The following is a 72,089-nucleotide window of genomic DNA, read 5'->3' on the forward strand; positions in this document are numbered from 1 at the left end:
CACTTTTTGTCTGCCGGCTGGTTGGACCTATACGGGTTGTATAGGGCTATACGGGTCGTATTGCATTGAGTTTTTCTTTTTTTTTTTTTACAAATTTTTGTATACATTAAATCATAGTTTTAACAAAGTTTAATAAAAGAATTCTTTTATATAAAAAAACATTTTCAAAATTTTATTATGTAGTATAGGTTTGGTACATGTTTATTATATTATACTATCTATGCTATAACCGTATTATATACTACACTTTTTTTTACAAATTTTTGTATACATTTGATCATAGTTTTAACAAAGTTTAATAAAAGAATTCTTTTATATAAAAAATCATTTTTAAAAATTTATCATGTAATATAGGTTTTGTACATGTTTATTATATTATACGGTACGGGATCAGGAGAAACCGCCCAAAAGTGTGAGAACGGTGAGAACGCATCCTGGCCCAACATGTGGCGCGGGATACGATCAGGGCGTGTGATACGTGGTTGAAAACCGGTGTTCGTAATTGTGTAACTTAATGTTTTTACATAACTTTTTATCTTGAATAGCCTACTTTTAATTAGATTTGTGTTTTGCAGGTTTAATGGAGTTTAAGGAGCTTTTTTGGGAGCTTTACGAGTCACCGGGTCGAAAACCGGACAACCGGGACGCGTTACGAATCAATCGGGAGTGCAAGAAGTGAAAATTGGAGAAACGTAGATGGAGAGGCCATCGCCGACGGGCTCCAGGCCGTCGGCGACGCCCTGTGGAAAGTGCCGTCGGCCAAGATTGTCCATATCTAGTCAATTAACCCGTCGGACGAATATCAGCTTTTGGGAGGCCGTCGCCGACGGGTCCCAGACCGTCGGCGACGGGCATGGGTTTGCCAAAACGCGAAATTTTGGTATTTTGTTGAAGGAAATGATTTTTATTGGTTCTTGTTGCATTCAAGATGGGAGTTACACAAAAATTAAAGTTTGAATCTTCATCCTTGGAGCCTAATTACCAACCATTCACTTCCATTCCATCTCCAACATACAACATCACTCGAATCATCAAGAAGATCATCATTCATAATCATCATCCCATTAACCCTAATCATTCATTCATCCATACTCATTGAACCTTTTGTTGGTGCATCTATCTGTTGGTGCATCTAGTGTCTGTTAACTTCATCTTTATCGAGTCTTATGTCTAGGTAGGATAAACGAACACACAACAAGGTTGAAATTAGGGTTTTATATGATAAAGTAGGTAATTCCGCTTGAAATGGGTTATGGCAGTTTCAAGCGAAATCAACTCATGTAATTCCGCTTGAAACGACCTGTGACATGTTCAAGCGAAATCACCAACATTATAAATAGGTGATGTGTGTGTTCATTTGGAGCGGAATTAGCAGTGTGTGTTTGAGAGCCGAGGTGCTGCCGAATTGTAATCAGATCTGTAAAAGCTCAGGAATTTAGTAATAAATAAAGATTAGAAAGGAACAAGCTGTGTTGACATCTTTTACATTGATTCCGCCTTTGTACTTGATGATGAACTACTCATACTGACTATTTAGGGTCACACGACGGTCCAACAAGTGGTATCAGAGCTCAGGACGAGGAGTTCATACCAATTCAGCTTGATTTTACCGGATTTTCTCACTTCTACCCTTTCTTATCTGATTTGAACAAAATTTAACGGTCAAAATGGATTAACACTCTCACATATCAAGCGAAACATAGTTCTAACTAATCCTTGAAAGAATTGGACCTTAATTCGAACAAATTCGGACAAAATTGATTAATTCCTCTTGAAAATCAGTCTGAACATGCTGACGTCATAGTTATTCCGCTTGAAAGTATCAGTGTAATTCCAAGCGGAATTACATATTTGGTTAATTTCGCTTGAAACTATTGTCTGATTTCGCTTTTGAATTCAGATTTCGCTTGAAACTGTTGTCTGATTTCGCTTGAATTCAGATTTCGCTTGAAAGTTCAAGTGAAATAAGTGATTTCGCTTCAAAATCTGTTTCCACTTGAAAAATCTTATTCCGCTTGAAAAGCTATCTCGCTTAAAAGCTGATTTCGCTTGAAGCTATTTCGCTTCAACTGATTCCGCTTGAAGTTGCTGTTTTCAAAATTTCAAAAATTTTCTAAGTGTTTGTTGATCGTTTCAGGTACTTGGAAATGGATGATCCGTTCATGAATCCATTTTGTGATGTGTTTGCTTATACCGGTGGTTTGGGAGATGATACAACGACAAATACGAAAGACACCACATCAACATCAAATCCAAAGAAGATTCTTTCCGATGCGATGAGTGTAGAAAGTGCTTACGGTACATACAACAAGCCTCCTAAACTATTGGCGATCAAAGATTACAACCGGTGGGCTACCAGATTTGAGGACTGGCTTAAAGCATTCGCATACTTAAGCTGGAAAAGTTTAAAGAATGGTTACAGTTCGGGAGATCGTTTTGGTGAATGTTTGACAGATACTGATGATATTGAAAGATACGTTGCTGAACAAAAATGCATAGCGTTGATTCATCAGTCAGTCAGAGATGATATAATTTCATTAATCGAGTATACAAATTCGACAGATCTTTGGGAAAAGTTGAAAGTTAAATGTGTAGGCAGTGCCGAAATAGTGAAAAACAAAAAGAAACTGTTGCGTAAAGAGTTTGATTTATTTGGTTGTATGAAGAATGAATCTGTTTGTAAAATGATTAAGAGATTTGGGCATCTGAAGATGGAGCTAGCAAGACACAAAATCACATACACCCAAGAGGAGTTGGTCGACAAATTGTTTGATTCATTGCCGAATGAGCAAGATTGGCAATACTTTGCCTTGATGTTGAAGAACACAATCAAGTCTGAAGAGTTGACAGTGGATTTGCTAATCGAAAGACTAGAAAGCCATGAGTTGGAGATCAAGAAATCTAAAGTCAACAACTCAGCTTATCAGCAGAATGTGGAGCTGTATTACAGAGGAAATCTCTCAAAGACTGGGTCTCCAAGAACAGCATTTTCTGCAGAGAGCTCAAACACTGGGTCTCAACAACATCAAGTCAATCTGCATCAAAGAATTTATTCCAGTGTAACCTTGCTGTGGATCTGAAAAACGCTCAAAACTTCAGTGAAGAGTCAACAAAACAGCAAATGGTATTCTTAGCGTATGTACTTGAATCGTACGAGAGCCTCGTGGCAGGCAAGATTGGAAACACCAACCTGACAGAAGAGGACTATGATCATATAGACCCTGAAGAGATGGAACTGATCGATATCAGGTGGTGTATGGCCAGTGCAGTTTGACGGGCACAACGTTTCATGGAGATTACAGGAAGAAAGTCTATTGGTGGACCAACTACCAAGTTAGGCTTTGACAAGTTGAAAGTCACTTGCTTCAAGTGTAAACAGAAAGGTCATTTTAAAAGAGAGTGCCGAAATGCTTATGCTGATGACTCTGAAAATCCGTTCAGAGAAGATTACTACAAAAGAGCGATCTATCACCAGAACAAATCAGAACCACCCAGGATGAAGCAGCTTGAGGATACCCCCAAAGAAAAATCCAGAGCTCTCGCTGTGATTCATGACGACGAAGGATATGATTGGAGTGAAATACTGCCTGAGGAAGATGCAGTAGGTTATGCGTTTGCGGCAACAACAGAAATTAAACCTTTCAGAGACACTAGAACAGCAGCAGAAAAATCAAATGATAGACAACAGAGAGCTCAATAAAAATGATGAGAATTTCTCGTGTATACAGTGAAGCTAAAAAGGCATGGGATGCGGATTGAGAGTGTTACCTTGATCCTGAAGAAAACATTGCTATTGATCCAAAGACTCTTAGTCTTGAAGCTTTCGCTGAGGAATTTGCTGAACTAGAAGAGTCTCAACAGAGAAAATGGTGGGGAGGTGGTGAAGAGAATGAGAAAGAGAAAGAAAAGGAGCAGGAGCTGAAGCCAAAGAAGATCGATGAAGGGATCATTGATACGTCACAAGAGTTGAACGCTGAAAACTTGATGAAGATGGCTGACAAGGTGCTGGCTGCTAAGGAACTTGAGGTAGACTCTAAGTCTGAATCTGAGTCTAAAAGCCAGGTCAGTTCAATTGCGTCAACGAGTGAGTCAGGTAAGAAAGTCAAAGATGACAGTGACTGCAAAAATTGCATGAAAAACTGCAAAGTTTGTAGTACACTCGCTTATCTCAATGGTACGAAGGTTGATGATCTGACAAAAAGAGTTAGAAAGGTTGAAGATTAGGTTCTTGATCATGATAAAATGCTCAAATTTTCAAATGATCAAGTTAAAAAATTAACTGAGAAAATTGACAATGATAAAATTGAAGAAGAAAGAATTAGGAAACAAAAACAGAAACTAATTCATGAAAATCGTCAACTCTCAGAAAATTTTAACAAGTTAAAACAAACGATTCAAGATTCTGATTAACGAATCAGTAAAACAAGAAAAGAAAATGAGCATTTAACTGGAGTTCTTAGACACAAAGAAGAACAAATCAACAAGCAACTGGATGAGATTGCTAAGTTGAAACTTCAGTTTGAAGAAGATAAGATTGAGAATGAGCGCATCAATCTAAAACTAACCAGTTACAACTCCGCAAGCTTTGTTTTGCAACACATTGTTCCCAAACCTATTGGGAAAAGCAAAGCAGGCGAAGATGTATTCTCTGATGGAACAGGGTGGGGTATCATCAAGTTCCACCACCAGTTTAAAACAATTATTCAAAGAAACAATCAGGGCTGGTTAATGATGAGGATGATAATGAAGTGAAACTTCCGAACACGATTGATGTCACGTTCACTTCATCTTCCGATGAGGATAGTGTCCAGACTGAAGTTGTGAAAAGTGTAGTTGAGAATGTTTTTAAATCTGAAAGTGACACTGCTGAGGAAGATGAATGTTTCTTGGACAAATACATTCCGAAACCACAGTCCAAAAACAACTTAAATGAAGAACCAAATCTTGTCATGTACAAGATGTTGGGTTCGGATAAGTTGTTTTCGGATTCTGAGTTTCCACTGGAGAATGTAAATGTTGGTAAACTGACAAACGTGTTCAAATTGATTGAAGTTAATTTGTCAGAAGTGAACAGTTTAAATCACACAAAAAGACAAATGAATTTTGAAAAAGATAAAGCTTACTACAAGAAGCCTGTTGTTCCACCATGTTTTTATAACAACAATCAAAACAAATGGTCGGGTGGATATCAGGGTGGTAAGACTTATCAGAAAAAGAATGTTCAAAACAGAAGGTTTGTTGAGAAGAAAGTGTTTGTGACAAGTTCAAGTTCACTTTCTGATGAAGAATCAAAAATCCTTTCAAAATCAAACAAAGAGTTCTTTGAGAAGAAGGCCTCACAGCCTCAGTCTGAAGGCACAAGTCGAGTAGTTGACACTCGAACATACTTCAAATGTAATCAAGTTGGACATATTGCACGAAAGTGTACCAACTTGAAGCCTAAGACTGAAGTTGTTGAGTTTCAAAAGAAGAAAGTTGATGGAAAAGGAAAAGCTCCATTGGTTGTTGAGAAAAAGGTTTTGAAAAATGAAAACATCAAAGTCAAAACTGAACCTGTTAAGAATGTGGTTACTAAAAATGACAAATTTTACAAACGGGTTGCGTCATCTCACCAAACATGGAAGCGAAAGTTGTTGAAAAGAAATTAAATTCTCCAAAACCAAAGGTTTCAGAGTTGGAAAAACAATCATCTTCTACCACACCGGTAAAGATGAATGTTCCTTTGGATTACTATGAGAAACTTGAGATAGAAATGCAAAATTTTGAAAAGAAAGATGTTCAAAAGAAAGACCAACCATCTGGTCAACCTCAAAAAGATGAGTTTTTCCTATATAAAAAGGTTGAGGTTGGGTCTGAAGAAAGCCTAAAAATGAATGAAAAAAAATTTCCGCCACTTTACACTACAAAATCTCACATCAAAATTGAACTACCTGAGTCAAAAGAGGCTTGGGTAGCATCCAAAACTAACTAAGTGTTTTTAAAATGTGCAGGAGCTTCCAAGATCCGTTTCAAGATGGATTATGGATAGTGGAGCTTCTCGGCACATGACAGGGAAGACAGCTTTGCTGTATGATGTTAGAAATTTTAATGGAGGTTATGTAGGTTTTGCTGGTAATCAAGGAGGTAGAATAGTTGGTGAAGGAACGTTATCCAATGGGATTGTAACGTTTGAGAGAGTGAATTACATTGCTGAGCTTGAGAATAATCTGCTGAGTATCTCGCAGATCTGTGATAGGATGTATACTACGCACTTCACAGACAAGAACGTTTGATCTTAAAACCAGGATTTGTTATCCCTGAAGAATGGATTATCATGAGGGCACCAAGAGTCAATGATCTGTACGTGTTGGATATGAGTGTAGCAACTACAACCGCGGGTCAGGCTCATTGTTTTGTGTCTAGAGCAACGGAGAAAGAATCACAGTTGTGGCACCGCAAGATGGGGCATATACATCTGAGGAAAATGAATCATCTGGTGCACAATGATTTAGTTACGGGTGTTCACATTAAAGGTTTTCATCTGGAAGGGGAGTGCATTAGCTGCGTCAAAGGCAAGCAGAAGAAAAAGTCACTCCCTCAAAAGCAAGTCAATTCAGTCTCAAGACCTTTAGAGAGACTTCATATGGACTTGTTTGGTCCAGTGAACGTCAAAAGTATTACTAGGGATCTCTATTGTCTTGTAGTAACTGATGATTATTCCAGATTTTCATGGATTTCTTTTCTGAAGTCGAAAGATGAGACATTTGAAAGCCTGATGTCGTTGTTCAGAAAAATTGAAAATGTGTACCAAGCACGAATCAGAAGAATCAGAAGTGATAATGGTACTGAATTCAAGAACAACAAGATGGAAGAATACTGTGATGAAAGAGGTATACTGCATGAATATAGTGCTCCTTACACTCCGCAGCAGAATGGAGTAGCTGAACGAAAGAATAGGACACTAATCGAAACGGCCAGGACGATGCTTGCTGATTCCAAACTACCTGTAAATTTTTGGGCAGAAGCAGTTTCTGCCGCATGCTATACGCTCAACCGGGTTCTAACAGTCAAGAAATTCAACAAGACATGTTTTGAGCTAATCAACAACCGCAAACCAAACCTAAAGTATCTTGAACCGTTTGGGTCTCCCTGTACAGTTCTTGAGCCTTCTGGTAAGTTTGGTCCAAAGAGTATCGAGGGAATATTTGTGGGTTATTCAAGTCCTATGAAACGAGTCTTTGTTCCAAGCTTGAAGCGGATTATTGAGGCGCAAAATGTTGAATGTCAAGGCAATACAATGCCACTACAAAATCCCGGTGATTCATGGCGTTTTAACTATGATACTTTATGGGATTCGTTTGACATGAGAGAAGAGGAAGAAGAAGAAGATTTCTTTGATGAGTTGGATATTCTGAGAGAGTATGAATCATCTCAGGAAAGGTTCCCAGCTGAGTATTCAAGTCGACCTCGACAAACTTCAAATGACGATGAAGCAGGTCCAAGCAATGCTGGAGAACATGATGATATTCAACTAGATGAAGTTGCTCATGATAATCAGATGGCAGAGAATGATAATCAAGAATCTGAGAACGGACCAGTATTCGATCATGGTGATTCAGATTCTGAGGGGGAGCAAATTCAGATTTCAGGTCAAACAAACCCAGTCAGTGAACAAGTTGCAAATCAGAATGTTACCAATCTGGAAAGCGATGTAGATGTTCCAAGCGAAGTGATGCCAAGAACTCTGTCATACCATCCAGATGATTTGATCATAGGAGAATTGCAATCAGGCGCTCGCACAAGACGTCAAATCGACCAAGGGCTTACTTGCTTTTATTCTATAGTTGCTTCTTTACAAACTGATTTTTCACATAGTTGTTTTATTTTGCAGATCGAACCGAGAACATACAAAGAGGCGTTAACTGAAGATTCTTGGGTCAATGCTATGAAAGAAGAGTTAAGTCAGTTCGAGAAGTTAGGAGTGTGGAAGTTGGTAGATTTGCCGGACGGTCACAGGAAAATTAACATAAAATGGGTATTTAAATGCAAGAGAGATGACCGAGGAGTTGTTGTTCGAAACAAAGCTCGACTCGTAGTCCAGGGCTTTAGTCAACAGGAGGGTATTGATTTTACAGCAATTTATGCTCCTGTGGCTCGACTAGAAGCAATTAGGATCTTTCTAGCATTTGCATCGTGGAAAAACTTCAAAGTCTTTCAGTTAGATGTTAAATTGGCGTTTCTTTATGGGAAGGTTAAAGAGGAGGCATATGTCGGACAGTCGTCGGGCTTCTCCGATCCAATCCACAAAAACAAGGTTTATTTGCTGGATAAAGTGTTGTATGGTTTACACCAGGCCCCGAGAGCTTGGTACGAGACATTGTCTCAACACCTACTAGCCAACAGCTTCATCCGAGGAAAAGTGGATGCCACTCTCTTCACCAAAGAGGTCGACGGACATCTTCTGATCGTTCAGATATACGTGGACGACATAATATTTGGGTCAACAAATGAGAATCTGTGCAAAGATTTTGAATCAGCTATGAAGCAAAAGTTTGAAATGTCATCGATGGGGGAGATGAAATTTTTCTTAGGTCTTCAAGTTGAACAACTACCTGAGGGAATTTGCATACACCAGACGAAGTATATTCATGATATCTTAGAGAAATTTGGGATGTCACGTTCTACTCCAGCTTCAACCCCTCTAGCGACTAATCATGGGATAAACCCAGATCTCACCGAAGACAGGGTAGATGAAACGACGTATCGTTCCATGATCGGATTGTTGATAACATTCTATTTGCTCTTTTTGCTTCAAGATAGATACCAGATATTCTGATCCTTTTGTTCGTAGCTATCAGCTTTCTGTGACCATACTTCTGTTCTGCAGTTCTGTTATCTTTCCAAGGAACAGGTTCAGATTTTGCCATGAATTCATATCCAACCGCATCCTCCTCAGGTAACAACTCACTCCAGTCGAAACCTTCATCGTCATGGATTACTGCAAGAGCTCTAAATTTCTCTTTGTTATCTTCAATCTGCTTCATTCTTGGTGGCTCAGATTTATTCTGATGATAAATCTCCTTCTTGTAATAGTCTTCTCTGAACGGGTTTTCAGACTCATCAGCATACGCGTTTCGGCATTCACGCTTAAAGTGACCTTTCTGTTTGCACTTAAAGCATGTCACTTTGGACTTGTCAAAGCCCAACTTGGTAGAAGGTCCACCAATTGACTTTCTCCCGGTTATCTCCATGAAACGTTGTGCCCAACGAACTGCACTGGCCATGCACCACCTTATGTCGATCAATTCCATTTCTTCAGGATCTATTTGATCATAATCTTCTTTTGTTAGGTTGGTATTGCCAATCTTCCCTGCCACAAGACTTTCATATGATTCCAGCACTGACGCTAGGAAAACCATCTGTTGTTTAGCAGACTCCTCGCTGAAATTTTGAGCGTTCTTTAAGTCTACAACGATGTTGCATTGAAATAAATTCTTTGAACCACTGTGAAATCCACTACTTTGGCTTTCTTTGCTTGTTGTGGAGACATTTTCAGCAGAAAACACAGTCTTGGGAGATGTGTTCTTTGGCATCATGCTCTTTGGATAATACAAATCCAAGTTCTGCTGGTAAGACGAATGATTGACTTTGTGTGTCTTCTTTAACTCCAACTCGTGACTCTCTAGTCTTTCAATCAACAGATCCACCGTAAGCTCTGCAGGCTTGATCGTATTCTTCAACATTAAAGTATAATATTGCCAATCCATCTCATCTGGCAACGAATCAAACAATTTGTCGACTAGCTCTTCTCGAGAATAGAAAATTTCATGTCTTGCCAGTTCCAGCTTCAGGTACCCAAACCTCTCAATCATTTTACAAACTGATTCATTTTTTAAACAACCAAACAAATCAAACTCTTTTCTTAGAAGTTTCTTTTTGTTTTTCACTATTTTTGCACTTCCCACACATTTAGCTCTCAATTTATCCCAGAGATCTTTAGCACTAGTGTATTCGATCAAAGATATTATATCTTCTCGAACAGATTGAAACAGCAACGCAACACATTTTTGCTCAGCAACAAACGATTCTATCTCATCAGGTGATGTTAAGCTTTCACCATCTTTGCCCCCATCATTGTATCCGTTCTTTAGACTCTTCCAGCTAAGATAAGCAAAGGCCCTCAACCAATCTTCAAACTTCTTGGCCCACCTATTGTACTCTTCGATAGCCATCAACTTCGGAGGTTTGTTACAGGTTCCAAATGCACTTTCAACTTCCAAAGCATCCGATAACTTTTTCTTTGCATTTTGCGTGTTCTCATTGGTGTTGCTAGTAGAAGTATCGTCTCCAGAATTTCCAAGAAAAGCATGTTGAGATTACATTTGGAGCGGAATCATGACTCTACCTGATTTTGCTTGTAATGACACAAATGTCATTTCAAGCGGAATTACAATCTAAAACCACTTTTCATGTTTTCCAACTCCGAACAACCTATCTAGACCTAAGACTCGATTAAGACACAGTTAACAGACGTTCAGTGCACCAACATCAATGTTTTTGGATTTTTCAAATTTTCAAAATTTCTAAAATTTTTACTCCCCCTAAAATCAAAAATATGTTTCAATTTTTGTTTTTTCCGGGAAACTTTGAAAGTAAAAACAACAAACTGTACAAATAAAATGACAAACTGATGTGAATTGCTTCAAATCTCCATTCTCTTAGCTTAAACAATCAGAACTCCCCCTGACAACAAACTATTTTCCCATTATGATTTCAAAACACTTAAGTTTGTTTTAATCAAATGGTTTTTCCGGAAAATTAGTTTTGTTGATTTCACACATCATGAGGATTCATACATCACTTTGTTCTTTCAACCACTTGTAAAAACTATCACTTGTAGGTTTTTCACATAAACATTTTTCAAGAAAGATGTCGTTTCATGCTCCACGATTACCAACTTGGGAGCTCCAGCAAGTCAGGATTTTCAAGCAAAGGATGCTGACACCCAAGCCTGACCAGCTTTGGGTGTAACCGGTTCAATTTCACTTGGTCTTTGAGCATTCCTTTTTGATTCATAGAATTCTTTTACCCATTTGGCCCTACCATCGACCATTTTTCCAAAAATATGTTTTACTTTCCCATTGAAAGCCTTTTCGACATCGAATTCTTTCTTTTCAAAATAGAATTGATTCGAAATTTCCATTTTTCCAAATTTTGATTTTAAATTTGCAGCCCGAAATGGTGGAAAGTTGACATCATCCATTGGCGGTACTGACTTTTCTCTTTTTAGCTCAACTTGTGGCTCCTCTGACTTTGACGAGTCAGATTCACTGCCAGAAAGTGGCTCCTTCGCTTCCGAAGAAACAAATTCATCGCCAGATTTAACATCTGATTTCTTAACAACCCATGTTTGATTGTTAAGATTCACTTTTCTTTTGTAAAACCTTTTAGAACACTCACCAACTTCATATGTTGAATTTTTAAACATTTTAAATTTTTCAATTGGTGGTTTAGTTTTATCAACAACTTTTTCTCTGAGTTTAGAAGACACTCCCTGTTGTGTGTTGGTTGCCATTTGACAGTTCCAGGCGATGTGACCAACTTTTTTGGATCGGTAACAGGTTCTTGTCTCCTTTTTCTGATTAGCTTCAGTCTTCTCATGTTTCTGTTTTTCTGCAAGAAACGCTTTGTTAGACTGTTTCCATAATGCTTTTTCCTTTTCTTCTTCTGAAGAAGCACCTGAAACAAATATTGTATTTGTTTTAGAACTTTTATCATTATTATTATTATCGACATCAAAACCCACACCCTTCTTTTTGAAGTTGTTTCTGTGATTCGGTCTCTTATGATGACCAGAACCAAAACCCTTCTTTTTGTTTAATCTTTGTTGAACTCTCGAAGTATATTTAGATTTTGAAAAACCAATTTTATTTTGTATTTCTGAAATTTTGACTTCTATTAGTTTGAAAATCTTTTTAATATTTTCAGTTTTCACATTTTTTTATGGGAAATTCTTTATCAAAATATAATTTGTCGGAATCATTCAAAGTATATGCAACTTTGAGTGTTTCGTCATTCAAATTAATTTTAGATAACAGAAATTCTTTATTGTAAACCCTTTTGACCGATGATTTCGAACTTTCAACTGATGAACTTGAACTCTCAGATTCAGACTTTGACTCTGACTCCTCATCCTTATCCAACACCTGATCAACCACTTTCTTTATTAACTCAGACTCATGATCAGTATCAGACGATGTGAATGTGATGTCAATGTTGTCTGGTAACTCATCAGTTGTTTCAGACTTTAACTTTATATTGACTGCCTTTTTGACTTGTTCCGAATTTGGTTTTCTAGGAGAATAACCTTCCCAGATCGGAGGCGGACACCTTTCATAATTTGCACTTTGTTTCTTACCAGTATCCGTATGTTCCGACTTCTTATCTTGAAAGGCTTCAAAACCTGCTACTGTCGGATAGATTCTATCAATCAAGTAATCAGAACTTGAGTAACTCAGCAACAATCGTCTGATTCTTTAATTCTCAATCTTTTCAGTCATAATTCTTGCTTCAACTTTGCACACTCATCAATATAGTGATTGATGGCCTTCTGCTTAGACATCATCACTGCATTCATCATTGTCAAAGCATCTTCCCTTTCTAAGTTTGTCTTTTCTAACTGGTTGACTGTTCTGTTCAACACATCATAAGATTCTTTCAAGTACTTAACATAAAACAACAATTTCTCTTTCATCTTGTCTAGCTCACTAAACTTCTTATCTTTCTCTTCACAATGTTTGCATGGTTCCAAACATTTCAGACAAGGTTTTGTGACCTCTACAATCTTTTCAATCTCAACAATCTTCTCAACAACTTTAATTTCTTCACTCTGTTCATACTTCTCTTCCTGAGCAACATTCTCACATTTTACCTCTTTCTTTTCTTTTGCTGCTCGTTTCTCCTTTAGCTTCTCCAATTTATCTGCAAAATAAAATTTGAAAGTTTCAGGAGATAAATGAGTTTTACAATGTTTATTTGTTTAATTTCTACATCATCATCACTGCTATCAATTGGCGATTGATCAAAGACTGGTGTCTTTTCTGAACTATCTTCTGAAGAGACAGACTCTCCATCCTGACTTTTCTCATCATTTGCAAACACATCCATCCATTCTTTCATCAACTCTGGCTCTTGAATGATCTGTGCAACAAATGCTCCAAACTTTGAGTTACTTTCAGCCAGAATATATTTGTCCCAGCTAAATCCCTTTGGCAATATTTCATCTTCTTGATCTGGAGGCATAGTAATACAAGCTTTCTTCTTTCCATCTTCAATCAAAATAGTATGGGATGATGACGGTTGTTGAGCTACCTGATGATATATTGCTTTCTGATAATATTCAATGTTCCCGAAAGGATTCTGAGCTCCACCTGCTTCTCGGTTGGTACATTCCCTCTTGAAATGTCCTTTTTCCCTGTACCGAAAACAAGTAACTTTAGACTTATCAAAACCTAAAGTAGAAACATTAGCATCACGTAAGTCATCTCTTCCAGTAATCTGCTTAAATTTCTCAGCTCTCCTTAACACGCTCGCTAAACACCACTTAATATCCATTAGCTCCATTCCTCATCATCAATCTGATCGTAATCCTCTTTTGTTAACATAGGATTTCCGATCCTTCCCGCAACCAAACTCTCATATGATTCTAACACGGTAACTAGTAATGCCATATGACCTTTAACGACTTCTTCAGAGAAATTCTGACCGTTCTGAAGATGCAACACGATGTTGCATTGGAGCACATGACCATTACCATTGTTTGAGCTTTGAGACTGATAGTTTGAAGTTGAAACATTAGGATTAACACTCGGATATGAAGAAAATCCATTGTTGTTGATTGAACTTTGTTTAAGTGATCCGGATGAGTTTTCTGCACTGAAAGTGGTCTGGATCTTTGGACTAGCTTCAACATTTTGAATATTACCTTTGAAATACATCTTGATATCTTGTTGACCACTTGAATTGTTCATTCTAGCGATCTTTTGTTGTTCAAGATCTTGTCCTTCAAGTTTTTCAATGAATTGAGCAATTGACAATCTATCATACTCTCCGGTATTCTTCAAAATCATAAGATATGTACCCATTCATTTTGAGGTAAAGCATCGGCTAATTTTTCAACCCATTCCTCTCGATCTTTATTGATATCCAACCGGGTCATTGAACACACTAAATGACAATATCTCTCAATAAGAGTTTTTGTAGTTTCACCCGGCAAACTTGAAAACAATTCAAATTCTTTCTTTAATAATGATTTTTTATTCTTGATCATCTCCGTACTTCCTTCGAATTTTGTGCGAAGTGCTTCCCAAATTGAACGTGCACTACCATCATGTTGAAGTAATACGAAAATGTCTTCTTTCACAGCTTGTTGAAGTAAACTGATCATCATTTTTTCTGCCTTGTACATGTCTCTCTCTTTATCTGAAAATTCAGAAATAATCTTTATAACTCCCACATCAGAATGAGGTCGGACATACTTAGTTTCAATACACTCCCAAGACCTTAAATGGTTTGCTTGAACCCAATTCTCGAACCGTTCTTGCCAACTGTAATATTCTTCAATGCTCATCAACTTAGGAGGTTTCTGTAACGTTCCCATTTTATTCTCCATGTTTACGTTCTGAACAACTGAACTAGCAGTAACTGAGGTAGTACTGAACGCGTTATAGAATTCGTTTTCCATGTTTTGGTATTGAGAGTTCCTAATAACAGATTGTTCAAACGATCTGGTCAAACCACACGACCTGGCTTAATCTCAATTGACCTGATTGACCTGGAATTCAACCCGTGCGACCTGGAGTTCAACTCGTGTGACCTGGAGTCAACCCGTGCGACCTGGAGTCAACCCGTGCGACCTGGAGTCAATTCGTTCGACCTGGAGTCAACTCGTGCGACCTGGAGTCAATTCGTTCGACCTGGAGTCAACTCGTGCGACCTGGAGTCAATTCCAAGCGATCTGGACCAATTTCAAATGACCTAGATCAATTCCAAGCGACCTGGTGTGATTTTCAAGCGACCTGGTTCAGTTCCGAATGATCTGGAGGGTTTTTCACACGATTTGGACCGAGATTCACTCCGTTTGAAAATCCTAATTCCAAAATTTCATGATTTTGTCAAATTTTAATCAGTTTTAGGTGTAATTTGGTCCAAAGTGTTTCACGTGTTATTTGTGAAATTCAGACCATTTTACCCACAAATTCACAGTTAATTTTGATAAAAACGTGTAGAAAGTGAGTAGAAATCAGATTTATCGGTGAAAACAAGCTGAAATGGTAAGAACTCTTCCTCCTGAGCTCCAATACCACTTGTAGGATCGGGATTCGATCAAACGAGTCGTTCAAAAGAATTCTCGATCAATACGAAAGGCGGAATCAGACGTATTGATGTTATATCAGCAAGATTTGCACGTAGAATCACTTTAAATGTTGATTGTATTGATTTGACAAGGTTACACGAGCTGGTGACACTTCGACAGAGCTTCACTACCGGAACCCAAAAGTTCTCCAAAAGTTCAAAAAGTTCTAAATGAAGACCCAAGACCACATATATATAGGAGATGCCAGACCCCACGAACTGGCCAGACCTCATGAACTGGCCAGACCTCACGAACTGGCCAGACCTCATGAACTTGGTCACCTCGTGAGGGGTGGCTGGTTCAGGTCTGTTTCCCGTTTCTCTCGTTCAATATGTCCTAGTCTATCTATTCTAGTTACATGACTCGATACAAGACATAAGACGAAGTCAACAAACATATGCACTAACAGAAAGAAACCAAAAGTATCCTATCTCAAGGTCTGGGGATGTAACGCTTATGTCACTCTAGAATCTTCGGATAAACTAGATCCCAGAGGCGAAAAAGTGGTTTTCGTCGGATACGCTAAAAGGATCGGTTACGTTTTCTACCACCCCACTGAAAATAAGATTTTCACTAAACGTAGAGGCACTTTCTTGGAGGAAGAGCTTCTGGCACGAGGGATTGGAGAACACCATGTGGATCTTGAAGAAATTCGAGAATCACAAGTGGCTGAACCAGTTGTTCAGATAGAACCAGAAGTAACTGATCTAGTTGTTGAAGTTGAGCCTGAGAGGACTCAAGAAACAACAGAAACACCAATTGTTCGAAGAAGTATTAGGGATCGTCGTGCACCTGAAAGGTATGACGATATCTTCATGATTGATGAAGCTGAACCTGCTACTTACAAAGCTGCAATGTTGGATTCAGAATAGAAATGGCAAGAAGCCATGAATGCAGAGATGCAATCCATGTATGATAACCAAGTCTAGGATTTGGTTGATCTTCCTACCGAAGGTCGGACTGTAGGAAACAAATGGATCTTCAAGAAGAAGACCGACATGGATGGAAATGTGCAAACCTACAAAGCAAGGCTTGTAGCAAAAGGGTTCACTCAGACTCAAGGAATTGATTATTAGGAAACTTTCTCGCCAGTAGCCATGCTTAAGTCTATTAGAATTCTACTTGCCATTGCTGCATATTATGACTATGAGATATGGAAAATGAATGTCAAGACCGCGTTCCTTAATGGACACTTACTTGAAGATGTCTATATGGTTCAACCTGAAGGTTTTGTCGATCCAAATAATCCTAATAAGGTGTGCAAGCTAAATAAATCCATCTATGGATTGAAGCAAGCATCTCGCAGCTGGAATCTTCGTTTTGATCAGAAAATTAAAGAGTTTGGCTTCATTAAAAACGAAGATGAACCGTGTGTTTACAAGAAATCTAGTGGGAGCTATATCACTTTTCTAATTCTGTATGTAGATGACATACTAATCATTGGAAACAATATCCCTATGCTAACAGATGTTAAGGCTTGGTTGGGAAAATGTTTCGCAATGAAAGATCTTGGTGAAGCCGCTTATATTCTAGGAATAAAGATTTATAGAGATAGATCAAAGCGGTTATTAGGTTTAAGTCAAAGTACATATATTGATAAGGTCATACGACGCTTCTCAATGCAAGACTCAAAAAGGGGGCTCTTGCCTATGGCACATGGAACCATTCTTAATGGCAAGCAGTGTGCTAAGACCGAAGAGGAAAAGAAGAAAATGGAAAGAGTTCCATATGCTTCTGCTATCGGTTCCATCATGTACGCCATGTTATGTACCAGACCCGATGTCTCGTATGCTCTTAGCATGACGAGTAGATATCAACAGAATCCAGGAGAGACTCACTGGGCTGCAGTGAAGAACATTCTTAAGTACTTAAGAAGGACTAGGGACATGTTCTTAATATATGGAGGACTGGATGAGGAGCTATCAATTAAGTGTTATACTGATGCAAGTTTCCAGACTGATCGTGACGATTCAAGATCACATACGGGATATGTGTTCATTCTGAATGGTGGGGTTGTTACTTGGAAGAGCTCGAAGCAAAGTGTGGTTGCTCAATCCACATGTGAATCAGAATACAATGCTGCATCGGATGCTGTTAAGGAGGCTCCCTGGATGAAGAAGTTCATTACTGATCTCGACGTTGTGCCTAACATAAAGAAACCAATCGAGATGTTGTGTGACAATACTGGTGCCATTGCTCTTGCAAAGGAACCAAGGTTGCATCAAACCACAAGGCATATACTTAGAAAATTCCACTATATTAGAGAGATAATAGAGCGTGGAGACATCGTAATAAGAAAAGTTCATACGGATCTAAATCTGGCTGACCCCTTTAGTAAGCCTCTACCTCAAGCTAAACATGAGGAGTGATGTGCACAAAATGCAACATATAAATTACATCAATAATGGCTTAAAACTAACCCTTTTTTAGTACTAATGTTGGAAAAAGTGTGCTTTTGTCTTCCTTTTGTATTTTCAAGATTAAAAGAGCTCAAAATAACAAAAGAAGCAAAAAGACAGCAAAATCTAACATAAATACAAGAAAAGGAACAAAAGTGATATGCCCGACTCCCCGACAGCATCCTCCTAAGCAAAACAAAGAAGACAGTAGACTGAACACGCCCCGTGCTCAGCGAGCACGGGGCCGTGCCCAAGAAGCAGCAGAAAAGACAAACCTATAGAAGCTTCTACTGCCCACCACGGGGCCGTGCCCAGCGGACACGGGGGCATGGTCAACTTGCTGCAGGTGCATTTATTGTAATTGCAAATTACAATTAATGAAGAAAGAGAGTGTCAGATGGACATGGGGCCGTGCCCAGCGGGCACAGGGCCATGCCCGAGCTTCTGTTCAGCCTATAAATAGGAGTGTTTGGAGCTCTTGCAACTCATCCCTTAGCACACCACCTCTCTCACACTTCACCCACCACCCACCACCATCACAACACCATCATCCACCACCATCATCCATTGTCCATCATAGAGTGTGTGAGTCGTCTCGGGATCCAAGATTGATCGTAAGAGTTCTTGACAACCAAAGGTCATGTTTGCCTAAGTCTCTTACATCACTTGGTGAAGATAAGTGTTTAGTGTAATACTTTTTATTTTTAATCTTTTGCACTTTTTAATTGGTTTTGTATTAATGACTTTAATTACTAGTTTCTTATGTTGGAGGTGATTCTTCCTTATCGTTTGTCCGTGGTGTCTTGGCATTATTTTACTGTCTATATAAAATAAAAGATTTTCACCATTCATATCTCCACGGTCTATATGGAGGTATGTTGGCTACCTGGTCGGGGGTTAAGGGAACGGTTTGGTAAGAATCTTGCCATTGTTCAGTGTATAGATCCTGCAAAGGACCTGGGTCAAATTTAGTAGGACCTCCTTCAATACCCAAAGGTATTGGATGGCAGGGATCCAAACTCTTTGACCCCCTCATAAGTTAAACTACTATTAAAACTTTAACCCAGCTACTTAGGACTGTATCCCTGCTGACTCAGACTACTTAGCTGAGGGTAACGTCGCCTTCAAAAGAGGGGCCTACCACATTATTCACTAATAACTTAATTAATTATCTTTCAATAATCCGACCCTTTAGGATTGTATCCTTGCTGACTCAAACTACTGTGTTGAGGGTAACATTGGCTTCAAAAGAGGGGTCTACTACAATAACTAAGATAATCTCTTAAACAAGTGCAAAAGTGCAAAAATAATCAAAGGTTACAATACACACGAGTCGGATCCAAGTGATTCATCTTGTCTATCTGTTTTATTTTTATTTTATTTTTCAGCATTTTAGTTAGTTTTATTTTCTTAGTTTAAAAATCTTTTTCTAGCATTTTGATTTCATTACGTTGAGGATAAACCGGTACTAAAAGCTCTTGTGTCCTTGGACGACCTCGGTATCTTACCAGCACTATACTACGTCCACGATGGGTGCACTTGCCCATATGTGTGTTTAGTGTTAGTAAATATCGTGTTTTATAAATTTAAAACTTGGCTAAAAAGTGTAAAAAGGGCTTAAAATATACATCTAAAACATATACACACTAACACGCATCAAGGAGCATGCTGGAAAAATAGGGCTTAGATTTGCTAGACAGTGGGCATGATCTGTAGTTAGTATTGGTGTTTTAATTTTGAACTACAACAGTTACACTAAAATAGTTATTTGATTTATTGGTTAAATGCAAGTTTAATTATTTTGTAACTGTGTTCGTTATTTGTATGTTTATATCCTTGAATAAGAGTATTCTAAAATATCCGTAGTCGATCAAATTACATGGGAATGAATTTGAATGTAAGACTATTGTGAATTGAGATGATTATATTCATGAGATGAATAACTCAAGAGTTTGAGAATTAAAATTCACAGATATCACTAGGGAATGATATTGGATGTGACTCGCTTCAAACGATCTCCATGGATCTAAGTCGTGAGATGTTTTGATATTGATATGTTCATTCTGTCCTTTTTCCTTAGGCACATATTAAACTACATTGATTAAGGACAATCTTTGATGTTATCTAACACTGTCCTGAAACATGGGTAGTAATCCGGGTAGCGTTGGGAGGAATCCAAGGTTACGTGGGAGTTGTATGATGCTGATGGAATTCTGTACTTCTATGGGATTAGAAGTTTAGACATTCTGGCGCCCTCGTTAACTCATACTGGAATAAACGCGTGGCCACGCTCGGACTAAAAGTAGTTCGATAGACCACTTTGAATTAAAGACGAGAATAGAGAATGGTTGATCACTATGTAAGAATGAATGATCCATGTCTTATGATCAACGAATGTTCTATACAGAAGGGACTTATTGATAGAATTATCAGGGCTATAGTATTTGGTTAAGTAAAGTGTTACTTGAACGCAAAGAACTAGTTGACGACTGTAAAGTGTCATGCCGTGTTAAGAGTAGTGCGATGCAGCTAGGCGTCCAACTCTGCACACGTTGACTCATTTAATTAAAATCGTCCAAGTGGGAGATTGTTGGATATATGTATGTCCGACCTTAATTAAAGTCAACGTAACTAACTCGGAATGATCCGAAGAGTTACACGTTGGTATACGAATTGTATATGTTCACGAGTAGGTAGATTATTATTTGTGAAATAATAATAGTTTAAACCCGAGGGACTTAATATTAATTAGATTATTATTAAGAGGATTATAATTGTATAATCTTAAAGGGCCTTAATGTAAGATTGGGTTTTATAAAAGGATGTTTAAGGTGGAAACCCTAGACACACTTTTTTAAAAACATAAAACCCTAGCCACCCTCCTATGCTTGGCCACTATCCTCTTGCCGTCGACCAAGCATCGCCGCCGCCTCCTTCTTGGCCGGTTCTACTCTCGGGTATCTTGTGCTCGGTTGTGAACTTCCTACTAGCAAGGATTCGTTGCAACCCGCGTGTTACAATTCCGGTGTAGTCGTCAAAGGTTGATTACTAAAACCCTCTATGGTTGTTTATTCCTTTTATTTGTTTATACGTGTATAACCTTGATACTGATTGGGAATATTTATTAATCGAATTAATAAATTAAATTTATATAATCGGCTTCTGGTAAATTATATAAACCGCTTCCACTATTATTTTGATACCATGATTCCCAACACCATTAAGTACTGAACCAGTAAGAGATCTAAACCATTAAGAGCCTGTATAATGCTTAACCGTTCAGAGGCAAATGTCTGACCAATTCCGATTAGAGGTCTTAACCATTCAGACTCTGTATAATGCTTAACCATTCAGAGGAAAATGTCTGAACCATTCAGACATCTGCTCGTGAAACAAACAGTCTGAATCATTAAGTGTTGAACCAGTAAGAGGTCTGAACAATTAAGAGTCTCATTAAGAGGTAAACAAACAGCTCCTAAATGGTTTTTAAGATTGGGGAATTCTATTGGCACATCAGCCAATCTATCCGCACACTTTGCTTTTTCAATACGATCGTATAGGACTATACGGGTCGTATAGGTTCAAAAGTCAAAAGTCAATTCTGCATGTCTCACTTTTTGTCTGCCGGCTGGTTGGACCTATACGGGTTGTATAGGTCTATACGGGTCGTATTGCATTGAGTTTTTCTTTTTTTTTTACAAATTTTTGTATACATTAAATCATAGTTTTAACAAAGTTTAATAAAAGAATTCTTTTATATAAAAAAACATTTTCAAAATTTTATTATGTAGTATAGGTTTGGTACATGTTTATTATATTATACTATCTATGCTATAACCGTATTATATACTACACTTTTTTTTACAAATTTTTGTATACATTTGATCATAGTTTTAACAAAGTTTAATAAAAGAATTCTTTTATATAAAAAATCATTTTTAAAAATTTATCATGTAATATAGGTTTTGTACATGTTTATTATATTATACGGTACGGGATCAGGAGAAACCGCCCAAAAGTGTGAGAACAGTGAGAACGCATCCTGGCCCAACATGTGGCGCGGGATACGATCAGGGCGTGTGATACGTGGTTGAAAACCGGTGTTCGTAATTGTGTAACTTAATGTTTTTACATAACTTTTAATCTTGAATAGCCTACTTTTAATTAGATTTGTGTTTTGCAGGTTTAATGGAGTTTAAGGAGCTTTTTTGGGAGCTTTACGAGTCACCGGGTCGAAAACCGGACAACCGGGACGCGTTACGAATCAATCGGGAGTGCAAGAAGTGAAAATTGGAGAAACGTAGATGGAGAGGCCATCGCCGACGGGCTCCAGGCCGTCGGCGACGCCCTGTGGAAAGTGCCGTCGGCCAAGATTGTCCATATCCTGTCAATTAACCCGTCGGACGAATATCAGCTTTTGGGAGGCCGTCGCCGACGGGTCCCAGACCGTCGGCGACGGGCATGGGTTTGCCAAAACGCGAAATTTTGGTATTTTGATGAAGGAAATGATTTTTATTGGTTCTTGTTGCATTCAAGATGGGAGTTACACAAAAATTAAAGTTTGAATCTTTATCCTTGGAGCCTAATTACCAACCATTCACTTCCATTCCATCTCCAACATACAACATCACTCGAATCATCAAGAAGATCATCATTCATAATCATCATCCCATTAACCCTAATCATTCATTCATCCATACTCATTGAACCTTTTGTTGGTGCATCTATCTGTTGGTGCATCTAGTGTCTGTTAACTCCATCTTTATCGAGTCTTATGTCTAGGTAGGATAAACGAACACACAACAAGGTTGAAATTAGGGTTTTATATGATAAAGTAGGTAATTCCGCTTGAAATGGGTTATGGCAGTTTCAAGCGAAATCAACTCATGTAATTCCGCTTGAAACGACCTGTGACATGTTCAAGCGAAATCACCAACATTATAAATAGGTGATGTGTGTGTTCATTTGGAGCGGAATTAGCAGTGTGTGTTTGAGAGCCGAGGTGCTGCCGAATTGTAATCAGATCTGTAAAAGCTCAGGAATTCAGTAATAAATAAAGATTAGAAAGGAACAAGCTGTGTTGACATCTTTTACATTGATTCCGCCTTTGTACTTGATGATGAACTACTCATACTGACTATTTAGGGTCACACGACGGTCCAACAAGTGGTATCAGAGCTCAGGACGAGGAGTTCATACCAATTCAGCTTGATTTTACCGGATTTTCTCACTTCTACCCTTTCTTTTCTGATTTGAACAAAATTTAACGGTCAAAATGGATTAACACTCTCACATATCAAGCGAAACATAGTTCTAACTAATCCTTGAAAGAATTGGACCTTAATTCGAACAAATTCAGACAAGATTGATTAATTCCTCTTGAAAATCAGTCTGAACATGCTGACGTCATAGTTATTCCGCTTGAAAGTATCAGTGTAATTCCAAGCGGAATTACATATTTGGTTAATTTCGCTTGAAACTATTGTCAGATTTCGCTTGAAACTATTGTCTGATTTCGCTTGAATTCAGATTTCGCTTGAAAGTTCAAGCGAAATAAGTGATTTCGCTTCAAAATCTGTTTCCACTTGAAAAATCTTATTCCGCTTGAAAAGCTATCTCGCTTAAAAGCTGATTTCGCTTGAAGCTATTTCGCTTCAACTGATTCCGCTTGAAGTTGCTGTTTTCAAAATTTCAAAAATTTTCTAAGTGTTTGTTGATCGTTTCAGGTACTTGGAAATGGATGATCCGTTCATGAATCCATTTTGTGATGTGTTTGCTTATACCGGTGGTTTGGGAGATGATACAACGACAAATACGAAAGACACCACATCAACATCAAATCCAAAGAAGATTCTTTCCGATGCGATGAGTGTAGAAAGTGCTTACAGTACATACAACAAGCCTCCTAAACTATTGGCGATCAAAGATTACAACCGGTGGGCTACCAGATTTGAGGACTGGCTTAAAGCATTCGCATACTTAAGCTGGAAAAGTTTAAAGAATGGTTACAGTTCGGGAGATCGTTTTGGTGAATGTTTGACAGATACTGATGATATTGAAAGATACGTTGCTGAACAAAAATGCATAGCGTTGATTCATCAGTCAGTCAGAGATGATATAATTTCATTAATTGAGTATACAAATTCGACAGATCTTTGGGAAAAGTTGAAAGTTAAATGTGTAGGCAGTGCCGAAATAGTGAAAAACAAAAAGAAACTGTTGCGTAAAGAGTTTGATTTATTTGGTTGTATGAAGAATGAATCTGTTTGTAAAATGATTAAGAGATTTGGGCATCTGAAGATGGAGCTAGCAAGACACAAAATCACATACACCCAAGAGGAGTTGGTCGACAAATTGTTTGATTCATTGCCGAATGAGCAAGATTGGCAATACTTTGCCTTGATGTTGAAGAACACAATCAAGTCTGAAGAGTTGACAGTGGATTTGCTAATCGAAAGACTAGAAAGCCATGAGTTGGAGATCAAGAAATCTAAAGTCAACAACTCAGCTTATCAGCAGAATGTGGAGCTGTATTACAGAGGAAATCTCCCAAAGACTGGGTCTCCAAGAACAGCATTTTCTGCAGAGAGCTCAAACACTGGGTCTCAACAACATCAAGTCAATCTGCATCAAAGAATTTATTCCAGTGTAACCTTGCTGTGGATCTGAAAAACGCTCAAAACTTCAGTGAAGAGTCAACAAAACAGCAAATGGTATTCTTAGCGTATGTACTTGAATCGTACGAGAGCCTCGTGGCAGGCAAGATTGGAAAGACCAACCTGACAAAAGAGGACTATGATCAGATAGACCCTGAAGAGATGGAACTGATCGATATCAGGTGGTGTATGGCCAGTGCAGTTTGACGGGCACAACGTTTCATGGAGATTACAGGAAGAAAGTCTATTGGTGGACCAACTACCAAGTTAGGCTTTGACAAGTTGAAAGTCACTTGCTTCAAGTGTAAACAGAAAGGTCATTTTAAAAGAGAGTGCCGAAATGCTTATGCTGATGACTCTGAAAATCCGTTCAGAGAAGATTACTACAAAAGAGCGATCTATCACCAGAACAAATCAGAACCACCCAGGATGAAGCAGCTTGAGGATACCCCCAAAGAAAAATCCAGAGCTCTCGCTGTGATTCATGACGACGAAGGATATGATTGGAGTGAAATACTGCCTGAGGAAGATGCAGTAGGTTATGCGTTTGCGGCAACAACAGAAATTAAACCTTTCAGAGACACTAGAACAGCAGCAGAAAAATCAAATGATAGACAACAGAGAGCTCAATAAAAAATGATGAGAATTTCTCGTGTATACAGTGAAGCTAAAAAGGCATGGGATGCGGATTGAGAGTGTTACCTTGATCCTGAAGAAAACATTGCTATTGATCCAAAGACTCTTAGTCTTGAAGCTTTCGCTGAGGAATTTGCTGAACTAGAAGAGGCTCAACAGAGAAAATGGTGGGGAGGTGGTGAAGAGAATGAGAAAGAGAAAGAAAAGGAGCAGGAGCTGAAGCCAAAGAAGATCGATGAAGGGATCATTGATACGTCACAAGAGTTGAACGCTGAAAACTTGATGAAGATGGCTGACAAGGTGCTGGCTGCTAAGGAACTTGAGGTAGACTCTAAGTCTGAATCTGAGTCTAAAAGCCAGGTCAGTTCAATTGCGTCAACGAGTGAGTCAGGTAAGAAAGTCAAAGATGACAGTGACTGCAAAAATTGCATGAAAAACTGCAAAGTTTGTAGTACACTCGCTTATCTCAATGGTACGAAGGTTGATGATCTGACAAAAAGAGTTAGAAAGGTTGAAGATTAGGTTCTTGATCATGATAAAATGCTCAAATTTTCAAATGATCAAGTTAAAAAATTAACTAAGAAAATTGACAATGATAAAATTGAAGAAGAAAGAATTAGGAAACAAAAACAGAAACTAATTCATGAAAATCGTCAACTCTCAGAAAATTTCAACAAGTTAAAACAAACGATTCAAGATTCTGTTTAACGAAACAGTAAAACAAGAAAAGAAAATGAGCATTTAACTGGAGTTCTTAGACACAAAGAAGAACAAATCAACAAGCAACTGGATGAGATTGCTAAGTTGAAACTTCAGTTTGAAGAAGATAAGATTGAGAATGAGCGCATCAATCTAAAACTAACCAGTTACAACTCCGCAAGCTTTGTTTTGCAACACATTGTTCCGAAACCTATTGGGAAAAGCAAAGCAGGCGAAGATGTATTCTCTGATGGAACAGGGTGGGGTATCATCAAGTTCCACCACCAGTTTAAAACAATTATTCAAAGAAACAATCAGGGCTGGTTAATGATGAGGATGATAATGAAGTGAAACTTCCGGACACGATTGATGTCACGTTCACTTCATCTTCCGATGAGGATAGTGTCCAGACTGAAGTTGTGAAAAGTGTAGTTGAGAATGTTTTTAAATCTGAAAGTGACACTGCTGAGGAAGATGAATGTTTCTTGGACAAATACATTCCGAAACCACAGTCCAAAAACAACTTAAATGAAGAACCAAATCTTGTCATGTACAAGATGTTGGGTTCGGATAAGTTGTTTTCGGATTCTGAGTTTCCACTGGAGAATGTAAATGTTGGTAAACTGACAAACGTGTTCAAATTGATTAAAGTTAATTTGTCAGAAGTGAACAGTTTAAATCACACAAAAAGACAAATGAATTTTGAAAAAGATAAAGCTTACTACAAGAAGCCTGTTGTTCCACCACGTTTTTATAACAACAATCAAAACAAATGGTCGGGTGGATATCAGGGTGGTAAGACTTATCAGAAAAAGAATGTTCAAAACAGAAGGTTTGTTGAGAAGAAAGTGTTTGTGACAAGTTCAAGTTCACTTTCTGATGAAGAATCAAAAATCCTTTCAAAATCAAACAAAGAGTTCTTTGAGAAGAAGGCCTCACAGCCTCAGTCTGAAGGCACAAGTCGAGTAGTTGACACTCGAACATACTTCAAATGTAATCAAGTTGGACATATTGCACGAAAGTGTACCAACTTGAAGCCTAAGACTGAAGTTGTTGAGTTTCAAAAGAAGAAAGTTGATGGAAAAGGAAAAGCTCCATTGGTTGTTGAGAAAAAGGTTTTGAAAAATGAAAACATCAAAGTCAAAACTGAACCTGTTAAGAATGTGGTTACTAAAAATGACAAATTTTACAAACGGGTTGCGTCATCTCACCAAACATGGAAGCGAAAGTTGTTGAAAAGAAATTAAATTCTCCAAAACCAAAGGTTTCAGAGTTGGAAAAACAATCATCTTCTACCACACCGGTAAAGATGAATGTTCCTTTGGATTACTATGAGAAACTTGAGATAGAAATGCAAAATTTTGAAAAGAAAGATGTTCAAAAGAAAGACCAACCATCTGGTCAACCTCAAAAAGATGAGTTTTTCCTATATAAAAAGGTTGAGGTTGGGTCTGAAGAAAGCCTAAAAATGAATGAAAAAAAATTTCCGCCACTTTACACTACAAAATCTCACATCAAAATTGAACTACCTGAGTCAAAAGAGGCTTGGGTAGCATCCAAAACTAACTAAGTGTTTTTAAAATGTGCAGGAGCTTCCAAGATCCGTTTCAAGATGGATTATGGATAGTGGAGCTTCTCGGCACATGACAGGGAAGACAGCTTTGCTGTATGATGTTAGAAATTTTAATGGAGGTTATGTAGGTTTTGCTGGTAATCAAGGAGGTAGAATAGTTGGTGAAGGAACGTTATCCAATGGGATTGTAACGTTTGAGAGAGTGAATTACATTGCTGAGCTTGAGAATAATCTGCTGAGTATCTCGCAGATCTGTGATAGGATGTATACTACGCACTTCACAGACAAAGAACGTTTGATCTTAAAACCAGGATTTGTTATCCTTGAAGAATGGATTATCATGAGGGCACCAAGAGTCAATGATCTGTACGTGTTGGATATGAGTGTAGCAACTACAACCACGGGTCAGGCTCATTGTTTTGTGTCTAGAGCAACGGAGAAAGAATCACAGTTGTGGCACCGCAAGATGGGGCATATACATCTGAGGAAAATGAATCATCTGGTGCACAATGATTTAGTTACGGGTGTTCACATTAAAGGTTTTCATCTAGAAGGGGAGTGCATTAGCTGCGTCAAAGGCAAGCAGAAGAAAAAGTCACTCCCTCAAAAGCAAGTCAATTCAGTCTCAAGACCTTTAGAGAGACTTCATATGGACTTGTTTGGTCCAGTGAACGTCAAAAGTATTACTAGGGATCTCTATTGTCTTGTAGTAACTGATGATTATTCCAGATTTTCATGGATTTCTTTTCTGAAGTCGAAAGATGAGACATTTGAAAGCCTGATGTCGTTGTTCAGAAAAATTGAAAATGTGTACCAAGCACGAATCAGAAGAATCAGAAGTGATAATGGTACTGAATTCAAGAACAACAAGATGGAAGAATACTGTGATGAAAGAGGTATACTGCATGAATATAGTGCTCCTTACACTCCGCAGCAGAATGGAGTAGCTGAACGAAAGAACAGGACACTAATCGAAACGGCCAGGACGATGCTTGCTGATTCCAAACTACCTGTAAATTTTTGGGCAGAAGCAGTTTCTGCCGCATGCTATACGCTCAACCGGGTTCTAACAGTCAAGAAATTCAACAAGACATGTTTTGAGCTAATCAACAACCGCAAACCAAACCTAAAGTATCTTGAACCGTTTGGGTCTCCCTGTACAGTTCTTGAGCCTTCTGGTAAGTTTGGTCCAAAGAGTATCGAGGGAATATTTGTGGGTTATTCAAGTCCTATGAAACGAGTCTTTGTTCCAAGCTTGAAGCGGATTATTGAGGCGCAAAATGTTGAATGTCAAGGCAATACAATGCCACTACAAAATCCCGGTGATTCATGGCGTTTTCACTATGATACTTTATGGGATTCGTTTGACATGAGAGAAGAGGAAGAAGAAGATTTCTTTGATGAGTTGGATATTCTGAGAGAGTATGAATCATCTCAGGAAAGGTTCCCAGCTGAGTATTCAAGTCGACCTCGACAAACTTCAAATGACGATGAAGCAGGTCCAAGCAATGCTGGAGAACATGATGATATTCAACAAGATGAAGTTGCTCATGATAATCAGACGGCAGAGAATGATAATCAAGAATCTGAGAACGGACCAGTATTCGATCATGGTGATTCAGATTCTGAGGGGGAGCAAATTCAGATTTCAGGTCAAACAAACCCAGTCAGTGAACAAGTTGCAAATCAGAATGTTACCAATCTGGAAAGCGATGTAGATGTTCCAAGCGAAGTGATGCCAAGAACTCTGTCATACCATCCAGAGGATTTGATCATAGGAGAATTGCAATCAGGCGCTCGCACAAGACGTCAAATTGACCAAGGGCTTACTTGCTTTTATTCTATAGTTGCTTCTTTACAAACTGATTTTTCACATAGTTGTTTTATTTTGCAGATCGAACCGAGAACATACAAAGAGGCGTTAACTGAAGATTCTTGGGTCAATGCTATGAAAGAAGAGTTAAGTCAGTTCGAGAAGTTAGGAGTGTGGAAGTTGGTAGATTTGCCGGACGGTCACAGGAAAATTAACATAAAATGGGTATTTAAATGCAAGAGAGATGACCGAGGAGTTGTTGTTCGAAACAAAGCTCGACTCGTAGTCCAGGGCTTTAGTCAACAGGAGGGTATTGATTTTACAGCAATTTATGCTCCTGTGGCTCGACTAGAAGCAATTAGGATCTTTCTAGCATTTGCATCGTGGAAAAACTTCAAAGTCTTTCAGTTAGATGTTAAATTGGCGTTTCTTTATGGGAAGGTTAAAGAGGAGGCATATGTCGGACAGTCGTCGGGCTTCTCCGATCCAATCCACAAAAACAAGGTTTATTTGCTGGATAAAGTGTTGTATGGTTTACACCAGGCCCCGAGAGCTTGGTACGAGACATTGTCTCAACACCTACTAGCCAACAGCTTCATCCGAGGAAAAGTGGATGCCACTCTCTTCACCAAAGAGGTCGACGGACATCTTCTGATCGTTCAGATATATGTGGACGACATAATATTTGGGTCAACAAATGAGAATCTGTGCAAAGATTTTGAATCAGCTATGAAGCAAAAGTTTGAAATGTCATCGATGGGGGAGATGAAATTTTTCTTAGGTCTTCAAGTTGAACAACTACCTGAGGGAATTTGCATACACCAGATGAAGTATATTCATGATATCTTAGAGAAATTTGGGATGTTAGGTTCTACTCCAGCTTCAACCCCTCTAGCGACTAATCATGGGATAAACCCAGATCTCACCGAAGACAGGGTAGATGAAACGACGTATCGTTCCATGATCGGATTGTTGATGTACTTAACTGCTTCAAGACCCGATATCATGTATCCAATGTGCCTCGCAGCACGGTTTCTGTCACACCCCCAAAATACCACCTAGGGAATGTCCCTGTTAGGCGTGTGACTTACCAACAACGAGCCACTAATTACATTGAACCCATACAAGTTTCAAAATAAAATCCTCAATAATTAATGAAGATACCATTAACGAGTTTATATGAAAACCAACATGTTCAGCGGAAGCAAATAGTAACCAATGTTAAACTGTTTCAAAAACCAATGTATGATATCAATAGTTCAATCACATGAATCCCTCCAGTCGACCCATGACCACTCCCGCTACTCCAGACAGCAAGTTCCCAAATCCAAGATATCTAATGTCCTGCAAGCATGCAGACACGTGTGTCAGACAACGCTGGTGAGTTCAAAGTTTTGTTAACGCGTTTAGTTACCAGGTATGTGTATAAAACAGTTCAACAGTTCAGTAGTTCAATAATTTGATTTGATGTTGTTATTAAGTCGATTACCGCAGATGGCTACAAGATGTATTTGCCCAACCCCAGTGTCTCTATCAAAACATTGGTCATGCTTTAAGGAAATTAGTTCACGCCCGTCCTCCCCGGTACGGTGTGAGGGTGCCAAACCTAATAGCGCTATCAACTAATAACCTCGTTGCCTCCCCGGCAACTGTCGGTAGATGTAAGGGGTCTTATGTGATAGAAACTGAGTATAATAACAAACATCCCAATAAACAAGCGTTCCTCCCCGGAACGTTACCCAATATCCCTCCTCGGGATGCATGCTTGGAAAAAGAGCAGTGAACTCACCTTTGGTTTGCTCGGTAAGTTTAGTTATATAATCCAATTCAATCAACCGTCCCTAATGTAGTTATCACAGAATAATCAGTTTGGTTTGCACAGTTATTTACACGTCTTTGCACACATGCCAGCAAATAAAGTCACGTTTACACCATAATCCATGTCAAATTATTTTGGTTGTCATTTCCGAGAATATACACTTATAACATACCACATAGTTATCCGTAACACTACATATCATATTAACTCACAAGTTCTTATGTACAAATATCATATTGTTATACAAGTAGTTAATATCTTGATTCCACACGTTACAGGCCCAACCCAGCAAGCTGTAATACACGCGGCCCAATGACCAAACAGGCCCGTTACACTGTTTTGCGGCCCGCCTCTCATGCAAGGCCCAAACCTGATGTGATTCTAACATCACTCTCTAAAGTGTAGTCCGTTAACCCAAGGCCCAAATTTGAATTTATAGCCCAACGTAATCATAACTTATAATTAAACAACCTATTTCTGTTTTGTTCAACCCAATATCTCCCAGCCCACTCACGTAATCCCCTCGGCCCACTCAACCAAATAACAACTCCCCAAATAATTCATTGGCCTAAATTCTCAACATTCACCCTATCACCTAACAGTTTAATTATCCATGTGCACAATCCAAGGATACCCTATCATCTTAACAATCAGTTGCTAGCCGTTCGAATCTCAAAACATCAAATATCAATTATTATGGCAAATCATCCACTATTACATAACACCCAGTACCAAATAATTACCTAAGAACTAATCATGCACCACAAGATCAGTCATGTAAAGCACGGAATCATATCCAAACATTTACTTTCACATCATCATTTGTTGATTATTACTAATTGATTCAAAACAGGTTTCATTATCATATGTTACCCTACCATTAATTCACATAATCATCACATGGAGTATTACATTGAAAATGAAACACAATGGCCGACAAGTATTGAATTTCTATGTTCTTTTATTGGACCAATCACTATTTAGTGGACTTCATCATTAAAGAATTCTAAACAGTTATTTATCCTATACTCATTTCATGCACATGTGATTGTGTGTATTGAATCAAGAATCAAAAAGCTTTATTGGGCCTTTCAAATAATTTCATGTGGATAGAGTTACTATGTCAGATAAGCACATGAACCTCAATCATCACATAGACTACTTATAGAATTCCTATTGGACCGTTAAAATTTAATATTAATGATATATTGGGCCGAGAGTGTCACGAAATCAATTTAAGATAACAAGTCACATAAACAGATTACCTTGCATAAGATTCATTAAACACATTGTTTTAAAGCATATGCATACTATCTTGATAATCGCGTTCACACACAACAACAAGATCAATTAGTTTGAGAGCTAAAACAATTATAAAATTACTAACCGAGGTGGTCGATGAGATTAAAAGATAATTCTAATACAAGGTATTGCTGCCGAATTGAAATTGAGAGGAGAATAGGAACTAGGGTTTGAATAAGTTGCAATATGTTGTTACGTGAATCATATATATGAGAATAAAAGGAGTCGGCCCAATTCTACTTCTCGGTTGGGCTCTAACAAGCCCAAACATGAGTCTGATGCTATAAGGTGTACCCATGGGCTTAGTTTTGGGCTCCGGGTGTGAGTGTGTGCGTATGGGCCGATACAAGTATTGTAAGGATTTAAGGTGTGAACATGTGACCCATAAACGTGGCCCAATTACACTAAACATGTTAACTACCCAAGTTATCAGCAGTTTAAGTTTCACGAAGTTTAAGTCTAACACTTAGGAGGAAGATAACAAGAATTTAAGATCGCAAGATAAACGTTACTAACCTTAGAAGTTCGGGTTGTCACATCATCCCCAACTTGAAAGAAATTTCGTTCCGAAATTTGGCAATTAATCCAAAACAGCAAGATGTTAACTCAGGATTACTGTGTATTTTCCGCGGGTACCACAGTTTCAGTCAAGCCCCAGAGCTTCACATGGTGATTGTGAAAAGGATATTACGCTACCTGGAAGGAACTCCAACATTGGGGTTGTGGTATCCAAAAACAGGCGATTTCACTCTCGAAGGGTATTCTGATTCCGACTATGGAAGCTGCAAAGTTAATGCAAAATCAACAACAGCGGGTTGTCAGTTCTTTGGACCACGTTTGGTCACCTGGCAATGTAAGAAGCAGACCTCTGTGGCTCTATCCACATGTGAAGCTGAGTATGTATCTGCTAGCAGTTGCTGCTCTCAGATCTTGTGGATCCAGCAACAGATGCGCGATTACGGTTTGCAATTTCTTAACACCCCTATCTTTGTTGATAATGAGGCCGCAATAAGTATAACGAAAAATCCTGTTCATCACGCTAAAACGAAACACATAGAAATTCGTCATCACTTCATTCGAGATTGCTTCGAGAAGAAGTTGATAAGAATTGAGAAAATCCACACTGACGAACAGAAAGCTGATTTACATACCAAAGCTTTTGACAAAACTCATTTTAAATATCTTTTAAAACTAAATGGTATGAAGCTTCTCTCGGTGTCGGATGGAATTATTGGCGTTGATGAGGATAACATTGTAGATGATGATGTTGAGAAACAATCTGCAATGGTTTGTCGATTTTTTACTTGTTTTGGTATTTAGGGGGAGTAGTTATATTTTCAGAAAATACAAAAACAGTAAAAAATGCAAAAATCCAAAAACATGAGAAAATTTCAAAATCCAAAAACAATAGAAAACTGAAAAAGAGCTTGTGTAAAAAGGGAAAATGATAGTACATTAGCTTGACAGTTACGGTACGCTAAAGATTTGTAAAGTCTAAAGTTTTTAAACAGTCTTGCTGATGATATGTCGATAGGTTTTTATACATTTAGTAAATCTTGTTTGGGATATAAACATAAAATTCAAACTTGCTTATTTTGTGGGGAACAAATCTTGGATATATAGGTAACCCCTGAAATCTTGTTTGAAAGGTCCCTCTTTCTGAGATACTAGGTCTTTATACTTAGTGATATCTGGGGTATTATCCCGGGACTTCTGATTTTGCGGAAGCCTAGGCCTAGTCCCCGTATAATACTTTCCGCATTGCTTGAAATACAGTATCGCCCTCAGCATAAAAAATGATGAATCATTGAAAAATGTTAATCATGTGCTGTTGTAAAAAATATTCTCTAAAGGGAACACACCTTAAGTCGAACCGTCATCTCTCTGCTGAACGGAAGTTCTGACCTGAGCTCTCACGGTTTCGCATCAACCCCTTTTACAGATATCATCTGTGGTATACTCACCTGTAAGACTGAATATTGGGATCTGGATACGGGAGTATATTCAAGAGGTGGGACACACATATAAGTTTAAGTTCTTTAATTCACCTAAATCGTATCCTGAACAGATTGAAGTTTGTATGAAAATTTAAGAGGACCAGCATATCGACAATCTAAGTGAATTGTTTAAGACTTAGTATGTTATCAAGCTTAACGGTGCTAGTAACTTGGTAATTAGCTGATATGATTCCCTAACACGCTCATCAAAAATATGTTTGTAAATAGTTTACTTTCATTACATTCTGCATTTTAATTTCTGTAATTCATTTTCTAGTTTAGAAACTTTGTTAAAATTCAAAAAGATTTTTCATTTCTGCTTTATTTTCCGACAAACCAAAGTGGAGAGTTGATCTTCAGATTCAGAACGTTGGAGCAGATGCAGAAAGATTCTAGCTGGATGATGAGTTGGGAGCTTCATATTTTAAACTTGAGAAGTTGGAAAGTTAAAACAAGTTCATTAACTTAAAGCTTGTAATTTTCAGAAAATGTTTGAAAATATTTGAACAAAAATTAGTTTGGTTTGTCACAGATCAACCAAGGTCATTAAGTTGGACTTGGTAGATAAAATAAGTAATCAGGGTCATTAATTTGGACCTGAATACTTAAGTGGATTTCTAAAACTGATGAACAGTTGAAAAATTTTTAAGATTGTATAGATTGTAATGTTATATGTTTGAGAAACAGGAAACAGGATTCAACATCCCCATGGCAACAAAATGTTAAAGTTTGAACCAGAAATTCGAGTCCCAGCATACCGAGAGGGGGAGTCTGCAAAAGGGGGAGTCAGAATTCTGGATCAATATTCAAAGGGGAGATTGAAAAGAGAAGATTGAAGGAAGCTTTTACAATGTCAAATCAAATTGGAAAGAGAGAAAGACTGAAGACTCGATGCCGAAGACTTCGTCAACATCCAATGGGGAGTCTGTTGGTGCATCTAGTGTCTGTTAACTTCATCTTTATCGAGTCTTATGTCTAGATCAAATATACGAACACACAACAGGGTTGAAATTAGGGTTTTATATGATAAAGTAGGTAATTCCGCTTGAAATGGGTTATGGCAGTTTCAAGCGAAATCAACTCATGTAATTCCGCTTGAAACGACCTGTGACATGTTCAAGCGAAATCACCAACATTATAAATAGGTGATGTGTGTGTTCATTTGGAGCGGAATTAGCAGTGTGTGTTTGAGAGCCGAGGTGCTGCCGAATTGTAATCAGATCTGTAAAAGCTCAGGAAATCAGTAATAGATAAAGATTAGAAAGGAACAAGCTGTGTTGACATCTTTTACATTGATTCCGCCTTTGTACTTGATGATGAACTACTCATACCGACTATTTAGGATCACACGACGGTCCAACACCTTTCACCATCACAACACTACACCTCATCATTTCCTCCATCCTTCAAGCTTCGAGATGATTTCAATCAAGTTTCAAGCATCCGGTGATCGAGTTCCTTCCACCATGAGCGGCTAATCACCTTGGTTTCACCCCGGTGTAGGTAGTTGTTTAATCTAGGGTTTTGAATTGTTTCTTGATTCAACTTTGTGACAAATTGTGTTGATTTTTGAAACCATTGACAATAGTTTACATTTGTTTCGTATTTGTAAATTTTCGAACGATTATATAGTTATGACTTTGCAAAATGGTTATGTGTAGTTATGTGTTGTCATGGTTAGGTTTTACTTGTGTTGATTACAAAGTGCATTCTTGTCCGTTCATCGGGACGTTGATAGTTATTGGCACCTAAGTCACGGTACACTAAATCCGTTAATCGTATACAATTGAGTTGGATCTAAAACTTGTAGAAATCCTAGGTTGGCAATTACCGAAACTGGGTGTGAACCCTTTTTCTTATTATTGTTTAGTAACCAAGTTTTCTTGCAATCGTTAATTATTAGTTGTTAATCAATTAAAACAATTCCATTAGTTTAAATTCACATCTTTCAATCAAACAAAAATACAAAAATATCTAGCATGCTTCATAAATCGTGATATTTGTTCTAATTCAATCGAATCCATTCACTAACCACATACTCTTCGTGGTTCGACCCCTTGCTACCACTAGCTATTTGTTAAGGGTAATTAGGGCTTATAAATATTATCTTTGACCGGAGCGCGACACTCCGATCAAATTTTGGCGCCGTTGCCGGGGAGTGCGTGCGCTTTGTGTTTGGATATTGTTTGAATTTACGTGATTAACTGTTTAAAGTGCATAGTTTCTCTTCTTGTACTTTGTCTTTTTCCTTGTTACGTGGGGTGTGTTACTTGTGCAGGTTACAGCTAGTGTATGAATACGCGAAACTCCGGTCAAAGATAATATTGTTACGCGACACCCATACCACCTTTCCGAAACCAAAATCCCAACAACACCCAAAGAACACCCCAACAATAAAACCTCCACCGACAAAATTCCTTACCCATTCACCTTGATGACCGGAATGTCAATTCCGACCGTAGAGGCAATAGAGATCGTGGCAATCCCGCGAATGAAGACCCGTTCTTCAATATAGATGATTTGAGAAACGCTATCCCGATGATGAGCCGTTTAGTGTTCCTGGTTACCAATCGCCGGAACATGTGAGTGTTCATACGGAATATTCGGATGATGGGGGTAATTACGATGATCGGGCTGATGAGGAAGATTGGGGATATGTGAATAGGGGTAATGTCTACAATGATAGAGGTTTTGAAGATGATGAGTTTGGCTACCAAAACGCCAATTTGTGGGGAACGACAACTACGGGTACGGGAATGTGAGGAATGATGGTTACGAAAACAACCGCCAACCACGAAACAACAACCAAAGGAACCGGAATGATGGGTTTTACAACAACATTAACAACAACAATGCTAACCCTAACCGGATTCCTCGTTTCGTGGGAGGAGGTAATCAAAGAGGTAATCAAGGTGGAAACCGAAGAGGTGATAGGGGAGGTGATAGAAAGGATAATCGAAGGCCGGTGGATCAAGAAGTTAACGGTCCACATCGTCGTCAACAACCTCCATGGGGAGTAAATGACCATTTTAGGCCGGTGGTCACCGATAACGACTCTCCAATAGTGTGTGAAAGGAGAATGTTCGATTGTAAGCCTCACTACATCAACATACTTCTCCATTTCAATGGGAGGTCTAATGATGAATCGTACACTCATTTGGCGGAGTTTTTCGTCTATATGTAGCATAATGGGGGGCATAATTTTGCGTTGGAAGAAGTCAAGCTTCGGTTATTTCAGTTTTCGCTAAAAGACAAGGTGAAACAATGGTTTCTTACACTTCCGGCGAATAGTACTCGAACATGGGGTGAGATGCAACAAGTATTCCTTGACGAATATTACTCGATGGCAAAGACCGATGATGCTAGAGATGAAATAAGGTCTTTCCGCCAACTATCAAGCGAACTGTTTCATGAAGCATTCACAGGGTACAAGGAATTGATTCGAAAGTGCCCACACCATCAAATCGAAAAGTGGAAGTTGGTTAAATGTTTGGTGAGAGGATTAGATGATGAGACATGGAATCGCCTCGAGTCAACGAGCAATGGAACCCTATTGAGCAATTATGAAGATAATGATTGGGAATTTCTCGAGAGGATGAGTAAGCGGTCGAAGGCAAAGGAATCGGCCGACAGAGCTAAAAAACATCCCGTTTCCCGGTCACTTCCCGATCTTGACTCTAACTCTAAGGATCGGATTTCTACTTTAGAACGGGTGTTAGCTCGTATGAAGAAAAAGGAGGTGAATGCGGTGCAATTCGCGGTGTGTGAAGATTGTGGGGAGATTGGTCATCAGACCGATCAATGTCAAACAGGACCGGGTGACTACACCGAAGAGGTAAACCAAGTGTTCGTGACAGAAAGAACAATGACATGAATTCGAATACTTATCATCCCGGATTGAGAAACCATCCCAACTTCCGATATGGGAATGCCGCGAATCAAATGAACCCGAATTTTCAACCGGGTAATCAAAGCGGGTCATCATATCAAAATCGTCAAAGTGGTAATCAAGGGGGTTACCAACGTAATTACAACCAAGGGTACCAAGGTTGAGATAATAATTATCAAGGTGGGTATCAAAGGAATTACAACAACCAAGGCGGTAATGGAAGTGGGTCAAACAACCAAGGGGGTGGTAATGATTTGAATGCAAAGATGGATGTGATGCTTTCGATGATGCAGGAGTCCAAGAAAGAGAATGAGATTCGGGACAAAGCACATGAGGCATTGACAAAGCAAGTGGGCCAACTCGCGGAGGAAATGGCTCAAATGAGAGGAAGCACGGGAAAGCTTCCAAGTGACACCACGGTGAACCCTAAGCATCAAGGGTCAAGCTCGAAGAACACACGTGAGGCACCAATAAATAAAATTACTTTACGTAGTGGTCGAGTCGTAGATAACGGTGTCAAAACACCATCACCCCAGTTTGTTGAAGGGGTGGTGGAAGATGCTAGTGAGGATGAACGTGAGGATGGTCAAACGGGTCAAAACAAAATGATTTAAAAAATAATAATAACACACCCGTTGTAACCATCACCGTCCCTAAAGCTAAGGAAAAGGGTGTGGAGGTTAATACCGCCCCTTATCCCAAAGCATTGAAGGGACCTGTGAAGAAGGTTGTAAACAAAAGAGGTCCACAACAAGAAGAGTTGTTGGAAATTTTCAAACAAGTAAAAATTAATTTACCTCTTTTGGATGCAATCAAGCAAGTACCGTTGTATGCTAAGTACTTGAAAGAATTGTGTACCCAGAAACGAACTCATAAATTTCCTAAAAAATAGATTTAACCGAAAATGTGAGTTCGATTCTTTCGGGTGCACTTCCACCTAAGCTGCAAGTTCCGGGTGCGCCTATCATTTCAATTCAAGTATGCGATTTTAAAATCAACCGGGCACTTCTAGATCTTGGTGCTAGCGTGAGCATTCTACCGGGTAATTTGTATGACCAATACGAGTTTGGTCCACTTCAATCGTCAAACACCACCGTGGTGTTAGCCGATTTGACACCCAAACTACCCCGTGGAATTGTCTCGGATGTGATAGTAAAAATTGAGGATTTTTACTATCCGGTGGACTTTTTAGTACTTGATTATGTGGCCATGGACCCAACCAAGCAACCTACGGTGATTTTGGGTCGACCGTTCTTAGCAACCGCAAATTCTCAAATTGATTGCAAAACAAGAATGGTTGACATGACATTTGGAAACCGAAGGTTGAGGTTGCATGTTTTTTTCCGAACTTATGAACCCTCCAGTTGATGATGAACGCTATATGGCGGACATTGTTGACACATGTATACCTCTTTGCGACACAGTCATGGATGGGGAAAACACAATGGACGCACCATGTTGAGGTGAAGAGTTTGGCAAGTCACAGGTAGAGATGAATAAAAGCATAGACGAGGAGGTGAAGAGTTTGGAGGTGCTTGCGGTTATATGTTTGACAAGTCGTGATGAACGTTATATGTTTGACAAGTCACAGGTAGAGATGAATAAAAGCATAGACGAGGAGGTGAAGAGTTTGGAGGTGCTTGCGGTTAAAGAAGGAAAACCGACATGGACGCACCATGTTGAGAGTTTACCGGAGAGCATTGACACCAAATTGAAGCTGTCATTAGTAGAGCCTCCAGAGGTTGAATTGAAGGCATTGCCGAAGCATCTTAAGTATGCTTATGTTGGTGAAGGCAATACGCTCCCGGTTATCATTGCATCAAACTTAACCGAGGAGCAAGAGGAGAAGTTGATGGGTGTTTTGGTCACCAATCGGGCAGCGATTGGATGGACCATTGCTGATTTGAAGGGAATTAGTCCCTTAGTGATGCATAAAATCATCACGGAAGAAAGTGTGACCCCCGTTCGAGATGCACAACCGAGATTGAATCCGAATATGCGGGAGGTAGTGAAGAAAGAAGTGTTGAAATGGCTTGATGTGGGTATTATTTATCCGATCTCGGATAGCCAATGGGTGAGCCCAACGCAGATGGTTCCGAAGAAATCGGGTATACAAGTCGTCAAAAATGACGCAGGTGAAGAGGTAGCCACTCGGCCGGTAACCGGGTGGAGAATTTGTAATGATTATAGGAAGTTTAATACCGCAACTTACAAAGATCATTTTCCTTTACCGTTTATTGATCAAATTGTTGAGAAATTATCGGGGTAACAATTTTATTGCTTTTTAGATGGCTATTCTGGTTATAATCAAATTTCCATCCATCCAGAAGATCAAGCAAAGACAACGTTCACTTGTCCCTACGGCACCTTCGCATTTAGGCGAATGCCGTTTGGACTATGTAACGCCCCCGCCACCTTCCAAAGGTGCATGATGAGTATCTTCTCAGATATGGTGGGGAAATCTTTGGAAATCTTCATGGATGATTTCTCAATTTTTGGGTCGTCATTCGAGGCTTGTTTGGACCAATTAGATAAAGTACTAAAAAGGTGTGTAAAAACTAGTTTGGTCCTAAGTTGGAAAAAGAGCCATTTTATGGTTGAAGAGGGAATCGTGTTGGGACACGTGGTGTCGAGTTGTGGGATAGAGGTCGATCGTGCAAAGGTACAAGTTATATCCACTTTGCCGTATCCCATGAGTGTTAAAGGTGTTAGATCATTTTTAGGTCATGCGGGTTTTTATCGACAGTTTATTAAGGGTTTTAGTGACATAACCAAGCCTCTGTGTAACTTGTTGTTAAAAGATCAACCGTTTGATTTCAATAAAAATTGTCAAAACGTGTTTAACAAGTTAAAAGAAAAATTAGTTGAGGCCCCACTTGCAATCGCCAAATTGGTCTTTACCATTTGAAATTATGTGCGACGCAAGTGATTATGCGGTGGGGGGCGTGTTGGGACAACGGGTTGAAAAGAAACCCGTTGCCATATACTACGCGAGTAAGACTCTTTCGGATGCACAATTCAATTACACCACCACCGAAAAAGAGCTACTCGCGGTGGTATATGCATTGGATAAATTTCGGTCATATATATGGGGTAGTAAAGTGATTATTTATTCTGATCACACTGCTGTCAGGTACCTCATGGAGAAAAAGGATGCTTAACCGAGATTGGTTCGATGTGTGTTATTGCTCCAAGAGTTTGATTTGGAGATCCGGGACAAAAAGGGTACCGAGAATGTGGTAGCGGACCACTTGTCCCGATTGATGGTTGAGAAGGATCCTAAATCTTTAGAGATCAATGAGTCATTTCCCGATGAGCATATTATGAAATTTGATAAGTTACCGTGGTATGCTAACATTGTGAATTATCTTGTTAGAGGTGACTTACCGCCACATTGGGATAGACGGAGGAGGCAACATTTCATGTCTCAAATTAAGTATTACAGGTTGGAGTAACCGCACTTGTGGAAAGAGTGTGCGGACCAAGTGACTAGAAGATGCATAGACGATGAGGAAATTCCAAGCGTGATGAAGCATCTACATTCGTTTGCATGTGGTGGCCATTTTAGTGGCCACAAAACGGGTCACAAAGTGTTGAATAGTGGTCTTTATTGGCCAACTATTTTTAAAGATACATTTAAGTTTTCCAAGAATTGTGTAGAGTGCCAGAAACTAGGGGGTATTTCAAAAAGGGATGAACTGCCCATGCAACCAATCCTTGTAGTCGACATTTTCGATGTGTGGGGTATTGATTTCATGGGCCCATTCCCCAATTCTTATGGCAATTTGTATATCTTGGTGGCCGTTGACTACGTGTCAAAGTGGGTTGAAGCAATAGCCACCAAGACAAATGACCGTTCCGTAGTTTGTAATTTTGTTCAAACCAATATTTTTTCAAGGTTTGGGATTCCTCGTGTCATCATAAGTGATGGAGGATCTCATTTTAAAAACTTTCGGTTTGGAAAACTCTTAAAACGGTTTGGTGTTGACCATAGAATTGCTACCCCCTATCACCCGCAAACAAGCGGGCAAGTAGAGGTGTCGAACCGAAAAATCAAAGAGATTTTGCAAAAGACCGTGCGAGCGGACCGTAAGGATTGGTCAATTAAGTTGAACGATGCTTTATGGGCCTACCGTACGGCACATAAGACACCCATTGGCACTACACCTTACCGGTTGGTTTACGGTAAAAATTGTCATTTACCGGTTGAACTCGTGCATAAATCATTATGGGCTATTAAAGAAGTTAATGTTCAATATGATGATGCAGGTAAGGAACGGAAACTTAAGCTATGTGAGTTGGAGGAGCTAAGGGAAATGGCATATGAATGTGCGTCCAAGTACAAAGATGGGATGAAGAAGGCGCATGATGCTAGTTGAGGAAGAAAGAGTTCGAGATTGGGCAAAAGGTGTGGCTCTACAATTTGAAGCTCAAGTTTTTTCCTGGAAAGCTCCGAAGCAAATGGATGGGACCCTATGTGATCACCCGGGTCGGACAATTGGGTGATGTTACAATCAAGGACCCGAAGGATGGGTCACGGCAAACGGTCAATGGCCATCAGTTAAAACTGTTTCTCGACGGTAATGAAAAGGTGGATGAAAACAAGGAATCGGTAAGCTTCGTGGTAAGCATTCCGGTTTATGAGGTCGACTAAAAAGGATCGGTAACATTTTGTGTAAAGTTATGTATAATTTATTTAATTGTTTGAGTGATTTGGATATAATTGTTTTCTTTTCATACTAACCCCTTTTGATTGTGTGAAGTCCGGACATTTCGAACGAGTCATGAAGACGTAAGATATGTTTTTACACCTTGTTATGTGTATTGAGGACAATATATGACTTTTTGGGGGGTGGTAGGACCGTTAACGTTTTCGCGTTTCTAAATTTTAATTTATAAAAAAATCATAAAAAGATTTTTATTAATTTTTAGGAATTTTGTTTGTATATAGTCCCTTTACAAAAAGTTCATTATTTTCTCCCTAGTATTCATAAAAAATATAAAAAAATAATAAAATTTTGAAAAATTAAAAAAGCTGAAAACTAGCACCCGTCGGCGACGGGCAATGTTGCAGAAATCGGCCTAGGCGGCCGATTAATCGGCGCCTAAGCGCTAGGCGGTGGGTTACTGCCTAAATTTAAGCTAGTCGGTCAAAAAAATCGGTTATGGTCAAAATCGGTCAAAGTCGGTAAATGTCGGACAAAATCGGTCAAAATCGGGCCCATGTTTTTTGACCCAAAAACCCCAATTTTTGAAACCTGGCCCATGGTTTAAAGCCCAAATTTTAGTTATAAACCTATTTTAACATATAAGTTTAGATATTTTAACATTTAACCCCCTCTATCTTTCACTAGTTTACATATGGTTCCTAAACTTTTAAATTTATTAATAAAAAGTATAAAGTTATCTCTTAAACTTGTAAATTTATTAATAAAAAGTATAAAGTTATCTATATATATATATTTATAAAAATTTGTAAAATTATAATTAAAAAGTCCATTCCGATTAATCCCTATTAATCCTGATTAATCCCTAGGCAGTACCTCACCGCCCGACTAGCGCCTAACGCCTTCTACAACATTGGCGACGGGCATATACGCGTCGGAGACGGGCTCTCCAAATGCCCGTCGGCACACTTATCCCGTATACAGATGATTAAGCCGTGGGCCAAACAAAGTCAAACGAGAACCCGTCGGCGACGGGTGGGGGGCGTCGGCGACGGGTCTCCCAAAACCCTCCAACGTGAATCGTTTGTTTGTTGTTTAAATCGAGTTCCAAGTCCTCTAAACCCCCGAAAACATAATCAAACTCATTGTGAACCACACAATTCGACCCACAACAACCCACCTCATTCAACTTCTAAAAAACCCCTGCTCTCTCTCTCTCCTAACTCATCCTTTTCACTTCATCTTCTTCACCTCTCCCTCAAGAACCCTAGATCTTCAAGCTTTCATAACACCTTCAAATCTTCACCAAATCACCTGATTTTTTAGTCCATCGTGTGTAATTTTTCGAGAGGAACAAAACCCCTATCACGGTTTTCATCAATTCTTGCTAGTTTGCAAGATTTCAGAGCGTGAAATTTCGGGTTTTTGAAGGGTGTTCATCAAGTTACTTGCTTTACATCTTTTTCTTAGTTCTTCTTGTCTACAACATCAAAGGTATGGATTTCCCTTAAATTTATGCATGATTATCATATGTTTAGTGTTTTTCTTCTGAAATTTTAGACTTTTTAGTTTAAGAGTAGGTTGTTTAAACAATGTATGTTGTTCTAGCATGAGTTTAAGTATGATTTTTGTTTTGGATAGGATTTGAACATGTCATAACCATAGTGAAGTGATTACACTCATTATTCACATGATTAAACATGAATATGATGTTGAAACTTTGTTGAATTCATAAGAAATTGCGAATTAACGAGTGAAATTGATAGATAGATGATAAAATAGGCGACTTTGGAAGTTTAAAAAGGCGATTTTGCATCTATTTGTTAATTAAAGTTTCAACATCATACATCGTGTTCAAAGTTTGAGAGTTTATTGAAGGTTGGGTTATATTGATGCTTTGTTTTCTTTGTGATTGTAGTTATGGCCGGAGGTAGAAAAAAGCAGAAAACTACAGGGCAAGGCTCATCATCTGGAGTGGGATCTTCTTCTGGATTAATACCGAAGAAGTGGGAGCAACTAAGCTGTCACACCCCCAAAATCCACAAGCGGAGTATCACCGCAGGAGGCGTGATTGACTAGGATCTTAGCCACCAATCACATTGAACTCATAGGTATATTTAAATAAAACTTTCATTTATTAACAATAAGTGTTACAATGTTATAATAATTCACAGTATACAGCGGAAGCATAATTCATTCGTTGAGTGTTTATAAACCATATGTTTAAACCATTAATCTTGTGTTACGATTCCATGTATCTCGACCCATGACCACTCCAGCCTCCCAGACAGCAAGTTCCAACGATAAGCACCTAAAGGCCTGCAAGGCATGTAACAACGAGTCAACAACAAAGTTGAGCGAGTTCACAGTTGGGTGTTTGTTTTAAGTTGTTTCAAAAACATAGGTTTCCATTAACTGGCTTACTTGCCGTAGGGGTTACCCCATAGTTGAAAAACATGATTAACCATTTCCTTCCTTCCCAAACCATCACCAATGGGGGCTTCCCCATGTTAACCACTAGACCGTTACCATATCGACTACTGACGAAAGTAAGTTGTGCCCTAAGTCAATGTCTATCATCATTGACTGTGTGCCATGATCCATTAGTACACGCCCGTCCTACCGGCACGGTGTGAGGTTTGTCAAACCTAATAGCGCTATTAACTAATGACCCGCTCGCCATTGGCCTCGGCGATTATTGATATAAAAATGAGGGACTTCATGATAGAGTTTTGTCTAGTAAGTTTAAGGTTGTTGTCCTACCCAAGGAGGACGAACGTACGTATTCTACCCAAGGAGAATACGCAAGATTAATATTGGCATCCTACCCATGGAGGATGACGGTACATATCCTACCCAAGGAGGATATGTAGGTTCCGTTTTAGTTCCTTAACCCATTCCCAACCACCGGGAATCCCATGCCTTGTAGAAAGTGTAAACTCACCTTGGTTTCTCGGTATGTTTATTCACGTATTCAAGTTGATCAACCAAATCCTAATATGGTTACCATGTGACAGTCAGTTTTGAACACACATTAATCACGTATTATATCACATAGTAGTGAACAATAAAGCACATATCATCATGCACGTCATACCAGTTAATCGTTCTACCTATTAGTCCATCACCATCATACATTCACATAACAGATATTTGGGTCTCATACAGGTTTGCATTTACAAGTTCATGTTTCCAATAACCACTCAACAGGTATCTAATCATCATACAAAGTACCAAGCTTGATTACCATAATTCAAATCCATCATCCTACTAACATGTGAATGACAAATAGATCTAACAACGTCAATTCAGTGTCAACAAATAATCACTTAGCACAACTCGGTTCATAAAACAGCTTCACAATTCCAAATGACATCATGGTATGGCACATCACAAAGTTAGTCACATACTATAGTTACACTAGTTGTTTGATATAGCTTTCCTACAAGACACGGTCCATCTGTATTCGGCCCAAATGAGTTTATCCAAAACCGATTATGAATTAATTGAATAAGGGTAATGGCCGACATACTAGTATAATCACACATGGGCCCCTCTCCTGATGTCATGAAGTAACATGATAAAAGGAATAATCTCTTGACATTAAATACAACCTGGTGACTCTTACAAACATAGCCAAAAACTATATTCACATTATCATTCTATTGGACCAATTTGTTTGATTAATGGACTGACAATTTATTGGGCTTGTCAAAGTACAATCACGTGGGCTGTCAATATACTAACGTAATATAATCGGTTTAGTGGGCTGACACATTTATTCACATGATCTGATATAAACTGTCAACACCAATTTTTAGTATTACACTTCACAATTAACTTCACATTCTGATAACACCAACATTCACATCATAATTACCATGAACCATATCAACCCTTTAGATTATGGAAGCACATTATAGTTAGCACTATTCTACTTGTCTCATTCCCCTCAAAGTTGAGTCAAAGACGAAAGATGATGAGAACAAAAGGCCAACTTTCGTCAGGTCTAAGCTGGCGGCGAAACTCCTTGTGTCTCGTCGGAAATCGGCCGGCAAAACTCCTTATATTTCGTTGTGAAGTTATTTGTGACGAAACTTGATGTTTCGTCGGGGAACATCATCAGATGCCATGACGCATCTTGCAACCCTATCCCTACAACATGTAACACCCCAAAAATATAAAACTTTATGTTAAAGCTATAAATTATTAATAAACGGGAATTTACTAACTAGGAACCTTAAACCTAGTTAGTTGATAGACTAGAAATAACTCATAAAGGTTAAAACCCATTAAATAAAGTGTGGAACAAAGTTGAGGGGCTGAAATTGACAAAAACTAAAATCTAATTACCATTAGTAACCAAACACTCCAAATTTTGGAGTGTTGGTCGATCAGAGCAGAAGAAGGGGGCGACACCCCATTCCAAAACCCTAAACTCTCAAGAACCTCAAATTGAAAGCCCAAATCTGCTCTAAAACGAAATCTAAACATAGATTAGTGATCCTCATCACGAAAGGATTCTAAGGTATGTAAAAACTTGTGTTAATTTCTTGTTTGAATTTCTCATGATGTTATGAAATCTGGAAAATTGTTGATGCATGAGTGTTATTTGGTTAATTTAGAACCAACTTGGTGTTTAGAAGTTAAATTCAACCAATTACATGTGAAATCATGACTAAATTCAGAAAACTCCATGAACACCTTGAAGGTGGGTTGTGGGTTTTACAAGGTGATGATGATTTCTAGGGTTCTTAGAGATTAATCTAGTAAAATTGACCTTAGAAGATAGTTTCAGGAAGGAGGTGATGTTTACATGATATGTGATAGCTTAATTGAAGTTAAGTTGGCTAATTAGCAACTTATAAACATGAAAACAAATGAAATAGAAATTCTGCCTCCATATTGTTCGATGAAATGCCTCAAAGAAGGTTTTAAAAGAAAACTGAATTGTAAAGTTTAAACGCATAAATACGAAGTATCACGAACGTGCGTTATGTGAGTAAAACATGGAGTTCTAAACATAAAGTGCTTGAACTCTTTAGGAAAAGAAGCCGGGGCATCTAGTGGACAAACCGGTGTGGACGCTCGTTTGAAGGGCTCGCTTTGAAAGGTATGTAACATGCCTCGTTACATTATGTAAATTTAGATCGTTGTAGTTGTTTATCAAGTTTCTAGTTAAATTGAATATTAGCATGAATGACGAATTTTAGCTCGTTGGTAGTTGCCATGAAGGAAGGAAATTCCGTAGGCAAGCCAAACGGGTCAAACAATCAAGTAAACATGATCTATATTCCGAACATGATAATTGATGTATGTAGTGGCTATAGTATGGTGTACTAGAAACATTAGACCTTTACTACATTGATAATGCAGGTTGTTGAAATCCGAAAGTTGAAATTTTGGTTGAAATGCTCAAACCAAACAAAACCATGAATTCCCAGGTGCTACCGTAAATCACGGTGTCACCGTAATTTACGGTAAAGGGTTTTGATTTACGGAGGTTCTCTCCTGTGTTACGGTGCAACCAGAAATTTCCAGCACTCACCGTAATTTACGGTGGTACCGTAAATTACGGTGGAGCCTGGAACACTTTTATTTTCCTATTCTTTTAATGGGGAGTTTAGTCTTTAAGCCTTATCATTCTTAAATATCAAGAGCTAACGATCTAATTGTTGATTCTTAGGTGATTAGAAGTCAAGGATGGCGATCAATGCGACAAGATGAATGAACCGAACACTCCATTTCGAAGCTTCCGCTATGTTAAACTTGTTAAACAGTGTTTCTTTTGTTGTAATCAAAGTCTTAAACAACAATATTATGTTCTACTTTTGTTCTTAGTAGGCTAACTAGTAAAGTTTTGAAACTTATGTAAATTTTAATGGCTTTTGGTATAAAATAGATATTAAATCCTAGTATAAAAATAAGGGTGTAACAAGTTGGTAATCAGAGCCTCGGTTGTCAATAAGTGTTCGGTTCAAGCTTGATCGACCATCCGGTAAGAACTAATTTCAGTTAATAAACTTTATGTTATGTAAAGAATGAGAAATGAACTCACATGCATGAAATGAGCAAGTAAGCTCAATTAACAGCAAGAACAATCAAGTCAAGTCGTGAACTTGATTGAATTAACAGCAAGAACAATCAAGTCAAGTCGTGAACTTGATTGAATTAACAGCAAGAACAATCAAGTCAAGTTGTGAACTTGATTGAATCAACAGCAAGAACGATCAAATCAAGTTGTGAACTTGATTGAATCAACAGCAAGAATGACTAAATCAAGTTATGAACTTGATAGAATCAAACAAGAACAGCATGTGTTATAAATGGAATGTTTTAACAACTTGTGTAAACATTTCAGAAACGAAGATGGCTGATAAAGGTAACGATGATGCGGTGCCAAGAGTCACCGAACAAGTCAGGGAGGCGATTGCCGAAGAGGTTGGAAAGGCAATCGAAAACAGTCTGGCAGGCTTCATTGATAGAATTCAAAACACAGTTCTATCAATGGTAGAAGATAGAATCAAGAAATTAGAAGACGACTCAAAACTTGAAAAGGAAAAACATGGAGGGAGAAAACCTTGCTCATACAAGGAATTCATGGCTTGCAAACCACCGGTATACAATGGGGAGGTTGACCCAATAGTGTGCCAAAGATGGCTAAGTGATATCGAAGGGGTATTCGAGAGAACCCATTGTGATGTAAATGACTATGTGGCCTATGGTACGGGTCAACTAAGAAATCAAGCAAAAGATTGGTGGGATAACAAGAAGAGAGAGATCGGTGCTGAGGCTGTTAAGATCATGACTTGGGATGAATTCAAGACGCCATTTCTGAAGCATCATAGCCCCAAAGCGGTTATGAATAAAATCAAGCAAGAATTCATGCAGCTCAGGCACAAAAACGAGACCATAGACAAGATCACGGCAACGTTTATGGATAAAATGAAGTTTTGTGATGATCTTGTAACAAACGAAGAACAAAGGATATATTATTATCATAACATGTTGAGTGCCGAGTATAGAGAGTTTATCACCCCTTCCAAATACGAGACCCTTACCGAGATTATAAATGCTGCTCGGGAAAGGGAAATAGAGCTGAAAAAGAGTATCGAAAGGGGTGAACGGAGGGCACCTGATGTAAATCCCAGCCCTACCAAAAAGGCACGAACAAGTGAGAGCTCAAAGAAGTCTGATACGAAAGGCGGGTCACCGGGTTGCAAAATTTGCGGGAGGGGCCATAAAGGCGAATGTCATTACAAGGATAAGCCTTGTCCTATATGCAAGAAAACGGGACATATAGCCTTATCATGCCCGGAGAAGGTAACGGTTTGTTACAATTGTTACCGAACGGGTCATAAGAAAGCAGAGTGCCCGGAGTTGGTTGAAAATAAGGGTGGGCAGGAACAGAAAGGTGAAGCCCCCAAAGCAAAGGCGAGGTCTTTTCAACTAACAGCCGCTGAAGCAAAGATTGAACCTGACGTGGTCTCAGGTATATTTACTGTAAACTCGATTCCTGCACGTGTGTTATTTGATACGGGTGCGAATAAATCCTTTGTTTCATATGGATTTATTCGACATCCTTCATTTATTCTAACTAAATTACCTGTGCCCTTAGAAGTAGAGATAGGTAATAATAAAAGTTTTATTGTTTGCGATGTATGTGAAAATTGCAAACTGAGCATTGACGATGAAGAATATTTGATAAATCTAATCCCGATGTCAATGGGAGAATTTCAAGTCGTCGTTGGGATGGATTGGCTATCTCGACACCACGCAAAAGTCGTGTGTTTCCGTAAAGAGATAAAACTGACATCTCCGAGCGGGAAACACGTCACCATCTATGGTGAAAAAGGAGGCAATCCCATTGTATGCTCAATGTTGAAAGCTCACAAGCTAATGAAGCAAGGATGCAAAGCATTTATGATATACGCAAATGAACCCGAAAAAGAATCACGAAAGATTGGAGATGTACCGGTAGTACGAGATTATGAAGATGTTTTTCCGGAAGATTTGCCGGGAATACCGCCCGAACGGGAAGTAGAGTTCGGGATCGAATTGATTCCGGGCGCGAAACCCGTAGCAAAAGCCCCGTATCGACTTGCGCCGTCAGAATTGCAAGAATTGATGTCCCAAATCCAAGACCTGCTTGACAAGGGATTCATAAGGCCGAGTGTGTCTCCTTGGGGCGCACCGGTATTGTTCGTGAGAAAGAAAGACGGGAGTATGCGCATGTGTATCGATTACCGGGAGTTAAACAAACTCACGGTAAAGAATCGATACCCGCTCCCGAGAATAGACGATTTATTCGACCAACTACAAGGTGCGAATTGGTTTTCCAAAATTGACCTTAGATCGGGGTATCACCAATTAAGGGTCAAAGAAGAAGATGTGCCGAAGACGGCTTTCCGCACGAGATACGGACATTACGAATTCCTTGTGATGTCATTCGGACTAACAAACGCGCCCGCGGCTTTCATGGACCTCATGAACCGGGTTTGCAAACCGATGCTGGATAAGTCGGTCATCGTGTTTATCGATGACATATTGGTATATTCGAAAAGTGAAGCTGAACACGCACATCACCTACAAGAAGTGTTAGAGGCCCTTAGACGAGAGAAGCTATACGCAAAATTCTCTAAATGTGCCTTTTGGTTACGAGAGGTACAATTTCTTGGCCACATTATAAGTGCTGACGGAGTACTGGTGGATCCGTCAAAGATTGAGGCGGTGTCAAAATGGAATTCCCCTAAGAACCCTTCTGAAATTAGAAGCTTTTTGGGACTTGCGGGATACTATAGGAGATTTATTCAAGACTTCTCCAAGATCGCGTCGCCACTAACCAAGCTGACCCGAAAGACAGAAAGATTCATCTGGGGTGTTGAACAAGAGAAAGCGTTTCAAACGTTAAAAGAAAAGTTAACTCAAGCTCCGGTACTAACACTACCGGACGGGGTTGAAGACATGGAGGTTTATTCGGATGCTTCACTATCGGGACTCGGATGTGTATTGATGCAACGGGGCAAGGTTATAGCCTATGCCTCAAGGCAATTAAAGGTACACGAACAGAAATATCCTACGCACGACCTCGAGTTGGCGGCGGTAGTGTTTGCATTAAAAATATGGAGGCACTACTTGTACGGAGTAAAGTGCACCATATTCACAGACCACAAGAGTTTGAAATACTTCTTCGATCAGAAGGAGTTGAATATGCGACAAAGGAGGTGGCTAGAAACGGTGAAGGATTACGATTGTGAAATACGATATCACCCGGGAAAGGCTAATGTAGTGGCCGATGCGCTGAGCCGTAAATCGGATTATACCCCAATACGGGTACGATTAATGCAACTGGTTGTGACTTCGAGCCTGCTTGAACAAATTCGAGAAGCACAAGATGAAGCTGTAAAGACAGAAAACTGGAAAAAGGAAAGAATTATCGGCCAAGTTAAGGACCTAGAGGTGGGCAGTCACGGCCTGAAGACTCGCTTTAATAGAATCTGGGTCCCTAACACATGTGGGGTTAAAAAGCTTCTACTCGATGAAGCTCATAAATCCCGTTATTCCATTCACCCGGGAGCGACCAAGATGTATCACGACTTGAAGCAAAACTATTGGTGGCCCGGAATGAAGCGGGATACGGTGAAGTACGTGGAGAAGTGTTTGACGTGCCTACAAGTCAAGGCTGAACACCAAAAACCATATGGTAAACTTCAACCGTTAGAAATTCCGGTTTGGAAATGGGAGCAAATTACGATGGACCTATTGACCAAACTGCCTAAAACAAGTCGTGGTTTTGATGCTATTTGGGTAGTAGTGGATAGGTTAACCAAAAGCGCTCACTTTATTCCCATTCGTGAGACTTATACTTCGGAGAAAATGTCGGAGGTTTACACCAACGAGATCATAGCAAGACATGGAGTACCGATATCCATTGTGTCAGACAGAGATACCCGGTTTACTTCAAAATTCTGGCGTGAATTCCAAGAACAGATGGGAACTAAATTGTTCCTTAGCACTGCTTACCATCCACAAACGGATGGGCAGAGCGAAAGAACGATACAGACATTGGGTGATATGCTACGGGCTTGCATTATCGACTTTGGGGGTAGTTGGGATGTTCATTTACCTTTGGTCGAATTCGCATATAACAATAGCTATCACGCGAGCATTAAAATGGCCCCGTATGAGCTATTATATGGCAGAAAGTGTCGGACCCCGGTTTGTTGGGGAGAAGTGGGTCCGCGGGGGCTAGCGCCAACCGATATAATCCGAGCTACAAACGCTAAAATTGATATAGTTCGGGCACACTTGAAAGCGGCTCAAGACCGGCAAAAGGCATACGCAGATAAAAGAAAAAGGCCAATTGAGTTTCAGGTTGGCGATATGGTCATGCTAAAGGTTTCCCCATGGAAGGGTATCATCAGATTCAGAAAAAGGGGGAAGTTAAGCCCGAGATTTATTGGGCCATTTAGAATCACTGAACGGGTCGGTAAAGTGGCTTATCGACTTGAATTACCTGAAGAGTTGAGTGGAATTCATAGCACATTCCACGTATCACATCTTCGAAAATGTTTGGCCGACGAAACTGCTCGTGTCCACTACGATGACATCGAGGTGGATAACAGCCTCAACTATGCGGTAAAACCAATTGCGATTTTAGATCGTAAGGAGAAAAGTTTGAGGAACAAGATAATAAGTCAAGTCAAAGTCAAATGGGAGCACAGAAAAGGGTCAGACACTACATGGGAGTCCGAGGAAGAAATGCGGCGACTCCACCCTACATTATTTGGTATGTAATTCGGTTTCGGGGACGAAACCCTTTTTAAGGGGGGTGGACTTGTAACACCCCAAAAATATAAAACTTTATGTTAAAGCTATAAATTATTAATAAACGGGAATTTACTAACTAGGAACCTTAAACCTAGTTAGTTGATAGACTAGAAATAACTCATAAAGGTTAAAACCCATTAAATAAAGTGTGGAACAAAGTTGAGGGGCTGAAATTGACAAAAACTAAAATCTAATTACCATTAGTAACCAAACACTCCAAATTTTGGAGTGTTGGTCGATCAGAGCAGAAGAAGGGGGCGACACCCCATTCCAAAACCCTAAACTCTCAAGAACCTCAAATTGAAAGCCCAAATCTGCTCTAAAACGAAATCTAAACATAGATTAGTGATCCTCATCACGAAAGGATTCTAAGGTATGTAAAAACTTGTGTTAATTTCTTGTTTGAATTTCTCATGATGTTATGAAATCTGGAAAATTGTTGATGCATGAGTGTTATTTGGTTAATTTAGAACCAACTTGGTGTTTAGAAGTTAAATTCAACCAATTACATGTGAAATCATGACTAAATTCAGAAAACTCCATGAACACCTTGAAGGTGGGTTGTGGGTTTTACAAGGTGATGATGATTTCTAGGGTTCTTAGAGATTAATCTAGTAAAATTGACCTTAGAAGATAGTTTCAGGAAGGAGGTGATGTTTACATGATATGTGATAGCTTAATTGAAGTTAAGTTGGCTAATTAGCAACTTATAAACATGAAAACAAATGAAATAGAAATTCTGCCTCCATATTGTTCGATGAAATGCCTCAAAGAAGGTTTTAAAAGAAAACTGAATTGTAAAGTTTAAACGCATAAATACGAAGTATCACGAACGTGCGTTATGTGAGTAAAACATGGAGTTCTAAACATAAAGTGCTTGAACTCTTTAGGAAAAGAAGCCGGGGCATCTAGTGGACAAACCGGTGTGGACGCTCGTTTGAAGGGCTCGCTTTGAAAGGTATGTAACATGCCTCGTTACATTATGTAAATTTAGATCGTTGTAGTTGTTTATCAAGTTTCTAGTTAAATTGAATATAGCATGAATGACGAATTTTAGCTCGTTGGTAGTTGCCATGAAGGAAGGAAATTCCGTAGGCAAGCCAAACGGGTCAAACAATCAAGTAAACATGATCTATATTCCGAACATGATAATTGATGTATGTAGTGGCTATAGTATGGTGTACTAGAAACATTAGACCTTTACTACATTGATAATGCAGGTTGTTGAAATCCGAAAGTTGAAATTTTGGTTGAAATGCTCAAACCAAACAAAAGGGTTTTGATTTACGGAGGTTCTCTCCTGTGTTACGGTGCAACCAGAAATTTCCAGCACTCACCGTAATTTACGGTGGTACCGTAAATTACGGTGGAGCCTGGAACACTTTTATTTTCCTATTCTTTTAATGGGGAGTTTAGTCTTTAAGCCTTATCATTCTTAAATATCAAGAGCTAACGATCTAATTGTTGATTCTTAGGTGATTAGAAGTCAAGGATGGCGATCAATGCGACAAGATGAATGAACCGAACACTCCATTTCGAAGCTTCCGCTATGTTAAACTTGTTAAACAGTGTTTCTTTTGTTGTAATCAAAGTCTTAAACAACAATATTATGTTCTACTTTTGTTCTTAGTAGGCTAACTAGTAAAGTTTTGAAACTTATGTAAATTTTAATGGCTTTTGGTATAAAATAGATATTAAATCCTAGTATAAAAATAAGGGTGTAACACAACATAACTCAGTGATTCATTGTTCTTTTATAATTTTTAAAAATCTAGATCCTCGTTCAGAGCAAACCGACCCGCATGATTACCTCAATAGCTAATCATTACTATCCACGATAAATCACATGCAACCTCAGATCACAATCATTATTTATAATTATACAACAACAATCATCAACAATAACCATTCTAACAGTTAGTAAATATGAGTTTGTTTCTTAATAATATTTGCTAACATGAAACCCTAAGCATTAGAATGAAACAAGAACACAATCAGATGCAACCTTACGTATTAATGCTACCCAGTTTATCTCATGACAAGGGTAATGATTTACTAACCGAGTGGAGAAGAATGGGATCGATGAAGTCTTCGAGTGGAAAGGGAATTGCCGTCGGGTCTTGATGAGGGGGAGGAAAAACTAGGGTTTGATTATGTATGTGTTATTATGTTACGTGAACTTTCATGTGATGAATAAAGACTAACACTAATAGCCGGCCCCAAGCTAACCTCCACTAGAGTTCTACTAGGCCCAAACATTGGCCCGGTGTACAAATGTGCTCGTTTTGGGCTTCGGTTTAGAGATTAGGCTCGTGCAACTCAGCCTAGAATGACTCGTGTGCTTGTGGGCCGAAGGGGGGTATAACAAGCGTGACCCAAGTACAATCTAAGTGTGTGTGCGGCCCAAACATACAAACAATGATTTTCGTTTACGTTAAGGTTCAACAAGTAGCAAATAACAAGCATTCACCGCAACTAGTGATAAAACGTAGTGTAAAAGGAATAATACACGATTATAAAGTTACGGGGTTAGACGAGACTAATCTTGAAAGTTCGAGTTGTCACATCATCCCCAACTTGAAAGAAATTTCGTCCCGAAATTTAGCACGTAGTTACTGAGGAAGCTAGTTAGGTTGCATGGTTTCCTGGTTTTCCTGGGGTGTCACATAAGCTCCATAGAAGAGGGTGATGCTAGGCTATACAGGCAAGATTGGGCGTGGGAGAAATTCAGGGATAGTAGAAGCGCTTTGGTTTGGGATGAAGAGAAAAACAAACCTCTATCGGCTTACCAGGATAGGAAGTTGGAAGTTAAACTGTGGAAGTGGAAGATGGTCAATAATGTTACCACTTCAGTACCGGACAGGGTGGTTTGTGAAAGGGCTGTAAATGTTGAGGAGTTTAGAAAGATCGGGATAGTTCAAATGTTTGAGCGTCAAGGATGGGAAAGAGTGCTTGATTGGTGTGAAGACAACACCTCTCGGGTGTATTTGGCGGACGTGTGTGAATGGTTAGCGGTTGAGGTTCATGAACAGGGATGGTCCTCCCGCCCAGTGGAGATTGGTTGGTAGGATAAGCCGAGGGGAGATGACGACGTCCTTTAAAATGATTAATTGCATTGCTTTGATTCTTTGGGGGTGCAAGCGTATGATTATCCAACCATTGAACAATTTTTGGATAACCATGCGAACGGTGATGATCCGGAACAAATGACCGCGGCTATCTTACCGTATAACGACGGGGGAGCGGCCCAAAGGACCCAAATGATGGTTGAGGGGAGGATTCTTCAAGGGATTTCCCTAGAGAATGTTTTGGTGAGATTTGGTGATAGGGGCGGAGTGAGAGCAAGTGATTGTAGGGTTGTTCATTCCCTGTTGTACTGGACACCGACTTTATCTTCGAGGCATATTATAATGTTGTTCATTCCCTATTGTACGAGACACCGACTTTATCTTGGAGGCATATTATAATGATGAATACCTGGTTCACGCGAGAGTCGTTTCACAGGCGCATGATTCCATATGTGCGCCTCATTGGTTCCATGATCCTCTAGCAAAACTGTCTTCCTCCGGAATCGCTTTGGGTATCTAAGTCGTTGGAAGAGTTCAGTTTCGCCACGATAAAGAAAAACTGGAAAATACATGTGAAGCTTTCGGGAAGCAAATATGTGGTGACCGACAAATTGGGTCACAGTTATGAATTCGTTGATCCAGATGTGCAACGAGGGGATGATGAAGATGTAGAAATGGTTGATGTAGAAGACGAAACTGAGCCTCCTGGTCCATGGGGACCAAAATAGAGGTATATGAGGCCACACAGGGAGTTAAATGCAGATGTGGCGGGTTTTGTGAACATCAGGCGGTGCCCTCATACAAGGATTTCAATCGGGGCCAACAGGAGGTGTTTGACAACGTCTCTGCGTGTATAGGCGAGGGCAGAGAGTATGATAAGAGGAGACAGAACTGGGAGGAAACACATGGATCCCAGATGCAGGAGCAGTGGGCCTTCCAGACGACTTATCGTGAGAAGATGGAGAAGCACATGGAAGAGCAGCAGCTGCAACAAGCGCTCCAAAGATCTCAAATGGAGCGTTTGATAAAGATACAGGAGGATGAGATAGCCCGAAGACGGGCATAGGAGGCAGACGAGGAGAGGCGTTAAAACGAGCGTAATGAATTGGAAGGACGCCGATGGAGCGCTTTATATGTTTCTAATCAAATGGCTATTAATAATGCCAAGGTCCTCCATGACCAGGAGCGACATCAGAGGGACCATGAAGCCGGCCTTCCTTATGTCGAACACTCGGGGTGGACCGACTACCCCAACCTCCTAGTTCCACGAGGCCCATCCGATCCATCCCCTCACTGGCCCGAGGCAGCTGGCTCCAGCTTCATTCCGATACCCTATCAGCCGCCACCTCAAGGAGAGTCGGGTCCTCTCGATAACTACAGGGAGATGTTTGAGGCCCTCACTGGTTATCCATACCAGCCAAACCCGCCAGTTGACCCCAACGAGAGATATCAGCGGTGAGGGCAAGGTATGTTTTGTGTTGTGTTGTTGTTGTTGTATATTTTGGTTTTCTTTATTTCTATTTCGTTATTATTTCTTTTTACCTAGTTAAATGAACGTTGTGGGCGTGTTCCCCATATAACCCTCATGAGACCTCTTGTCCTCCCAAGCTATTGGGGGGTTTAAAAGGGCTTGTTGCATAAGCTAAATGCAACTGTGATTCCTACGAAAGTGAGTTAGGATTGTTATTGTTGTAAATTATTTTTCCACATAAATCAAGGTAAATTAATGCATAACTTGGTAACACTTTCATAAAAATGGTAGAACTAAGTAGCTAACAAATTTCAATGGTTGTGAGAAGCATGCTTCTACACAAGGGATAGAATTTGTAGGTACATTATGTTCGAGGGATGACCGTTTTGTGAAGAGAAGAAGAAGATATGGGCATCAAGCGACAAAAATCAGGTGCATGCATTTCCTTTTTACCTTGATTCTTAGATTAGTAATAAGTGGATTGTAATTGTATGTTATTTTTCCGGGGTGGAATTTTTGGGAAGTTAGCCGTGTCGCATCCCTTGTGCGTTTTAAAACTCTACTTCTTACACATTGAGGACAATGTTTACCTCAAGTGTGGGGATGGGGGAGTAGTAAAAGTTTTCGATTTTGACCCGTTCATTTAAACATTACACATTGAGGACAATGTTTACCTCAAGTGTGGGGATGGGGGAAAATTTCAAAAAATTCTTGTTTCAATAGCGATCTTAAAAGCACAAGTAACTAAGTCAATGAGGGATGGCACAACCCATTTGGTCTTTTGTCATGGTCAACTTCAAATTAATAGCATGACGGGTATTTAGCGGGTGGTTATTTGGGAATAATTCGCCTAAAGAACTATTATTTTATGCATATCACATACCATACCCTTATACGTGAGGTTTTGAGCCACTTTTATATCATAGATTTACATATACATGTTTCTTTGTTTGAGTGGACCATTATTCGCGTATTGTAGAACTTGCAACTTTTGATACGTTCGAGACCATAGACCGAATACAAGCACGAGAATGATTAAGGAATTAGGTAAACCTTTTCCTTTTACACAATTTTTTTATCCTTACCCAAAAAATATCCCCTAGTAGCCAATTTTGAGCCTAATCCTTTCGTTTGACCACCCTTTAGCCCATAACCTTAAAACCTTTTTTCTTTTAAACCCGTGTGATGGAAATTCGATTATAGGAGTAGAACTTTGTATAGTTGTGTTTGTTTGTTTGCATATATAAAAGGCGAAACTCGTTGCCTCTTAGCTTGATGTTTATAGTTAATCATGTTAGATTAGTTGTTTTGTAATAAAAATCGAGTTTTCATCACCTTAGCCACTTTAAATATCCTACTTCCTCCCCTTAGCCTAGCCCCGTTACTACCCGTTCAAATACCTTATGACTTGTGCTTGGTATTCGTATTCGGTGGTGGAGAATGATTGAGTTGCAAGCCTATGCGGGTACGTGTTCTAATCGGTTTTGAGCGATTAATTGTTGAAGTGCTAATACATTATACACATTAGCCAATTTATAAGCCGAGTGGAGAGAACATTGTGAGGGATGTGCATGAATTTTTGGTTTCGCGGCTGGGTTAATCTTGGATAACCATTGTATATGTGAATGCTCACTTCACCGTTAAATATGTTGGAAATTGTAAAGAGTTTAAACTTTAGTATGACAATTGACCTTAACCTTCGTCTCGGGAATGGCGAGTGTATTCGTTGTTCGACCCACGTGAAAGTGAAAAACATTATTTGCTTGAGGGCAAGCAAAAGACAAGTGTGGGGATGTGATACGTGGTTGAAAACCGGTGTTCGTAATTGTGTAACTTAATGTTTTTACATAAGTTTTAATCTTGAATAGCCTACTTTTAATTAGATTTGTGTTTTGCAGGTTTAATGGAGTTTAAGGAGCTTTTTGGGAGCTTTACGAGTCACCGGGCCGAAAACCGGACAACCGGGACACGTTACGAATCAACCGGGAGTGCAAGAAGTGAAAATTGGAGAAACGGAGATGGAGAGGTCGTCGCCGACGGGCCCCAGGCCATCGGCGACGCCCTGTGGAAAGTGCCGTCGGCCAAGATTGTCCGTATCCAGTCAATTAAACCGTCGGACGAATATCAGCTTTTGGGAGGCCGTCGCCGACGGGTCCCAGGCCGTCGCCGACGGGCATGGGTTTGCCAAAACGCGAAATTTTGGTATTTTGTTAAAGGAAACGATTTTTATTGGTTCTTGTTGCATTCAAGATGGGAGTTACACAAAAATTAAAGTTTGAATCTTCATCCTTGGAGCCTAATTACCAACCATTCACTTCCATTCCATCTCCAACATACAACATCACTCGAATCATCAAGAAGATCATCATTCATAATCATCATCCCATTAACCCTAATTGTAACACTCGTCTGAATTACTTGAATATAATAATAATTCCAAAACGTTTTAGATAAAAGTTGCCTAGTTAACATGAATTCCATACATATAGTTCATTAGCAGCAAAAACCTTAGTCGAATAACGTCAAAGTTTTAAACATCTAAAAGTTGTTTAACTATTTGTTTACAACCCATAACCATATTCTAATAAAGTTTAAAGCACTGCGGAAGCTTATAATTAGTGTTCGGTTCCTCAAAAGCTAGCTTGATCATCTTCCGGTTAGTTCCAACATCACCTAAGATCAAAACCACCACAAATATTAGTTTTGATAAAGCTACAATGGGTATAAACAAGTTCCAAAGATCAAACAATCAAAAAATAAAATTTACACGAATTAAGGGGGCGTCGCGTGACGCCAAGGGCCTTGGTGTCACGCCAAGCCCTGTTTTTCACAGACTGTTTGCTTTGCTGGTGCTGTACATTCCCAGCTCCAAGTATATTCAATCTTAACTTAAAATCGCCATAACTTATGAACCGTAAGTCCGTTTTTAGTGATTCTTTTTCCTACACGACCGTATTTAAATTACCGACGTGTCTACCATAATTGTTATCCCGGGAATTTGGTTTACGGACTTAGTCACTAAAAACTCTATTTAGATGTTCGACCCACTATATTTACACAACTTTGCTACCGTACACTAGCAACTTTGAGGCGTTTTCACCCAACATCTGGGGCTTAACACCACTTGCATTTCATTACCAATTCCATGGCTTAATGATTTTGTGCTTGATGTCGCTTTTGCTAAGTAATTAGACACCAATGCTACAATTTACACCATTATTCGACCCGTTGGCTCATCTTATGGAAATCCTCCAATGTGATGCCTACCAAACGGTTCTTTACCAATTTAACTATATTGGTTCAAGTAACAATCATGGTCACTATTGTCGTGATTCCTCTTATAACATCTATTCAACCCGTTTGACTATCTAGTGAAACTATCACTTTATTAACAAGTCAAACCCAATCCCAAGTCTTTATATTGACCCGTTTGATGTTCAAGTGAACTACGCCACTTTAGAATGCATCAAACGCATCCTTCACACTTCGATTCTATATATATACATTAAACTCAAATCTACATTTTACCAAACCTTTAACATTTTGATCCTAATTTAGGTGTTTCATCAAACACCTAGCGGGTCAAATTTCTACATGATCTAAACCAATTTCATGACTTGAAATTATCATCCATATTAACTTCAATTTGTAAACATGGACATATTTTTAACATCAATAATTCTAGAGATTATTTCAAAATTTTCAATTTACACTAGACAAGAATCTGAATCCTAGTGTTTATCAAGTTCTACTAACATATTAATCACCCACTATGGTGATTTCGATCCATACAACCATCATGCAAAGATTTGACAAGAACTCATCTAGGGTTTGTCCCCAAACCCCATATCACTCCCAATTTCATGTTTACAATCACCTAATTAAGCTCAACATTCAAATTTCAATCATATGCAAGAATTTGGGTTGAATCAAAATGACCTAATTTGACATACCTTATGATCCCTTTGACGAGGTGATCACGATTCTATGCTCGGATTTCGATTTCTAGTTGATTTAGGCCTTCAATTTGTGGTTTTTCTTGTGAACTAGGGTTTGAAAGTGTGGGTGTCGCCCTGGGGTTGTTCTGATCGACCAGACACCTCAAATATGGGGTTTTGGTTTTGTTTTCACTAACTTAGTAACATAAGTTTAAGTTTTGACAATATTAGCCCCTCACTTTTGTTTAACATAAGGTTTTGTTGTTTTAACCCTATTTAAGTTATTTTTAGACTTGTAGTTAACTAGGTTATAAATTTCTAGTTAGTTAATTCTTGTTTATTTAAACTTTATAATTTTAATATAAAGTTTTATATTTCTGGGGTGTTACAAGTCCACCCCCCTTAAAAAGGGTTTCGTCCCCGAAACTGTATTACGTACCAAATAATGTAGGGTAGAGCCGTTGCATTTCTTCTTCGGATTCCCATGTGGTATCCGCACCCTTCCTGTGTTCCCATTTGACCTTCACTTGGTTGATCTTTTTGTTTCTCAAACTCTTCACTTCACGATCTAAAATTGCAATTGGTTTCACCGCATAGTTGAGACTGTTATCCACCTCGATATCATCGTAGTGGATACGAGTAGTTTCGTCTGCTAAACATTTTCGGAAATGTGACACGTGGAATGTGTTATGTATCCCACTCAACTCCTCAGGAATCTCGAGACGGTATGATACCTTACCGACTCGTTCAACGATTTCGAACGGCCCAATAAATCTTGGGCCTCAATTTTCCTCTTTTTCTAAACCGTATTATTCCCTTCCACGGCGATACCTTCAACATTACTTTATCGCCCTCTTGAAATTCAATCGGCCTCCTTTGTTTATCCGCATATGACTTTTGTCGATCCTGGGCCGCCTTTAGATGAGTTCGGACCAAGTCGATCTTCTCATTCGTAGTTCGGATTATATCAGTAGGTGCTAATCCTCGTGGACCCACTTCTCCCCAACATACCGGGGTTCGACACTTCCTACCATATAACATTTCATACGGGGCCATTCCAATGCTCGCGTGATAGCTATTGTTATAAGAGAACTCGACTAAGGGTAGATAGACATCCCAACTACCCCCGAAGTCGATAATGCAAGCACGTAACATATCTTCCAACGTTTGTATTGTTCTTTCACTTTGCCCATCCGTTTGAGGATGGTACGCAGTGCTAATGAACAGTTTAGTTCCCATTTGCTCCTGGAATCTACGCCAAAAGTCCGAAGTAAACCGAGTATCCCTGTCGGACACAATGGATATCGGCACCCCATGGCGTGCCACGATTTCATTTGTGTACACTTCTGACATCTTTTCAAACGTATAAGTCTCACGGATCGGAAGGAAGTGAGCACTCTTTGTTAATCTATCCACGACTACCCATATAGCATCAAAACCACGGCTGGTTTTGGGCAGTTTGGTCAACAAGTCCATTGTAATTTGTTCCCACTTCCAAGCTGGAATGTCTAACGGTTGCAATTTACCGTATGGTTTCTGATGCTCTGCTTTGACTTGTAAACAAGTCAAACACTTCTCCACATATTTTACAATATCTCTCTTCATCCCGGGCCACCAATAATTTTGCTTTAAATCATTATACATCTTGGTCGCCCCCGGATGTATCGAATAAAGAGATTTATGGGCCTCGTCAAGTAGAAGTGCTTTGGCCCCACATGTATTTGGAACCCAAATTCTCCCAAATCGAGTTTTCAATCCTTGGTTATCGTCCTCCAAGTCTTTTAATTGCCCTACTATTCTTTCCTTTTTCACATTCTCTTCCTTTATTGCTTCGATTTGAGATTTTCGGATTTGGTCAAGCAATCCCGATGTCACAATTAGTTGCATCGATCGGACTCGAATAGGCGTATAATCTGTCTTTCGGCTCAACGTGTCCGCCACCACATTAGCCTTCCCGGGGTGGTAATGTATATCACAATCGAAGTCCTTGACAGTGCCACACCCCTATTTTCCACGTGTCACCGGTGGGCCCGGTGGGGGTTCCGTGACGTAGTTGATATCGTTATAGTCAAACATACAATATATAAATGCACAGCGGAAGCAAAAGAAAGATTTATTTCAACTTAATAATATTGTAATATCCAAGTATCACAAAATAGTCGAAATAAATCCACAGGCGGATCAAACAAAGAGGAAACTTTATTTCAACAGACTTCATGCATCCTAAGCTTGCGAGACTTCTATGGATGCTAAGGAGTGGCCAGCCTATTACGTGTAGTACCTGCACTTAGCCTTTTTGGAAAATACATCAGTTTACACTGGTAAATACAATTTAACTGACTCATTTTGAAAATGTTAAAAAATTTATTTAAATGCCCGTGGCACAAAACTTTTTATAACTTGGGATAATTATTTGCTTAATAATCTTGTAAAAGAATTACATGTCTGTTATGTGTTCAGTTGCCCGGGTCGTACCGGGTTAAAGATTAATAGACACACCACTTAATATAATTCCGCCGCGAGACTTCTCTCGACCGACGATTATACTTTATTGAAATGCACTACGGGTGTACGCCTACACCCGTGTGCGAAGGTCGTGGCCATTCTTTGAATGATGCCAAGGATATCCGGGACAATGTCATTAAACCCCCAAAGGCGTTAAACAAACAAAACAGCATTTTTAAATGGGTTAATTTGACAACACTTAACCACCGACCAGTTAAGGTCAATTCCCCGACCAAGCGGTATTGTATATACCGTACCCCAAGCCCGTATAGAGAAAATAAGTTAAACGTATTTACCTGAGCAAAGTATAAATCAATACAGCTTTTACTGGGCTCCTATATCTGGAAATTAAGGTTTTAATAACCTATTAGAATCCTAACGGGTCTTAAGCTTCGACCGGTTAGTTTTATATAAAGATTACGGTTTTAAACGCACGATAAGGCGAAGACCGTTTTAGAATGTGGTTTTGACCCAACAAGCTTGCATGCTTGTTTAATATGGGTAACATAATCACATTCTGGATTTTGAGACCGAAATGGTATGGTTTGACCCGTTTCGGCTAAAATGGATAAACTAGTTACATAAGCCGATCCGAACGCGTAAAGTGCGTAATGAGTAACCATAAGAGTCATATACATGTTTCTGAAGTTAATATGCCTAAAATATGTTGTGATATCAGAATGATACCTTCCATTATGCCCCAAATGGTTTTAAACCAAAACTATGCCTCATAAGGGCATTTTGGTCATTTTATAAGGTGTAAAAGAGTTTTAAATAATAACCTGAGTTACAGGTCTGATTAAATTAGTAAATATGCTTAATTTACTAAGTCATAATAGTATGGTATCAAATATATGTGAAATTTATAACTTATAACCATACTATGCTCCGTAGGGACATTTTAGTAATTTCACATATGCTTAAAGGGTCAAAACTGATATTTTGAGTTTAAAACATTAGCCTACTGTTAAAATATAAAAATCTTACTGAGTACATTAGTAGGTTTTAACCCCATATGCTTAATAAGGTTCTAGTGCATACTTATGTGCTAAAAACGCTTAAAAAGGCGATTTGGAGCCATTTCCGGGTTTTCTGTAAAAAAACTGATATTTTTAATATTTCAGCAGGCTCAAAATAATTTATTTAACATAAGAAATCAATAGAAAAAGGATTGGGGTCAAAAGAATTTATAAAACTCATTTTATAGCCCAAAAGGGCAAAACCGCCATAAACCGAATTAAGCTTAGAACACTAAGTTATGCTCAGCCTAAAAATAAATAAAAATCTCCAAAAATCCCAAAATATTATTTCATAATAGTAGGTATAAGGTTTTGTAAAAAAATTCGGGTTTAGATAGGTTATATGTAATTTACGCCATTTAATTACTAAAGAAGCTTTGAATTACGCTATTGAGTATAACTCTTAATCTACACCTCAAACTGATCTCAAATTTTAGGTGCAAGTTTATAAATCAGTAGCTAAGGTGTCTACCCTTTTATTTTTCCAAAAATCTCATTTTAAGGTCATTTGGGCATAATGGTCAACATATAAGCGATTAACGGAAACATGCATGTGAATAGGATGTCTAATGAACCAAGTTGTATAATCTCAGAGAGTTATACTAACATGTAAATAGGTCCAAAAGAAGCTCTAAGGCAATTCTAAACTTGGCTTAAACGGGTCAGAACTGAAAGTCAAAGCAGAAGTCAAACTATGCAGCTTTCGGTTCCAAATCGAGCCTATACTGAAAATTGTCGAGTTGAACATGTTGAGACATGTTCTTACATTAATTACCAAGTTATTTTAATGATCAAACAGGTTGCATGTATCCTACATTGCTAATTATGCATTAATTTGCAAATAACCATTCTGTTAACTTTTTATAATCATTTTTGACTCGACAATTAACATAGTTAGAGTGGGATTCTAGAAATACCCTTTTAAGGGTTTGTTACCCACATAATTGCCTACTTAAAGGTATTTTTGATTCGAGATATTACTGAGTAATTATAGACTAATCTCAAAGTCAAACCTTAATTACGACGGTTTGACTTTTAGCTAATTAACTAAGCTAAAACAAATTTAGAAGGGTTAATTATACTTACAAGAGTCCTAATTAGGATTAGGGACCACTAGGAAGTTGGCTTGCTGATTAGAGAGCTCCAAAAGTTGAGTTGTGAACTTATGCAAATGAATGAACAAATTGTTCACAACTTGTGCTCCTTATATACTAAATTTGATCTCACAAGATGGTGCCACCATGGTCTACAACTGATACAAGATCATTCCAGGTGACCCCTATGCATGAAATACCATTGGGGCAGCCCCTGGTATGTAAAACAAACGTTTTAAGTCGGTTTAACAGCTTTAACAGGCAGCTGTCTTTTTTTTCGCATCAGATGACCCCTCGCGTCACGCGAAGGCCCCCCTAAGGAGGCTTCGCGTAGCGCGACACCCTTGTGAACGAAAATCAACTTTCCAAATTTGTTGTTTTGGTCCCTGGTCCTTTATTACGTGGTTTTAAGTTCCTAAATTGCAGTTTCAGCCCTCTAACTTGATTTTTAAGGGTCTTGGGACTATTACTAACTTAGTTAAGTCCTTGACTAACTTTGTAACTACTCATAAGGCCTCAAAATTCAACGTTGCCGCTTTTAACCCCTCATACACGAATTTGATCATAACTTTCTCATATGATAACGAAACTTTATGAAATTTTAACCACATATTCTAGTGAGTATATTTTATCGTTACAAAGCTTCGGGTCCGCCAAAAGGTCACTCAGAGGTATACTTTGCACATGTTGACACTTTTAGCCCCTGTAGTTTGTAATTTCTCACTTTCTTTCATATTTAGCTTCGTATGATCCTTGATTTATTCGTTTGAAGGTATAAACATCTTGTATGGGCTATTTTTAAAAATATAATTATCCATCGTTGACACTTTGGACCCTTATATTTACATAGTTTTCCCGTTTGTCAACATTAGTCCATCTAAAGTATTCTTTCACACGTTCAGAGCTTATGACACGTGTTCATACTCTATTGGACATGAATTTTCGAGGTGTTACAGACAGTCTCTAACCACCGCCTCTGCCTCATATTTAATTCCTTCTGATCGAAGAAATACTTTAAGCTTTTGTGGTCGGTAAAGATAGTGCACTTTACCCCATACAAATAATGCCTCCATATTTTCAAGGCAAACACCACTGCCGCTAACTCAAGGTCATGCGTAGGATATCTCTTTTCATGAGTCTTCAGCTGCCTTGAGGCATAGGCTATAACCTTGCCTCGTTGCATCAAAACGCAGCCAAGCCCCGAATGCGAGGCATCCAAGAAAACTACCATATCATCCGTTCCATCCGGGAATGACAATACCGGTGCTTGGGTCAGTTTTTCCTTAAGCGTTTGAAACGCCCTTTCTTGGTCCTCGTCCCAGATAAACTTTTCTTCCTTGCGGGTTAGTTTCGTTAATGGCATAGCAATTTTGGAGAAATCTTGTATAGATCTCCGGTAATAACCCGCAAGCCCCAAAAAGCTTCTGATTTCCGAAGGATTCTTCGGTGGACTCCATTTCGCCACGGCTTCTATTTTCGACGGGTCTACTAACACCCCGTTCGCATTAATGACGTGCCCGAGAAATTGCACCTCTCGTAACCAGAAGGCACATTTTGAAAATTTTGCATACAATTTTTCTTTTCTGAGCGTCTCTAATACTTCATGCAAGTGTCTTGTGTGTTCCGCTTCATTCTTTGAGTATATTAAAATGTCGTCAATAAACACTATCACCGACTTATCTAGCATAGACTTGCAAACCCGGTTCATGAGATCCATGAAAGCTGCGGGTGCATTTGTTAACCCAAAGGACATCACAAGGAACTCGTAGTGTCCGTACCGCGTACGAAAAGCCGTCTTCGGTATATCTTCCTCCCTGACTCTCAACTGATGGTACCCCGATCTACGGTCGATCTTGGAGAACCATCTTGTGCCTTGCAATTGGTCAAATAAGTCGTCAATTCTTGGGAGTGGATATCGATTTTTCACCGTGAGTTTGTTCAACTCCCGGTAATCGATGCACATACGCATACTCCCATCCTTTTTCTTCACAAACAGCACTGGTGCGCCCCACGGAGACACACTTGGGCGAATAAACCCTTTGTCGAGGAGACCTTGAATTTGAGACATTAATTCTTGCAATTCTGAGGGTGCGAGCCGATACGGCGCCTTGGCCACGGGTTTCACGCCCGGAATCAATTCAATTCCGAACTCTACCTCCCGTTCTGGCGGTATTCCCGGTAGGTCTTCCGGAAACACGTCGGCATATTCGCGTACCACCGGTACGTCTTCAATCTTTTGTGACCCCTTGTCTGGTTCATTTGCATATATCATGAATGCCCTACAACCATGCCTCATGAGCTTGTAAGCTTTTATCATTGAGCACGTAATAGGTTTACCCTCTTTCTCGCCATGTATGGTAACCGATTTCCCACTTGGAGATGTTAATTTTATCTCCTTGCGGAAACATACGACTTTCGCATGGTGTCGGGATAGCCAATCCATTCCGAGCACTACTTGGAATTCTCCCATGGACATAGGAATCAAGTCTATTGGATATTCCTCATCGTCTATGCTTATCTTGCAATCTCGACATATATCACACACAAGGAAATTTTTTTTATCACCTATTTCTACCTCTAATGGCATAGGTAATTTCGTTAGTACAAAGGAAGGATGTCGAATAAGTCCATGTGAAATAAAGGATTTATTCGCACCCGTATCAAATAACACATGTGCAGGAATTGAATTTATAGCAAATATACCTGAGACCACATCGGGCTCCGTTTTCGCCTCCCATGCTGTTAACTGGAAGGATCTTGCTTTTGCTTTTGGTGCCTCTGTGTGCGTACTCTTGTCATCCTTCTTTCCGAACAACTCCGGGCACTCAGATTTCTTGTGACCCAGCTGATAACATTTGTAGCACACCGACACTTTCCCCGGGCACAACGCAGCCGTGTGCCCTGTCTTTCCACAAATAGGACACGGCTTGTCCTTAAACCGGCACTCACCCTTGTGTCCTTTCCCGCATACTTTACAGCTTGGCATACGGCTCTTTCCTTCTTGTTTCTTCGATGAGTCAGTCATGTGTGCCTTCTTCGTAGGGCTTGGATTAACCTCTTGCGCCTTTCTTTCACCCCTCTCTATTTGTTTCTTTAGCTCTATCTCCCTTTCCCGAGCGGCGTTGATGATTTCGGTGAGGGTTTCGTATTTTGAGGGAGTCATGAACTCCCGATACTCCGCGCTTAGCATATTATAATAATAATACACCTTTTGTTCTTCGGTTGTCACCAATTCATCACAAAACCTTAGTTTGTCGAGAAAGATTCCCGTGATCTTGTCAATAGATTCGCCCTTCTGTCTAAGTTGGATAAATTCTTCTTTGATCCAATTGATAACCGCTTTGGGACTGTGATGTTTAAGGAATGGTACCTTAAACTCGTCCCATGTCATCGCCTTCGCCTCTTCGCTACCAATTTCCTTTTTCTTGTTATCCCACCAGTCTTTTGCTTGACCTCTCAGCTGACCCGTGCCATAAGCTACGAAGTCACTTGTATCACAGTGGGTTCTCTCGAACACCCCTTCAATATCACTCAACCATCTTTGGCACACTATCGGATCCACCTCTCCGTGATAGAGTGACGGTTTACATGCCATAAACTCTTTGTACGAGCAACCCTTGCGCTCTACAGATTTTTCCTTAGCTACACCAGCATCATCTTCCAATTTCTTAATTCTTCCATCAACAACCGATAATACCGTATTCTGAATCTTATCAATAAAACCAGATAAGCTATTTTCGATTGCCTTTGCTACTTCCTCGGCAATCACTTCTCTCATTTGCTCGGTGACTCTTGGCACCGCTTCTTCATTTCCCTTATCCGTCATCTTTGAAACTGAAATGTTTACATTTAAACGTTAAACATTTCATTTATAACATTGCTTCTTTTGTTTTGCTTTAGTCAAGTTCTCAACTTGCTTTAACCGTTCAAATTTGGTGCACTTCCCGGGTTTGAGTGTGTTAACACACTCTTCCCATGCACTTCAATTCCTTTCTCATTCATACATAAGACATAATTTGTTAACATAATAAGTTAATTCTTACCGGACGATCGATCAAGCTTGAACCGAACACTTTGTTGACAACCTTAAGCTCTGATTACCAACTTGTAACACTCGTCTGAATTACTTGAATATAATAATAATTTCAAAACGTTTTAGATAAAAGTTGCCTAGTTAACATGAATTCCATACATATAGTTCATTAGCAGCAAAAACCTTAGTCGAATAACGTCAAAGTTTTAAACATCTAAAAGTTGTTTAACTATTTGTTTACAACCCATAACCATATTCTAATAAAGTTTAAAACACTGCGGAAGCTTGTAATTAGTGTTCGGTTCCTCAAAAGCTAGCTCGATCATCTTCCGGTTAGTTCCAACATCACCTAAGATCAAAACCACCACAAATATTAGTTTTGATAAAGCTACAATGGGTTTAAACAAGTTCCAAAGATCAAACAATCAAAAAATAAAATTTTCACGAATTAAGGGGGCGTCGCGTGACGCCAAGGGCCTTGGCGACGCCAAGGCCCTGTTTTTCACAGACTGTTTGCTTTGCTGGTGCAGTACATTCCCAGCTCCAAGTATATTCAATCTTAACTTAAAATCGCCATAACTTATGATCCGTAAGTCCGTTTTTAGTGATTCTTTTTCCTACACGACCGTATTTAAATTACCGACGTGTCCACCATAATTGTTATCCCGAGAATTTGGTTTACGGACTTAGTCACTAAAAACTCTATTTAGATGTTCGACCCACTATATTTACACGACTTTGCTACCGTACACTAGCAACTTTGAGGCGTTTTCACCCAACATCCGGGGCTTAACACCACTCTCATTTCATTACCAATTCCATGGCTTAATGCTTTTATGCTTGATGTCGCTTTTGCTAAGTAATTAGACACCAATGCTACAATTTACACCATTATTCGACCCGTTGGCTCATCTTATGGAAATCCTCCAATGTGATGCCTACCAAACGGTTCTTTACCAATTTAACTATATTGGTTCAAGTAACAATCATGGTCACTATTGTCGTGATTCCTCTTATAACATCTATTCAACCCGTTTGACTATCTAGTGAAACTATCACTTTATTAACAAGTCAAACCCAATCCCAAGTCTTTATATTGACCCGTTTGATGTTCAAGTGAACTACGCCACTTTAGAATGCATCAAACGCATCCTTCACACTTCGATTCTATATATATACATTAAACTCAAACAAATATGCACAATTTAATGAGACTAAAGTCGCGTACCTTTAGAGCACTCCTTTTCCACGTGTATCCCCTCTGGCGTGTCCCCTCGACGTTCCGGA

At 39.2% G+C, this 72,089-nt stretch overlaps 1 protein-coding gene across 4 annotated transcripts; it reads left to right on the top strand.

The window, feature by feature from the left end:
- Nucleotides 1–47,292: 47,292 nt before the first annotated feature.
- Nucleotides 47,293–55,331, top strand: LOC110891756. Of its 4 annotated transcripts, XR_002565533.1 has the most exons (4): nt 47,293–47,372; nt 47,890–47,957; nt 54,565–54,632; nt 55,150–55,331. XR_002565533.1 is itself a non-coding variant. In XM_035975816.1 (3 exons), exons 1-2 carry the CDS (start codon nt 49,352–49,354, stop codon nt 54,627–54,629), a joined length of 1,050 nt encoding a protein of 349 aa, XP_035831709.1. In that variant the 5' UTR covers nt 49,343–49,351; the 3' UTR covers nt 54,630–54,632; nt 55,150–55,331. The 4 variants fall into 4 exon arrangements, 1 of the variants encoding a protein (XP_035831709.1); XR_004863975.1 differs by lacking the exons at nt 54,565–54,632; nt 55,150–55,331 and adding an exon at nt 48,531–48,712; XM_035975816.1 differs by lacking the exons at nt 47,293–47,372; nt 47,890–47,957 and adding an exon at nt 49,343–50,336.
- The last annotated feature ends 16,758 nt before the right edge of the window (nt 55,332–72,089 follow it).

Source organism: Helianthus annuus, chromosome 8 (assembly GCF_002127325.2).
Source record: "Helianthus annuus cultivar XRQ/B chromosome 8, HanXRQr2.0-SUNRISE, whole genome shotgun sequence".
Lineage (NCBI taxonomy): Eukaryota > Viridiplantae > Streptophyta > Magnoliopsida > Asterales > Asteraceae > Helianthus > Helianthus annuus.

Excerpts from the sequence above, each read along its gene's own strand:
- LOC110891756 (XM_035975816.1), top strand. The coding sequence starts at position 49,352 with ATGGTAGAAGATAGAATCAAGAAATTAGAAGACGACTCAAAACTTGAA. Across the intron at positions 50,337-54,564 it reads TGAACCTGACGTGGTCTCAG|GAAAAGAAGCCGGGGCATCT; the intron begins GTATATTTACTG and ends TGAACTCTTTAG.